Source organism: Mesoplodon bidens (assembly GCF_964165515.1).
Source record: "Mesoplodon bidens genome assembly, chromosome: 1".
In the NCBI taxonomy this organism is placed as follows: domain Eukaryota; kingdom Metazoa; phylum Chordata; class Mammalia; order Artiodactyla; family Ziphiidae; genus Mesoplodon; species Mesoplodon bidens.
The window spans coordinates 12,064,711-12,125,658 of NC_138176.1; the positions used below are offsets into that span (position 1 = coordinate 12,064,711).

The window sequence follows — 60,948 nt, forward strand, 5'->3', positions numbered from 1 at the left end:
TCTGTTCCCCCTCTTCCCCTCTCATGCACATAATTTGGATTTAAAAGATTTTGGAAGGTAAATAGAGAGTCTGAACAGGTTTGTGAGGAAACAATACCTAAAGCCAATTATTACATTTCTTGAAATTAAAGTTTTATGTCCAAAGGCAAATTTCATTTTTAAATAAGTGTAATGCCACAGGTACTACAAAAGGAATTTAAAATATTGCTAATGGGGCTTCCCTGGTGGTGCAGTGGTTGAGAGTCCGCCTGCCGATGTAGGGGACACGGGTTCGTGCCCCGGTCCGGGAAGATCCCACATGCCGCGGAGCGGCTAGGCCCGTGAGCCATGGCCGCTGAGTCTGCGCGTCCGGAGCCTGTGCTCCGCAACGGGAAAGGCCACAGCAGTGAGAGGCCCACATATCGCAAAAAATAAAAATAAAATAAAAAAATAAAATATTGCTAATGCTAACACTGGCTACATAAGTCAGACCAAGTTCTAAAGTAAGATATATACCCTGAATGAAAACAAATGAATGCAATACAAATCATATACACAGCATAAACAAGATAACTCAAAACTTCCTGAACTAGGGAGCCTTTCCAGAAGATTCAGAAAGGTTCAGAAACTGGATCATTAGGTTTACATGGCATCCACTGATCAAACCAGTTTGTGGTTTAGACACAAAATACCACCTTTTGGTTAAAAAAAAAAAAAAGCCAATGTGTTCTAACAGAGGAATGCCTTCTAGAATTCACATTTCCTATAACTGTTTCATTTTTTTTTAATTCAGCTTTTTAGCAGGATTAATTTTTGGCTGAAAAATAGAAAAACCACTTTACTAGATAGCTCAGTGACTGAGAGTTAAATCTACTTGAAGTGTAAGTTTGGGGGGGATACCAACACTACCATTTAGGGAACAGAATCTTGAGGGTGATTTTGAGCCTGCAAAGAGGTTGTACAAAGACTCAAATAAAATCAAGTGAAGGAAAAAAAAAAATCAAGTGAAGAAAGTCTGATTTTCTTAGCAACTTCCTATTTCATTTGACCTCAGAGAAATCTTATATCTGTTCAGTGATTGAATTTAAAACCTAATTCAAATGTTCACAAAGCTTTCTCTGAAAGGAGGTTCATCAAAAGGTTGATCTATCTGATGTATCTTTCTATCATACACACACACACTTATATATACATACATATTTGGAAAATTGGAAACAATAAAAAGATAGGTGTCTAAGTAAAAATTGATTTGATTTTATAGAAGATTGTTTTCATAACATAGAAAAAACTCAAGAAATAGTAAATGAAAAAAGCAAGTTCCAAATATTATAATGTGATCTCATTTTTATAAAGGAAAAGTGCAAAATGGTGAGGGTGGAATACGTGTGATTGTTATTTTCTCATTTATGCTTCTTTGCATTTTCCAAATTTTCAAATCCAACATAATGCCAAGAGCTATTTCATATTTATACTTTTTAAGGCCTGTCAGAGTTACCCATATTGATAAATAATGTACTTCCACACAGAAAAAAATGGTGCCACAGAAAGAGGACTGCACTTGGAGAAGAGTTGAGTTCAAGTCCCAGCTTCACTGCTCACTCCTCTGACTCACTTTGGACAAGTCATAGCACCTCTGGGAATCTCAGTTCTCTCATCTATAAAGATGGAGGGACTTCCCTGGTGATGCAGTGGTTAAGAATCTGCCTGCCAATGCAAGGGACACGGGTTTGAGCCCTAGTCTGGGAAGATCCCACATGCCGCGCAGCAACTAAGCCCGTGAGCCACAACTACTGAACCCATGTGCCACAACTACTGAAGCCCATGTGCCTAGAGCCCATGCTCCTCAACAAGAGAGGCCGCTGCGATGAGAGGCCCGCACACCACAACGAGGAGTGGCCCCCGCTTACTGCAACTAGAGGGAGCCTGCGTGCAGCAACGAAGGTCCAACGCAGCCAAAAATAAATAAATAAATAAATAAATTTTTTAAAAAAAAGATGGAGATGCTTATCCCTGTCCCGCCTTCCTCCCTTAATTAGTGCGAAGGTCAAACACAAAAAGTTCATGAAAGCCTTCTGCCAAGAGAAAAGTGAGGTTCAATAAAAGGAATAATCAGGGCTTCCCTGGTGGCACAGTTGTTGAGAGTCCGCCTGCAGATGCAGGGGACACGGGTTCGTGCCCCGGTCCGGGAAGATTCCACATGCCGCGGAGTAGCTGGGCCCGTGAGCCGTGACTGCTGAGCCTGCGCGTCAGGAGCCTGTGCTCCGCAACGGGAGAGGCCACAACAGTGAGAGGCCCGCGTACCGCAAAAAAAAAAAAAAAAAAAAGGAATAACCAGTAACTACTAAAGATGCTCTTAAAGTTCTTGTGGATCTGACTCAAGCTTATAAAGTTAAAGGCTCTGTATTTTGTCTCAGAAAAAATATCCATCATTGCCACGCACCTGTTCCCTCAGGTGGGACAAACGTGGGACCCTGACAAAGCACCAAAGCAGGAGTTTTGGACAGGTAGGTAGTATCAGCCCATAGAGAGAAAAAACAAGATGTTTCCACAAACCACTGGAGTGAAGAAACAGCTGTCCCAGGTCCCTGGTGGTACCTTGTCAACAGTTACATGAAGCAGAAGAAGACAAGGTAAGGATGTAGTGGGAGGGACATCCACGTATGAAGAATAGGGTAATTTTTTTAGATGATAACACACTCCTCTGCCTTCCAAATCCACTAAAGAAAATAATAATAATCTTGGGACTTCCCTGGTGGTCCAGTGGTTAAAACTCCACGCTTCCACTGCAGGGGCACGGGTTTGATCCCTGGTCAGGGAAGTTCTGCATGCTGTGCAGTGTGGCCAAAAAACAAAAAAGAAAGAATCTTGATCAACAGGCTGAAAGAGTTTGTCCAAACATTGGAGGAAAAGTAAAAGCTTGAATTTTCATCTTATTTTTAAAATTTTGCTTTCTGTACTCTGACCACAATTCCACCAGTTACTTATTATGTGATCCTGGACAACTCACTCCATGTTTCTAACCTCTGTTTCCTTATCTATAAAATGGGCCTGTGCCATTCCTATGCCACAAATGTCAGAGTGACCTATGAAGCTGTTATTCCACTTGGGATTCAAGGTGGACACAAATGAACTTGGGCACAGGAGACCAGGACTCCAACGCTGGCTTTGTCATTATCTGCAACGGTGACCAAGGCCCTTTCTCTTTAATCCTCAGATTGTTGGGAAGAGTTAGAAGGATTCCTGAGCTCCCAACCCAGCCACAGTTCAAGCTACGCACATCTGCTGTTCTCCCAGACTGGGCTGTTTATATACAAGTGGCCACCATCCCCCTGCAGTGGCATCTGTGCTAGGACACCACCTCTGTCTGACAAGTTGAACTTGTATAGATAGTGCTGCCAGCCTGCCACTGACAGCGATGCAACTGGGCTGTTTTTATAGTTACAGAAATACGTAGATTTACATCGACCTGTCCACGGGCCCTTAGTGTCCGATAAGACTCCTTGTGGCCAAGACTAGAAATCTGTGAAATTCCAAGTCTTCCTCCCTTTTCTCCTCCAACTTCTTCCCAAACTGACCGTCTAATTTTAACAACACTGAACATTTGTTTCCAGATTTTCACTCTTTACCTCTCCCATGATGAACAATCCAGTGTATATAAATCTTTGTCTATTTTTTTAAGACTATTTCTCAAAGTGAAATTACTGGGTGAAAAGACACAGACCATTTTAAGGCTCTTGATACATACTACAACAAATTGTCTTCTGGAAGAGAACAAGCAATTGATATTCCTGCTAGCAATGTATGAAGCTGTGGGCCCATCCTTTTGTTTTGTTTTGTTTTGTTCATTTGCCAGTATGAGCAGTTAAAAAAAAAAGTCCCCCCTTTTACATTTTAATTTGTATTTTTCAGATAAGTCACAAGGATGAACATTTTATTTCAAGTGTACTGGCTTGTTTTGTTCTGTTTCAGTAAATTATCTGTTTGTGTCCTTTTCATATTTTTTAAGTTCATCAGAGAAAATCTGTGAAGCAATTCCTTCCATAGCTAAACAGGGTGGGAGATTTAACTCTAAACACAAAAATAAAAATGTGAAATTGATTAATGTGAAATGAAAACTTTAGCTAAATATCCTGTTAACACACACATTGGTTACAGAAATTAAAGCATACACACTTCCATTTTTGTAAAATATTTTTTACCTTAAAGCAATTTTATGAAAAATTGATCTTTTTCTCTACTTTGCCATTCTAAATCCACCTTATGAAAAACTGTGACTTTTCTTTAGATGTGACACTTTTAGTCAAAATGAAACAATATAAAATAAAATTCAAAAGCAAAGTAAAATAAGAAAAAAAGTAACCACTTTAAAGTTGGCTGGGATCTGAACTATACAAAACTAAACAACATCCATAAAATGAAAACTTCTTTAAATATTCATTTCCCTTTGGGGCCTGGCAAATGGGAATTTAGTTCCAGTTTACTGCACACGATCACTCTTGCAATTCAAGAAAGTTCTTTCCGGAATTTTAAGATATGCCAAGAGTAGACGTGATGTTCCTCTTTTGAAAAAAAAAAAAAACAGTTTTCACATTTTTTCATTTAAATTTTATTTATTTACTTATTTATTTACTTATCCATTGCAGTGGCTTCTCTTGTTGCGGAGGACGGGCTCTAGGTGCACAGGCTTCACTAGTTGTAGTGCATGGGCTCAGTAGTTGTGGCACACGGGCTCAGTAGCTGTGGCTCACGGGCTCTAGAGCGCAGACTCAGCAGCTGAGGCGCATGGGCTTCGTTGCTCCATGGCATGTGGGATCTTTCCAGACCAGGGCTCAAACCCGTGTCTGCTGCATTGGCAGTAGGATTCTTAACCACTGCACCACCAGGGAAGTCCCTTGATGTTCCTCTTTCAGTTCCAAAGAAAGTGGTGACAGACATGACTCTACAGTCCAGCCAGCGGAGTGGATTTAATTCTCTGCAGGCCAGCAGCACGTGTAGGACTGGAGACACCAAGGATTCAGAAACCTTCACCTTTACGCATTTCTTCTGGAGGAGACTGAGGCTCAAATTCATCAACTCAGAACTCATCAGATTTGACAACAGTTGAGGTAAACTATAATTTTCAGTTGGCAAAATATTGTCATTTTATAGAGAATAAAAATCCACAGGCCCCAGGCAATAAGAAGTCATGAAAGAGGGAGAGAATCATATACAGTCATCCGAAGACCTCGGCCCTACTAGAGATTCAGGGGTTGACAAAACTGATTTGGGAAAGAGGAAAAAATGTGGAGACGGCGAGGGTTTGATTCTGAAATTTGTTGGAAAATGAAAAATGGCATCAGAAAATGAATTTTGAAAGAAGTTAAATGAAAAGTATTTGAGCTAAAAGATATGAGGTATAGTCTCAAAAAAAAAAGTAACTTCCTATTACAACTGTATGTTTCCAATATAAGACTGAAGAGTTTGCCTACCCAAATGCTGAATAACAAAATCTCTCCCTTTCACACACATGACCCAAACATGACCTAAAGAAGTTCTAATGAGAACTTCTAATGACAGAAAAGCTACTTCAAAACTGGCAAATTAAGAATTTCTGGAAGCGTGTCTAGTAAAAGCTATCATGGGTATTATTTGAAGAAACTAAGTATTTTGACACAAGATAAGGGGGTGGGGGATGGATTTTATATGTATCTTTCCACAGGGAAAGCTTTGTTCTTTTTTTTTTTCAGAGGAACAAAAAACATTAAATACAGATCCTTAAGGTGAAAGTGAACTTCCAGCCAAAAAAGGACACCTCGCCAGGTAACTGCACGTTTAGAAATGGGCATCTCCCTCCGTCGCCAGCCGCTTGCTGAAATCTACTCATGCAGGTGCCTTCCTCTTACCTAATGGACGTCCACGAGGGTCCAGGTGTAACTATGAGAAACTCTCTCACGTCCCCACTGTGTTTGGGGAGGGGTGCAGGTTGGGGACACCGTGGCAGAGGCTGTAGGTGTCAGGGAAGAGGATGGAAATGGGGTTCTTATTCGCGTTTCTGTGCCCTCGGGGTTTGCCTCCCTTTGAGGGCAGAGAATGGAATCCCGTGTTAGTCATTTTCCCCTGTTGAACTGTGCTTTTTGAGTTAAGACACCTGAGACCAAACCAGGGTAAAACAAATGTCAATTAAACATCACTGAGCAGCACTGGTACAGGGGAAGCAGGCCCACTCAGGGTTTCTGGAGGGTGGAGGCTTTGCGGAAAAGGTGGGAGCGCGAGGTTCTGGTCTGCTGCAGCATCTGGAAAGGATGATAATGGAAGAGCAGATTTGGGAGGATGAATGGCCAGCTTGGTTCATACAGAGGGAGCAGCAGGCAAGGCCGGAGAGAGGCTGAGGAAGCAGGGCAGGGAGGACAGGAAATTCTGAGCCAGGGAAAGCCACCCAGAGGTAGAGGGGAGCTGGAGATGGCTTCTGAGGACATGCTGGGAGGGCAGAGGATTCAGGATGGACCGCAGAGTTAGGACGGTGTCTCGGCCGCCTAGGCTTAAGGAAAGCCGGGGTGATGGCAGTGAGAATGGAGAATCAACCCCAGAGAAACAATAAAACCTGGGGGTGGTCACTGAGACACTCAGGAGGGCACACAAGCTAGGACACTTCTACAAACACTCTTTTGTAAGGACAAAAGACCATTTTTGCGTTTATCCCTTTCTTTTCAGTTCAAAGGGTAGCAAACATCTAGGTCCTGTTTAGACCAATATTTGGGAATCTTCATTAACACGAGGTTTTACGCCCCACATAAAAAAAAAAAGCACTTCAGGCAAAAATTTGCAAGCATCTTTCTACAGTAGAGGTTTCCCTTTAGTTTTGAGGCTGAAGCGCACTTTATTCTCCCCTGCCATTAACTGAGTGGCCCTGGCAAGATGGCTAGCTTCTATGAGCTTCAGTTCTCTCATCTGTAAAATGGGGAGAATAAACCTACCTCCATGGGGCTTCTGTAAAGATTACATGAAAGAGCTTGCACAGTGCCCGAAACACAGCTGACACCCCAAAAACAAGAGTTCCCCTCCCCAGTTCTATTCCAGGGAGTAACATTCAGAGAACTACCACAGCCTTGTTCACCTGAAGTTTCTTCAGGAGTCAGAAGTGCTGTTCAAAACACCTCTTCACCTCCTGGGAAAGAGAAGCAAACGAGTCTCAGAGATACAGCTGAGCACAGGCTTTGAGGGGCACAGGAAAGGAACGCCTCTTAATTGGTAGTAAGCGCTTCCCAATATTCCAAACCATGCTCCTTTCAACAAGAGAGAATGCTATTAAGTGACTTACAGAAAGAAAAGGCACCACAAGAAATGTTGTCTTTAAAACAACTTTAATGAAAACCATTCTCAACACATTCAAACAGCTCTTTTTGTGTTTCACGAACAACTTAATCTCGTCCAGTTGCCCCAACAGGTGATGCTGTTTCCCACCTCAGGTCTTTCCACCTCTTGAATGCACTTTCTTTCCCACCTTGTCCCTGGTTGCCCCTGCTTATCTGTCTTTTAAGTTACAGAGAGGCCAACCCTGGCACCCCTACTGAGGCTAGGGGAGGGGTACAGACAGGCGGATTCACTACCCATTCTCCACACTTCTGAGTATTTGAAAATTTCCACAATAAAACCTTTCAAAGTCGCTCTTTAATGTAAGAAATGAAAGAAAAACATGGTGGGTCATCCCAGGTACACCAATTCCACCTGTCCACGAACCTGAACTGCAGCTCACCCCCTAGCAAATACGGAGCACTGCCTACTTTCTCACGGATGCGTCCTTGCTAATCCCTGGTCTATTTTACAGGTCGCTCTAAGTTTCTTATATTGGACACATATTGTGATAGTTTACTGTCATATTAAGTGTGAATACTGCCCAAACGTGTTTCACGTGCTCTGAGACTGAAAAAAGGAAGCACTAAATGTAGAGGCTGCACTATCTCACGAGCGCCCACTAGTGTCAACAACAACATAAAGTCATTCTCAGAGTTCTGTAGGGCTGACGGGTTTGGGGAAATCTGCAATAGCATTGATGTTTAAAGCAGGAAAATAAATATCAGGGAGAAACGAAGGCAGAATTTAGGAAGACAAACATGTTTTCTGGATCCTTACCCCAAAAGGAACTTAGAGAATCAAGGCATGTAGAAGTTACTCGAAGTTGCTCTCCAAGAGACCCACTGATCTGTGTGAAGACAGCCACATGAGCACTACCATCCCCCGCGCCCGCCCCGCCTGGCTCCACAGCTCCTGTCCTCCCTTCCGGTCACCTGCAGACACCTGGGCCTCTGTGAAGGATGCTCAGCCCTCTCTGGCAGCTCTCAGGGACAAGAGACCCGGCCAACTGCAACCCAGGGAGGACTGGAAGTGGCAGTGACCCAGCAAAAAAGACGTGGGTCTTGCCTGAACCTGAGTGTTCGTGATAAAAAGAGTAGCAGTAGTGACACTTAGCTAATGTTCTGAGTGCTTGCTATGTACCCAGCATCGCTCTATGATCTTTACTCATATTTTCATTTAAGCCTCACAATAACTCTATGAGGTTGAGGAATTTCACGAAAAGGGAAACTGACCAAAAATCAGAAACACTTTGCCGAGAGGTCAGAGGAAAACGATCTTGCACGGGACCCACAGCTAAGAGGTAGAGTGCTTGGACACAAAGGCAGGTGGGCACCAGGGCTCTTCCACGTGCTGTTACGTTTTTGGTAAGCTCACTTTCGGGGTGAAATACCAGGACAAGACCGACAACCTGCTGCAAGTCTTATACAAATATCAAGGAGACAAGTCAACTGACAGTCCATCCAGCGCTTTACAGGGAGACAGACAACAGCAGGAATGCCGTGTCAGCGCCTCAGCTGTAAAGAAATGAATTCTATCAACTCACCTTACAGGACCCGCCCTGGGGAACTAACTCATACTGACTGGTAATTATTGCTACAATGAGAACCATTAACTTCGAGGAAAACCAGAACATTCAGTGTCTACAGCTCAATTCACCCTGTTCCCAGATGGCAAAATCTACATGGGAAACACGTCACCACCAGAACGTTGCTCGGTAAACACTAAGGCTCAGCACTAATGTATGACACCTCGAGTCATAAACATCTGAAACAACGGTAATATACCAAGATCAGCCACTCTGGAATTTCCGGGACAGTCCTGATCTCCAGCACTCTATTTATAATATTGTGATTTGCTATTTTGCATATACGATCCTCCCTGCCGGAGTAGTGGTATCTATGCTCTAATATCCTCGTTTTCAAGGGTCTATGTAGAGCACACCTTTCCAATAACATACTTACGTCAAAAATCAATATAATCTGTTAAGTCCTTCTACTATAATCACACTCTGGTTTTGAGAAAAATCCTTATCTGGTGGATTCATGAACCACACAGGCCCATCAGACTTGGAAAGGAGCTTCCTCTCGTTATGGCCACGTTAACAAACCAGGCCTAGCCTGACCTCATTGATTTTACGACGACTCTTTGACCTTCAGTTTCAGACACTGACGCTTTTTAACTTTAGTCCCAAACTCTGCACAGGAAACAATTTCAGAATAACCAGCGACTTGACTTTCCTCATCTGAGGAAGATGAGGATATTAATCCAGGTTAGGGCTGGGCAGGAGGGTCCCAGGAGGGGACGAGCTACTGGGAAAAAGGAGGAGGTCAAGCTTTTCTCAGCGGCTATGCTCTCATCTAGTTTATATACTGAAATTTGAAAAGGGTTCAGCTCCTTTTTAAACGTTTGCAAACCACTGACCTGAATGGCCATTCTAAGGTCTTAAGTATTTAATTCTATTTCTGATTTTTAAAATTGTTTTATTCAACAAATATTTGGAAAGTGCCTTACTTTGTGACAAGTCTGTGGTAGGCATGGTGGTTACAACAGTGAACAGTACGCTAATAAATACAGACTCTGCCCTCAGACCTATTACTGTTTGGGCTTTGGTTTTGTTTTTTTTTAAGAAATTGAAGAGTGATATAAACTCTGTCCACAGCAGAGTTACCCTCTAAAATTCTATTTTATATTTTCCCAGGTGTTAAAATCACAAGATTCCTAAAACTGAGCTGGTACACGTTTCTACTATGGACACTGGTTCAAGTGTTTCTTCCCCTCTGCCCAATATTCAGAAGATACAGGCTGAATAATACAGACAAAACCAGTTGTAAGTTGAAAAATCAAACTGGATTTTATTAAAATATACATAAATAACCCTTATTTTTCTTTATTTCATCAGTTTGGGGAAGTTAAGAGGAAATTGAGAGGTAATAGCAGTGGTGTAGAGAAATGAAGGCCAAAAGGGAGTCAGTGAAACTGTGTTCCAGCCCAGATCTGCCACCCAGCAGCCTGAGAAAGGCATTTAGTGTCCTTGGCTGCATAATGAGGTGGTTGGGATATATGCTGTCTGGGGTCACCTGCACCTCAGAAACTCTACTGTCCTAATCCTGTCCTAATGATTAGGAGCAAAGGCTATGGTTATGTATTAACTACAGAGCAGGTGTTCACAAGGAAAAGTAAATGACCACTGAACTCATAGGAATACTTTTAAGGAAGACAAGAAGAATACAGAAGTTTTCTGCTTTAAAAAAATGCATTGATGTTACTGTTTTATTCACACTAACTAGAATATATACACAAAAAATGTGTATCATATGTGGCTTTCAAAAAATTCTATGTTCCATGAGAACTATGTAAACAGTGTAAAATGTTCCTACTGCATAACAAAAGAAAATCAGCATTTCCACGTAGTATTAGGAAAATATTTAGATAATTTGAAGTTACAGTAAAACAAAATATCACAGAACAGTCTTTTCATGAAATAGAGTTGTAGTCTAAACGCCAATACAGTTCATACTTTCAAATACTTTGGTAGAAGTGAAATTAATACAAAGCAAAAAAACCAAAATCCAAAAAACTTCTCCTGTGGTTCTCACACTGATTGGAACTTTAGCAATGAGGCGACTGTACAGCTACCTTAGGTGACAAACGGAAACACTTCTCGTTTGCTCCCCACTGCTGGTGGCAATGATGCTGGGGGAGCACCTCACAAGTCTTCTGTGAAGTGCGGAGCATCTCACTTCCTTCCACAGCTCTGCTCTCAGCAACAGCCTGGAAGGCTTCTTAAAGACAGCAGTTCAGCTTGGAACAGAAGTGATCTTGGTTTACTTCCGCTAACAGATACAAATGACCCCGCATTAAAGCAGCTCAGAACTATAATTCACATTTAAAGTAGAACATACATTTTTTTAAAACTGTATTATTATAGTTTCTCAAGAAGTCCATAGAACATACTACATTAATTTTTTAAAAAATGCAAGTTGAATAGCCCACTGACAATAGTTTTTTAAGAAAGAAACAACCGTCTGCATGCTACAAATATTTCTTCACTGATATCACATATTACTTGGACAACTGTACAACTAAACTGATCTGAGGAGTTTTTAACTGCATCATTTTAATACTTTCTTCTTCTCATCTACACAGTCCAAATGTGGTCCTGATTTATTTCACTGTCTTCTTGTTCTGTATGTTTTCTTTTCAATGAAGCCCTGCATCGGAGAGTTACAGCAGAGTAACCGTCGGTGAACCACATTCCTGTCATCCATCACAGGAGCAGGCCGGGGATGTCCTCTGAGGACTTTCTCAGCAATGTAATTTATACTCTGCAACTTTCTGTAAAGACAAGAATGTCTTTAAAAGAAGGAAAAGAATCCTCGGTCAGCTTTACAAACTTATAGTAATAACACAACAACGCACTGTCGTTCCTTTCTGAAGTAAAAGAACAAACACACTGTCAAGTGCCAAACAAACATTGCAAACTGCCTCTGAAGAACAGCCTGCGAGCACAAGTCCTCAGACAGGCCTTCTGGAGGGATGAAAGGGCATCAGGGAGTGTTTGGTGAGATGAACTAGCCTGATAACCTTCATAACAAAATGAGTATAGAAAATAAAAGACAAAATATAAAGTGAATTATCTGTTGGGTTAATCTGAGGCTTTTTAAAGAACAATCTTAAAAAGGGTTAAAGGGCAGAAAAAAATTATTCAGCAAAATTGTCTATGCTTCAATGAACCAAGTATAGAAGGATTGTTAATATTTTAAATTAATTATTTTATAGTACCAGCGTAACATTGGGCACTAACTTCTTGCCTAAATTTTATAACCACGTATAAGAAGTAAAACAATTACAGTGAACAAATCATGTGTGAAATAAAAGGTTCTTAATTTTTCATATCAGATGTATCACAATCCCAGGACTACTACTGTTTGGACTTTGTTTTGCTTGTTTTGTGCAGAGAGAATGTCAGGGGAACTTAAATCATTTCAAAATTCATTTGGAATAATAGCCAAGAACATAGTATACCAAGAACTTGCACTGCCAGGTATTAAAAACTTACACTGATTCTAAGACAGCATCAATTGTAAGATGCAATATTGTTTTATGTACCATGCAAAGAAAAGATGTCCAGGGTATGGAATCTAAAAGGAGACAGAGACCCTCACAAAAAGTGGGGATACCAAATGGCAACAGCCTCAATGAGGGGTTAAAAAAAATAATAATAACAACGCTTCCTCCAGAAGAGAAGGCAAGGAAGCCTGCATACCACTTCCCTGACAACAGGAAGAGGGGGAAATAATTCCTTGATATTTGCACTGGTACCTCCACCCCAACCTACCTACAAATTCTGTGCTCTGAGTTCACACTACCAGCAAAGGCCAAGAAAATCTCAAGCAGAGATATTAGCTTCAACAGACTCAGACCGGTAGTGCCCCCAAGTGACTAGCAGAAGAAAACTCAAACCCTCTCAGGGAGAACTCAACTTCCATTAAGGCAACAGCTGATTTTTAAGATGCACTCCATATTTAAAGATGCTAAAATGTGGAAAATACATAATATGAAATCAGATAAATCAGTTATTTCTCTGGTAGGCAGATAAATAACTCAATAGAAGAGATGTCAGAAAGCCAAGAAAACAAATATTGGGCATATGATCAAAAAAAGGTCAAACAATAGCACATGATAAAAACATCAAGCCAACGACAAAAGGGTACACTGTTCAATATATGGCACAGGCAAAAAAGATTAACTATTTAAGAAAAAAGTTCAATCCCTCTCTATACCATATCCTTCTAACCTATAAAGTTAGATGAAAAAGCAAAACCATATAAGAACTAAAAGAGAATATATAATTATCTAAATAATAATTAATCTTAAAAGACTGACCTACATATTTTTAAAACATGCTCCCCACCCCACCCCTCAAAAATCCAAAGCATAAAAATAAAAGGCAAATGTCAAACTGGAAAAAAAATTTGCAATGACCAAAGGTTAATACCCTTAACTGTCGTAATTATAAATCAACCAGAAACAGAAATACCCCACCCCACACCGCCAGAAAAATGCACAAAGGTCAAAAACTGGCAACTGATAAAAGTAGAAATGGCCAATTAAATACATTAAACATGCTCAATTTCACTAGTAATAGAAATGCAAAATAAAACAATGATATAATAATTTCTAGCTATCAAATTAGCAAAACTTTAAAAAAAAAAACAGTAATACCTAGTGTGGGCAAAAGGGTGCAGCACTTATATGGATGGCACATATATGGATGGCCGCTATGAAACTTCAGCAACCTTCCTGAAATGCAACTTTACAACAAATACAGATCAAAAGCTTTTTTAAAATGTGACTATCCTTAGATCTAACAATGCTACGTCTAGGAATTTATGCCAAGCAGTCAGAGATGTGCAGAAAGTATGTACAACTACATGTCAGAATTATTTATAACAGTGAAAAGTTGGAAAATCACCTAAGTGTGCAACAGTGGTAGATAAATTAAGGATTTTAATAAATAGAACTATAAAATGAAATATAATGCAACTATTAAATATCCATGTATCTCTGAAGCACTGTTCATACTAGTAAAAGATTAGATAACCTATAGGCCCATCAGTAAGGTACGGTTAAACAAATTATGGTGTAACAGTCAATGGAGTACTATACAATCAATGAAAGGAATAAGGCGGCTCTTTTGTTCTGATATATATCCTTTCTGCCTGAGATGATCTTCCTCCCCCAGATATCCACCTGGCTCACTTGCTCAAATGACATTCTATCAGTGAGGATGTCCCTTGCCATTTTATACACAACAGCAACTTGTTCCCAACCCAAATGCACTCCCTCTCGCCCTTTTCCTTCTGCTCTATTTTTAACCATCCGGCACACTTCCATTGTTTATTTACAGTCTGCCCTCCCCCAGAGGAAAGAAGATCCTTGAGGGCAGAGACTGTTTGGTCCACTGCTGTGAACCCCGGGGTCTAGACACTAGTACCTGGCACTTAGTAAGTAAGGTGCTCAGCAAATGATGCATGGATGATGGGTGGATGGATGGATGAGTGGATGGATATGGGAAAATCTCAAAGATACAAACATGAGAAGCGTGTCTTATTTTGCTAGTATTTGTCTTTTAAAAAGGAAAAAAATCATGTATGTGCTAGCAGGTGTCTGGAAGGATACACAAAACTTGGAACGCTGGTTGCCTCCAGGCAGGGACACTGGGGAAGAAGTGTAAGAGGAAGAGCCCTCTCTTCTGTCACTTCTAAAAGGTGAAACAGGGACCTGGTGTTCCAGTGGGTAAGACTGGAGTTCCAATGGGTAAGACTCCACGCTCCCAATGCAGGGGGCACAGGTTCGATCCCTGGTGGGGGAACTAGATCCTGCCTGCATGCTGCAGCTAAGAGTCCGCATGCTGCAACTAAGACTCAGCACAGCCTAAATAAATAAATAAATAAATATTTAAATTTTTTTTTAAAAAAGGAAGAGCCTCTTCCTAAAAAATAAATAAATAAAAGCTGAACCAACTGTATGCATAACCCACTCAGAAAAACAAAAATGGTAAATACACACACACCCAATGTTGTAGGCTAAGGTGGAAAAACTATACAATATACTCGCAAGTGGAAAAAAACAGGCTACAAAATAGCAAATAATATGAAATACACTGATGAGGTGGATGGACCTAGAGACTGTCATACAGAGTGAAGTTAAGTCAGAAAGAGAAAAACAAATACCATATGCTAACACATATATATGGAATCTAAAAAAAGAAAAATGGTTCTGAAGAACCTAGGGGCAGGACAGGAATAGAGAATGGACTTGAGGATATGGGGATGGGGAAGGGTAAGCTGGGACAAAGTGAGAGAGTGGCATGGACATATATACACTACCAAACGTAAGGTAGATAGCTAGTGGGAAGCAGCCGCATAGCACAGGGAGATCAGCTCGGTGGTTTGTGACCACCTAGAGGGGTGGGATAGGGAGGGTGGGAGGGAGACGCAGGAGGGAGGAGATATGGGAACGCGTGTATATGTGTAACTGATTCACTTTGTTATAAAGCAGAAACTAACACACCATTGTAAAGCAATTATACTCCAATAAAGATGTTAAAAAAATATATAGGAAATACACCAAGACTTAGAAAAAGCTTAGAAGGATTAACTTCTAACACTTTTAGTTAGCAAGATTATAGGTGATTTCTGCTGCTTCTTTTCTACATTTTTCTAAAGTTTCTGTATGAGGCACTATCGTTTTATAATTTTTTAATGGTTTTTGAAGCACACAGAGCACTTGTTTAGCAGAGGGTCGCAGCACCCAGATCCCAGGGCACAGTGACTCCCTCCCAGCGCTGCCTCAGTGATCCTCATGGCGTCTCCCATCCCAACCTCTGGGTCACCACCCACTGGGAACCTCCTCACTCCTGTGATTCTCCGACCTCATCCTGCACTGACCTCTCGCTCTTTTCAGTCTCTATCACCTCCCTTAGCTCCCTTGTCTTTCTCCTCCTGTCTTAAGTCACCTGGCAAAACCCTAATCCTAGTAAACCCAATTATCTCTTACTGTGCACCTCAACCAAGTAGCAGCACATGGCCGGAGAAAAGTCAGGCGGTCGTGCCAACTGTACTCACTTCAAAGTTATGACCAAAATATCGAATGGGCACTCAAGCCTGCAATACACTCCTGCCACCCTTTGCTGGTAAATTCCTTCCCCCACACTCTGAGGGGAGCGTTCTTCTGCTCCCCTCTCTCCTCACGTCTCCCACAGCCCTTGACCATGACCTTACTGTCACACACTTAGGACAGGAGGCCAGAGAACCCCGGTCTACCCACCGCCGCCGTTACCCCCTACCCATACTGTGCCCTCACTCTCGGCCTTCCTCCGGTCCCATGGAAGAGGCAGCCCTGCTCTTTTTCTGAGACAAAACCCTTCGATGTGCCCTGGCCCTACCCCCCACTGACTTCTCAAGTCTTTCCTCCAATAATATCCCCTTTAGCTCTTGCATTATCAACTTCTCCCTCAATACTGGATCACGGTCGTTAGCAAACAAACGCACCTTGATATCATAAAATGTCTCCGTCTTACCTCTGCTACCCCTCACAGCGCAACTCGTTCCTCTGATCCCTCGCCTCCCCTCGGCCCACTGAACCTCTGCCGTGATATGAAAACAGCTTTGCTCACGGTCACCAATGACGTCCTGTGTCCTCTTCAAGCCAGTGGCCAATTCTTGGTCCTCCTCTTACTCGACCTCTCAGTGGCATTTCACATGGCCAACTGCTCTCTCCTTGAAACAATCTCTCAGCTTCCCTGAGACCACAAGCCCCTGGCTTTTCTTTCACTTCCCAGACTTCTCTCTTGTCCACGGACACACTCCTAAGTGACCTCATCCAGTTTCTGGCTTCAGATGGCAAGTATGTGCTGGTGATTCTAAGGTCATTATTATCTTCAGACTAACATCATCCACTACCGACTCTCCATCCCCACAACCCCCAAAACCCTGCTCCCCCAACAAGCCTTCCCAGGAAAAGGTACCAGCAACCACTCAGCTGCTCACATCAAAATCCTAAGGGCCGTCCTTAACTCTTCTTCCCCACACTGCCCACACTGAACTCATCCGTAAGTCCTGGACATCGCTACCCCCGCACTAGCCCTGAGTTCAATCATCTTTCACCATCCCTATCACTACACCCCTAGTTGGAGTCACCGCCAGCCTCTGACCTGCTGTCCCTCCATCCGTGCCCAACAGTCCACCCTCCACCCAGCACCCAAAGCAATCTTTCTAAAGTATAAACCAAATGATGTCACTCCTCTTCTTAAAAACGCCCAGTGTTTCCATTACGCTTAGAACAAAACGCAAACGTCCTGCCAGATCCCTCGCAGTCAGGCCCACCTATCTCTGTCCTCTTCTCCCCTCTGGCTACGCGGGTCTGCTCTCTGTCCCTCAAACACAACACATCGGCTCCCATCTCACGGCCCTGGCAATTGCCCTTCTCTCTGCCTGGATTCTTCTCCCCGTATCTCCAGGTGTCCACCTCCTTCCCACCGTTCAAATTTCAACTCATATATCATCAGCTTGGCAAGGCCTTCCCTGGAAGCACCCCCAGTCACTCTCAACCTCTTCCTATTTTGTCTTTTCCACAGAACCTATCAAAAGCTGACATTTACTTGTGAATTAGAGTACAGGCTTACTGTAATCTCCTCCCAGCAGAAGGCAATTTCCTTCAAGGTGAGAATGCAACCTCATCTACCACTTATCCCCAGGATGAAAACTGGCGTCTGGCACACAGTCGGTGCTGAATAAACATCTGTCAACCAACTGAATGACTATTTCATAATTGAAAACCTGGACTGAGGTAACTCTTGACATTACATTTAGTTTATTTTAATATTATAATATCAGAAATGCTGAGAACTGATAAAACTGTATCAAAAGTCTGATTACAAAATGGCCTTTTATACCTCTTACCTACTCTGTTAAGGTTTTCTAATACACATTAGGAAATGACCTAAATGTCCAGGAACAGGAAGCTGGCTAAATATGATGGGGCACAGCCATACAATGGATTCCTATGTAGCCATTAAAGAGAATGAAAAAGATCTACACAAGTTACTATGCAAGCTGTACGGCTGATCGACAACATCAAGCTGCAGAACAATACAGTCAATGAGATCCTTCTGTTTTGACATGAACACGTATTTGATTGGACACATGCACAGGAAAACTTCTCTAAGAAAATCCTACTAAAAGTGGTTACCTCTCCAAAACAGAAGGTGAAGACTGCACTTATCATTTATGATTAAAAAACCAAAAAGTGCCAGGAACTACTTTTGATTTCAGCAATCTAGAGCTCACCACTTTGCATTTCACTCTATCAAAGGCTATAAAAGTTCTAACTTTTTAAAAAACACATTATCTATTTTTTGAAGTGATGTATAATCTAGTGAGGAAAAACTGGCATCCGTTGTCTCAGGAGAACAGTCAGGTTACAGAGTGTGGCCAACTTGCAGGTTGGTTTATGCATTATAGGTTTAACCCCCTTCTCTATTCCTTCCCTCGATAATGACTGGGAATGCTTAAAATAAAACCTTTACAATCTTTCAAGCAGTTTGGGGTTGAGGGGGGACATGGGACATGTGACACAGGCTTAGTCAACAGGCGTGAGTAAATTTTTGGAGATGCTTCTGTTTTCCTAATTAAGATAGATATATATAACCAATACCACCCTTTCTCACCTTCTTCATGCCCCGAACGCAGATGTGATATCTAGAACTACAGGAGCTACCTAATAACCACAAGGCAACAAGAGCCAACAGGCAGGTGAAAAGATGCAAATGATCTAGTGACATCATTCAATAGATGAACCCTTCCTGTTATGTATGAAAAATAAACCTCTGTTTTTTTAAGGTATTGTGAGTTTGGTTCCTTAATGTCTCTATTCTGAATTAAAAAAAAAAAAAAGAAAGAAAGAAAAACACTCAGAGGAAACAGAAAAAAGAAAAAATTATAGTCAACATCAAATCCATAAAAGAGGCTTCAGAATGAAACATTCAGAATTTATACACACAATAAAGATAAACTCACACAGTGAAGCTGAAGTCCAATCAATGCTGGGGCTGTTCTGGACTAATGCTCATTGTTCGATAAATTTCTTTAAGTAATAACAGGGCAGTATCTTCAGATTCCCTATTACAAAGAAAAGCACATTTACTTAAGAGATAATTAGAAATTAACCTCTAGGACTTCCCTGGTGGCGCAGTGGTTAAGAATCCGCCTGCCAATTCAGGGGACATGGGTTCGAGCCCTGGTCCGGGAAGATCCCACATGCTGTGGAGCAACTCAGCCTGTGTACCACAACTACTGAGCCTGTGCTCTAGAGCCCGCGAGCCACAACTACTGGGCCCGCGTGCCACAATTACTGAAGCCCGCATGCCTAGAGCCTGTGTTCCGCAACAAGAGAAGCCACCACAATGAGAAGCCCACGCACACCAACGAAGAGTAGCCCCCACTCTCCGCAACTAGAGAAAGCCCACAGGCAGCAATGAAGATGCAGCCAAAAATTAATTAATTAATTAATTATTTTAAAAAAGAAAGAATTTAACCTCTATGCATAAAGACGGAGAATGCAGCTTTGTTTCTATTCAATTCTACCTAAGAAGGGCAAATGAAAATAAAGTAGTGTAATCTCAGAGCTGTCCTTAAAAACTGGATGAATACCAATCAGCTCCAAAATAGCTGTGCCGCAGTTCTCCTTGGTGACGGAGGATACACAAAAGGATGGCTTTCAAAGTCCCTACCATTCCCATTCTGTGAAAGGCATCCCTGCCAAAACGGTGTGCAAGTGCCAAAGGCCTCTGGTCAAAGGCAGATGACATGCTGCCATCTTGTGGATAACTAAACTCAAGGGGGAAAATACTGATTTTGAATATATGGGCATTCAAATTGCAAATGGTAAATCAGCAAGAACCTCACTAAAACTGCTGTATGTGCTGCAACGTGAAGCCCACATGAATGTTATCCAAGATGAAAATACTTACCAATAGCATAAGTGACTCTGAAGAGCGAAAAGATATTCATTAAAACTCTCTATTGGCTTTTCTTGAAGAACATAGTCAATTCGGCGGCCTCCGTTTAACATTCCAACCTTTCCTAAGTAGTCCTCATCCTTGGAAAAATCTGGACTTTCAACAGTCTTTTCTGCTAGAATTTAAACCATTTCAATATCAAAGTCAATCACTTAATCATTATCCTCTGACTTTAGCTGACCTTCTGGGCTCAAGAGAATATTGCTTGACACACGTAGCAACCTGGGGAACTACCAGGCTCACTTCCCATTCCTCCAAAGAGCCAGGGGAAGAGGGGCTGGTTCCCCGAGAGAGAGGAGAAAGAGCCAACGAGCCGACAGAAGTTTTGAAGAAAAGGGGTGAGAGGAGAGCGTTTGTAGCAAGAAAGGACATAGAATTAGAATCTGAAAGAATCACAAACATCGTGGCACAACGACCTGACATTACGTGTGCAGTCTACAACGACACAGTACAGTCAGACATAGTACCGGGAGAACATTTCTCACAGGGGGTCATTCAGATGCCTGAATGCTAACTTAGTTCTCAACTCCGACATTCCACTCTGGCCTTATGAATCTCAACAAAATTTTAAGCCTGCAAGAGTAAACAGTTCAGCAACTATGAGCCCAAAACCTAGTAAAAAAAAAAAAAGAATGACATGCATTTTGAAGTACAGTTTATCCTAACTGATTTTCCTTTATAGGAAGAGCCTCTACATTTCAGCAAAAAAGACTACAATGGAAAACCAGCATCAAATAATTAATGTGTGCTGCGTTCACAGATATTTGTACTGGAAAATGCCTCAAATGTCAAATTTACCTTCAACTACTTGCTTTTCTTCTTCTTCTTTGATTTGATTGGCTACCTTCTCCAATTCTTCTTGCAGCTGAGTTGAAGAGGTATGAGCACGGGCAAACTCATTTAATGTCTGCCAAGCACTTTTCAGAGAGCTAATGAAACCCTGCTTCAAATCAGATCCCATACGAGACAGACTTTCTTTCAACTCTAAAGAGATTAAGATGACATATCAAGTTATTAGTTACTGGGTTAAATTCTGCACCACAAAACTTAAAACAAAAGTTATACTATTCTCAGACAGGATAAGACCTCTTACTCTTCTCTTAAATGTCAAATATATGGAATTTCTCAGCCAAGAACTTCCAACGTATTAAAATGTTTTGAGGAGTCTTATTCTGTCATTTTTTTTTAACAACTAAACTTGATCCAGCCTAAACCTACACATTTCCTCTCTCCAAAAAAAAAGGAGTTCAAATACCATAAAAATGTAATAAGTACATTTATGTGCTTTTTTTTTTTACTGTAAGTTAAAAAATGGGCCCACAAGGTTAAAAAGATGATTGTTTTTCTAATACGTATTGGTGAAATGGTTTTGAGACTTTGAGATTCTGATATAACCACAATTTAAACTTCTAATTTAAAAATGAAGAAACTCCTGCCCCTTCAGCTTTTCTGTTTTTGTCTAATAAAAAATATATGAATTCATAGCCTTAGCGTATCAAATTTCTCATTTAACTTCAAAAGAGTTAATTGTGTTTATAAAGCATGGTGCAACGTTAGAAAAAAAAGAAAGGTATTTAAAATAAGAGGGCATGATCACTGTTCCTTCTTTTAAACCTGTGGATAAGAAGTACTATACACCATTAATAGGCATAAAGAAACCTAAACCCTACTTGGAATTATTATCAATCCATTTTGTTTAATGAATTTTTTTAATAGGAAAAGTTTGTTTAGTTAGCAAGGAAAAAACAGCTTGCTTAACTTATCATCAAATTTTTATTTCTTGATGGTTTGGTCATTAGTTCAAAAGTTACTTTGCTTCCCAATTCCAAAAACTATAACCAAATTCTATCAAAATCTATGCACTCATCACTTTATTACCACCTTTCTCCATTCCTTATTATGTCAACAATTAGAATGTTATCAAGGAGAAATCATTAAGGAGAAGGAACTCATTCATAACTTTACAGCTCCTGCAAATAATTAGTAAACATGTTCTGAACAATGGAGGCATTTAAATAAATAAGAACTTAGTGTTAAAATTTTCATAACTCATTACCAATGACAGGAAGGACACAATTCATTACAAATGACAGATTACAAAATGACAGGAAGGAAACAAGTTTTTATAGTATTTGCTTTTTACCTAAATGAAGTCTTTTTCTGCCTTTGTGATGTGGAATGAGAACTGCTTTTAGGTCCAAATCTGGTACAATCATAGGTTCTAATCTATATGCCACCGGATCAAGCTATAAATAGAAGAATTAGAAATCGATGAAAAGCTGTTTTGAGTTATATATCTTAGTTGAGTGAGAAAACAGGTATCTGGCAAACCAGAGATTTTGATTTTCTTTTCACACCTTATTCAAATACTGGTAATTATAAGAAGACTTTCAAGTCTGCACGTAAAATTACTTGGCAAGCAAAGCAAGAAAATTATTTCCTTGAACAAAGGCTTTTTGGTAGAAAAGTTTATCGGAAAGTATCAGACTGTATTTTTTAGGTCAGAGAGCTGAGTTGTACAAAAGCAAAATCAGTATTAATTCCTAAGAAATAAGAATCTGAGAATCTATTAGGATAGAGAGGACGGGTGCTTCGTCTTCTTCAAAATAGAAGTAAACGCAGTTCACTCACTGGATGATAAATATTGAAGAACCCTTTGCAGGTCGGAAGCCTGTAGTTCTCATCTATACTATCCACTCCTCGAATAGTGAGAAACATACCAATTGGAGATCCCAAGGCAAAGAAAATCTCTGGTTCAAAGTCTAAGGAGCTGTAAACAACAGAAACCTAGAAAGGATCAGAAAACAATGAAAGATGGTCATTCCAATGTCATGTAATACAAAATTCAGAAGTTCAAACTGGAACTGCACTTAATTACAAGCGTCCCAAAATAGATGATGCCCCTCAAGGTGTGGCTTACAGTGCTGATAACTGGTCACGGACAGCTGCTGCTAGCTGCAAAGGACCAAAAAATTTCCTTTTGAAATCTTTACATACTAATACATCCTCTGACTATACTTTTACTTACTGTATAAAGAAGAAGTAAGTAAAAAGCATAAAATATATAGTGTACAGAAGTATTATATTTATTTTAGTTATAAATGTGGTCAAAACTACAGACTCTAGAATCAAACTGCCTGGGTTTGAATCCTGACTCCACTCCTCACTGTGTGACTGACCCTGGCCAAGTTTCTTAACCTCTCTTGCCTCCACCTCAGTTTCCTCATCTATAAAATGGGGATCATAACAACGCCAAACTCATAATGTGGTTGAAAAATAAATAACCTAATCCACATAAAGTGCTTAGCATATTTTAAGCATCCAATGACTGTTACTTCTATTATAACTATCACCCTCATTCATTAGGCATGTTTCTTTCCATTAGAAATGTGAGGGTAAGCTGTGACAAAGTGAGAGAGTGGCATGGACACATATACCCTACCAAACGTAAAATAGATAGCTAGTGGGAAGCAGCCACATAGCACAGGGAGATCAGCTCGGTGCTTTGTGACCACCTAGAGGGGTGGGATAGGGAGGGTGGGAGGGAGGGAGATGCAAGAGGTAAGAGATATGGGAACATATGTGTATATATAACTGATTCACTTTGTTATAAAGCAGAAACTAACACACCATTGTAAAGCAATTATACTCCAATAAAGATGTTAAAAAAGAAAAAAGAAATGTGATTTATCCCAAAAGAGCTCTTCTTTGGGGGAAACCTTCTCAGTTCACTGAGAACTGCCTAGAGTGAGAGAAAGCACCCACATTCGGACAGCACTCTATAATTTACAAAGCTCTTTTGTTTGTCGCTCAGTGACAGAATATGAGTCTTCATCATTTTACTATCCTGAGAATGAAGAACAATGAATGGCATAATCCAAGTGCATGACAGAGGTCCACTGAGAGCGAACAGCATGGCAGGAACCCTCGTGCCCGCTTATCAGACGAAGACAGTGAAGCCCAAATAGGTGATGTCACTTACCCAGGAGCACACGTGAGTGGCAGAATGAGGATTTCTAACTCCAAAACCAATGCTCTTTCTACTAACTAGGCTGCCCTTCTAACAAAGTCTAGACTTCACATCCCTTTGTTTGCCCTTATAATTGCAAATTCAATAGTTTCTGCTACTGATGAGGGCCACAAAATACTCTCAAGATTATGTATCTTCCTCCAGTTCCAGAAAAAAAAAAAAGAAGAAAAAACAAAGTGAAAAAAAATTATAAACTGGAAAAAAAATTTACATCAAGGGGCCAATATCCTTAATATATAAATTCTTAACTATCAGTAAGAGAAAAGCAACCCAATACAAAAATAGGTAAACCAGCACCTCACACACACAAAAAAGCCTAAAAAATAGGTGATAAAACATCCAACCTCTCTAGTGCTCAAAGAAATACAGTGAGATACAGTTATCAAAGATATAAATGAAATACTAAAAAAAAAAAATTAAAATCTATTTTCATGTAAAAAATTATTTCTTTAGAAGTTACACAAGTAAGAATACTACATATTTTTAAAGGAGAAAGATAATATCAGTACTAGTGAGGGAGAGGAGAGAGAGGCAATCTTATAAACTGCCAGCTGGAGTACAAACTGGCACAACCTTTCCAGGGGCAAGCAGCAATAACGGTTAACATTCTCATGTGCACGTCCTTGGACCCAGCTATAAATACTTCCAGTTATTTAACTGAAAGAAAGAATAAAAAATGTACACAGAAAATTGGTTTAAAACTGTTTATCACTGGATTGCTTAGAAGAATGAAAAACTGCCTACATGTCCAACGTTACGGGTTGAATGTGTTCCCTCCCAAAGAGAAATGTATCAGTACCTCAGACCTTACTTGGAAATAGGGTCTTTACAGCATTACAGGGGGCCCTAAATCCAATACGACTGATGTTATTATAAAAAGGAGAAATTTGGACACAGAGACGGGCATGCACAGGAAAGATGACGTGGAGGCAACGGGAGTCTGCCATGTGAAGATGGAGGATTGGAGTGATGCACACAGAAGCCAAAGGACGCTAACAACTGCCGGCAAACCAACAGAAGCTAGAAAGAGGCAAGGAAGGATGCCTCTGTAGGTTTCAGAGGAAGAAGGCCCTGCTGACACCTCAGTCGCGGAACTGTGAGACAGTAAGTTTCTGGCGCTTAAGACCACCCAGTTTGTGATACTTCGTTATGGCAGCCTATTATAAAATAGGCTTTGTATTAGATGATTTTGCCCAACTATAGCCTAATGTTAAGTGTTCTGAGCACGTTTAAGGTAGGGGAGGTTAAGCTATGACGTTGGGTAGGTTAGGTATATTAAATGCATTTTTCACTTTGGATATTTTCAATTGACAGTAGGTTTATCAGGACGTAACCCCATCGTAAGTCAAGGAAGATATGTATGGTGTTCTAGTATTTTCCATTTTTGTTAAAATATATATGTAAATATATGCTCAAATAAAAGTCTAGAAGGCCTTGTTCAAACTGCTAATGGTGATTAGTCCTGGTTAAGAGAATTTTTTTCCCCTCTTCTTTCGCCTAAATCAGTATTTCTTGGCTTTCTGGCAATGAATGATGCACACTGTGGATTACCACAACAACACTTTGGGTAACAAAGGAGATGGAATATGACCTAGGCTGGGTCAATCAAACCATGCCCCACTCCCCAGGCAACAAGAATTGGTCCAGAATGGACTTGAGACTCAAGGAGAGGTCAAATAAAATCCCTCCCTAAAAGTTTCCTAACTGGACCTATCAGGGTACATTCCTTTACCTCTTATGGTAATAAAGCTATAAGGAGATGAGCCCAGAGCCACTGACACCCACCATTCCAGGTTCACTGGAAGAGAAGGCCAACTCCCAGGGAGAGGCAGGCGGTCAGAATGTCCTCATGGCGCGGAGCCCCTGGTTCCACAACTCTGACACTCCAACCTTCACAGGTAGGTGAAGAAATACCTGCCTTTAATTTGCTAGAATCTGTTCAGGTTTGCTCATGTTTAAAAAAAGACATTTTTAAAATGCAAATTTTGGGCTTCCCTCGTGGTGCAGTGGTTAAGAATCCGCCTGCCAATGCAGGGGACACAGGTTCGAGCCCTGGTCCGGGAAGATCCCACGTGCTGTGGAGAGACTAAGCCTGTGCACCACAACTACTGAGTCTGTGCTCAAGGGCCCGTGTGCCTACAGCCCGTGCTCCACAACAACAGAAGCCACCACAATGAGAGACCTGCACACCGCAACGAAGAGTAACTCCCGCTCGCCACAACTAGAGAAAACCCATGCGCAGCAACGAAGACCCAACGCAGCCTAAATAAATAAATAAATAGATAGACAGACAGATAGATAAATAAATAAAATGCAAATTTTATGAATGAGTTAGGCTTAAAAGCTTGAACAGGCTATAGCAAACATCCAATAACATTTCCTGCCTTCTTTAAATCAGTCACGAACTCACTTAAGAGAATGGAACCATAAAAACAACTATAAATATACTGAAAGTAATATTGTCTAAAAAGATTTTAATACTTTTAGCCATTGAGAAACAATATATCATTAAATGCAGCATTATCAACTACTTGGTAGGTTTTTACAGGAATATTTCCCCCAGGGGAGAATTATGAGTAATAAAAAACGTAAGTTGAAGGAATGCAGCAAGCATCTCTCACAGAAGTTTAATTATATCCTGAAAATAATTTTCTAACTATCACCACTTCCATTGCTAGTGGCTAAGACACTAATGTTATAAAATTATGAGGGGTGAAAAATATTGAATAAGGACAATTTCAAAAGCTAGGTGATATGTTCAGTACACATTCAGTCCCTCATTTCGAACATTATGAAAGAAGCATACAATTTTTATTAAGAGAAATTCAGTTTTCTCCCCCCCCACCAAAAAAGACTGTTGAATAAATATTTAAAGAATCTAAAGCTAACCCAAAAAATACAGATATGTGATTCCAACATAAAATACATGGCCCAAGTCAACATGTAAACTTACCTGTCCAGTGCCAACTTCAAAAGACTCATAATCAACGTGCACAGAAGAAACGCAAACTCCGAGTGGGAGTTTCCTCTTGGACTCATTAGATTCTGAGGGAGGAGAAGCCATTTCTTTAGCTTTCTGAGCACTTCCCTCTTGTCCTTTTGTCGAAGCAGCCATCACTGCCTTCTTTTCTGATGCTTTCTTCTGTTCCTGTGAAATACCAAATTTTCATAATAGAACTGAGGGGAAAAAAGTTATCAGCTATCACTATGAAATATCTATATCAATATGAAGGAATGATTAGTAATTTCTTAGGCATAATAATGGTATTGTGATTATGAGGGAAATGTCCTTTTAGACATACATACTAAATATTTAAGGAAAAAAATACCATGATGCCTATAATCTACTTTAAAATTCTTAAGAAAAAGAAAATTAAGAACAAAAGCAAAATGTGGCAAAACAGCTACAGTTAAATCTAAATATTTGCTATTAGTATATTCTTTGCTCTCCACTTTTCTATGTAATTTAAAATTTTACTAAAGTTTTTAAAAATGCCAACTTCTTCCTTTGTGATCTCAACTTTAGCCAAATAATTTAGAAGTACTTTATATAACTGTAAAATATATACTTCCTATAAAGACGTGTAACTTAAGAGAAATTTATTCATTCAACATCTTTACACCATTATGTCTACACGGAGCCACTGACAAATTTTCCTCAAAAGCATTCTGGGAAGAACAGATAAACACATTGTGGTACATTCATACAATGGAATAACTATTTAGAAGTAAAAAGGAGTAAACTGCAAATAAAACAACAATCATATGAATTTCAAAAACACTATTTTGAATAAAAGAAGCTAGATACAAAGGAGTGTACAGTGTTGGTTCCATTTATATAAACTTCTAGAACAGGCAAAACTATCCTATAGTGATCAAATTCAGAATAGTAGTTGTATGGGAGGGGGAGTGGACCAGAAAGAAGCATGAGAGAACTATCTGAGTGACAGAAATGCTCTAGTTCTTGTTTTAGCTGGTGATTACACAGGCGCAAAAATTGTCAAAACTTACTGTAGTGAATACTCAAGATCTATGCATTTCATAAATAAGTAAAGAAAACCTTTGGGAGCATCTACAGAACAGGCATACCTCTGTAGTAATGAGATAAAATCTGCTCGGGTGGGTTTATGATCACACCCTGATACAGCAGCAACAATGTCAGGGGAATGTGAACAACCATCATGGTGGATTCACGGGTTTCACTGGCCCTCATTCCCCAAGCTGTGAATGACTGTGTTAAGTCTCTGTTTAAATAGCTATTGACAGGAAATTCCCTGGTGGTCCAGTGGTTAGGGCTTGGCGCTTTCACTGCCGTGGTCCTGAGTTCAATCCCTGGTTGGGGAACTAAGATCCCACAAGCCTCGTGGCGCAGCCAAAAATTAAATAATTAATTTTTTAAAAAAAGAACAGCTACTGACAGTGCCTAAACAAAACAGCTGGCCAAACTGGTCTTGTCTATTAATAAGTTCCAAACACCAGGAAACCTGGAAACAAGTCCAACTGGTTAATTCAAAGGCAATACAGAATAAAGAAAACTCTCCACCAGCCAGCTGGGAACCGATTCCACCGTTAAAGTCTTGGAAGGCTTCGTTATCTCTGCCCTTTGGAGGAACCACAAGATTAAACCTAAAACCCAAAATGAAGAACATGTTCAAGGTTCTTCAGTTTAAATTTGCTTTCTCACTTGGAAGTACCTCCCATTATACTCATAGAACTTAACAATCTAAATTGCTAAGAGAGCTAGCTGTCTAAACAGATCCTAAACTGTCCTACTGCAAACTGCTGTTCTGTTTCCCCTCCTAGACACATGCAATAACTTTAAAACAAAGTGAGCCAAAATACACATACTCGAGTATCAATATTCCCAGCACTAAAAATTATTCCTTTTCAAAGGAAAATGAATAAGATGGTTTTCAAAGGGGAAAGAAAAGCTCAGGTCACAAATATTTGACCTCTTTATTAAAATAACAGGCTAACTAACTTTGGTTCCATTATTTCGGTTACACTAAATCAATAGGACGCACCATTTTATCTTATTATGGATCGGGCAGCACCTTGTTAACTAGGAATAACAGAGCAATCAATGGCAACACGGCTGAGAAAGTTTCATGGTTCATCCAGAGGCAATTATTTTTGAGTTTAAAAAATAAGATGACTTTATAGTTTTACTCCTTTCAAAACATTCTTAAAATGCCATTACTTATATATCCAAGCTACTACAGGAGCCAAACCAGGCTCCTTCTAGAGATTTTTCAAGAACTATAGAACACTTTTCTACTTTTTTTCCTTTTATTTACAAAATAAAATCAGGGACAGATGTAGGACCTGGAAACATAGCTTCTCATTTGTTCTTTTTGTGTTTTTACAGGCCTGTGCTTCACTGATGTGCACATGGAGATGTACATGTTCACACTTGGAGAACACAGCCTGGTGGAAAGGAACAACACTAGCACGCTTGTGTCCTGGTTTTGGTGTGACCACTGTGCTCACCAGAGATGTTGCTTCTCAACTCAATCTTCATTGTTGCCTTCCATCAACCATCAAAAACACTATTCTGTGTCTAAAATGTGTTTTTTGAGTTGCACCTTTCTTTTCCATTTCCTATTACAACCCTATCATCTCTCAATCAGTCACTGCATAATTTCAGTGACTAGGCCCGGAGATTCCTAACAGCCTCTAGCTTCAGCCCCTTCCAACTCCATCCCTGCACTGTAACCAAGTGAACTCCCTAAAACACCAGCCCAGTCATGGAACTGCCCTCATTGCTCCACTGACCTACAGCAGTGGTTCTCACACCATGTCCCCTTAGAACTGAACCAGTGGCTTACACTGCTGCTAAAAACGTGGCCCAGTTCACACACACACACACAAAATTAACATAAAATTCAAGTTGATAATAGAATTGTCTCAACTTTAAGATTTGCTCCAATTGTTTTTTCCTTTAGTACTCCGTTATCAGCCAGTAGGCCCTAGCCAACAGCAAAAGACAGCAAATATTAATGGAAAAACCAGGAAGGAATCACTATGTGTAAAAAATCATTATAAGCACATTTGCTCATGGTTGAAATTTTATAATGTGGCTTACAGCACATAGTTTTAAATTTTAACATTTCTGAGGTAAAAATTAAACTTTAGACTAAACAGATGATTTGGTGCTAAATCGTAATTTGTGATAAAAATTAGTAAGTAAGTAAGCATTTCACGATGTTACTTTAAAAGCACCATGACTTTCACAGCCATGAAAACGTGTTTGAGGACCACTCCCTCGTAACTGAAATCTGCCACATCTGCCATTCGGGCCCTCGGGACCCTGTGCTCTACCTTATTCTCAGCTCAACTGCTGTTTCCGCTGCAGAAAGACACTTGCCCACTCCCGGAAGCCCATTTCCCCTGGCCCTACCCTTCCTTCAAGCTCAAGTACCAACACCTTGGAGAAGTCTTCTCTCACCAACCCCAGCCCCTTCTCTCCCGGACAGGCCTCACCTGGCTCTGGTAGCACAAGCAGCACTGATGCATCATCTGTGGTCAAATCTCTCCCCCTAACTAGACAGCATACCCTCAGTTCATCTCCAAATCCCAAGAACTCAGCACATGCCTGATCCAAAAGATACATTCATAAAATGCACAACTCAATTGCTTAAGCTAATCATAACAAATCAGTCCTATGACTTTACGGTCATATTACATATAAAGAAGTGGCATATGTTAAGTTCCAAAGAAGTAACACAAATTAAAGAACCACCGAAGTTCAAAAGATGGAAGGATCAACGAAGACCATGTTAATACAATAAAAATAAAACAGCCACCCTAAGTGCTACCTAATCTTTCTAAGTATACAGAAAATCTCTGTAAAGTTAACTTAATGAAAATTAAACGAGTTATTCCCAATAGTTTTATTCTTTTGAAATGTTTTCTAGTTGCCGCTATTATTGCTCTGATTTGGATTGCTGACTTTTGCTTTTTGGTTATTAATTAATGAAATGTATCCGTGTTCCTTCTTATCTCTAGACGGTGAGAAGGACTGGGAAGACAGAAAATGCGCTAACATTTATTGGATGATAAGCTACACATGCATTACTTCATCCTCACTGCAATCCTATAAGGAAGGCATTATCACTCCCATTTTATAAATGAAGGAAACCATGGGCCAAAAAAGTTAAGCAAATTGCTCATGAATATGTAATTAATAAGTGGTTGAACTGGGAATCAGGGTGACCAAGTCATCTTTTTGTCCAGGACTTACCCAGTTGTTGCACTGGGAAATTCCCAAATACCAATTCTAAGGCTGAAAGTCCTTCATCCCGGAATTTGCTCAGCCCCAGGAAAACCAGGAATTGGCATTTAATTGGAATTTGAATCCAGTTCTGGCTGACTCCCAAGTCAGGCCTTCCATCAACTCCATTACTGTGCCCTTGGGCAGGGAGCACAGTAGCTGACCTAACCATGATGGTATTAACAAAAACTTCCAAAATATAAACAAGCTAGTCACAGATGAGTTTTTTCTTTTAGGTGCAGAGATGAACTTTACCAGTTTGACTGCTTTATGTTTTACGAAGTTAGCTATCTTCTTCCTGGGTCCAAGGGGTATCCCCATTTCCTTCAGGTCATCCACTGTACACATAAGCTTTAAAAGAAAACAAACAAGCACATTAATTAGTCAATCTAATGATACATGAACTGAAATTAAAAAAAAGGAAATTATGAAAAGAAACCGTATCATCTAAGGCAACTGAATATCCAATTTTTTTTTTTTTTTTTTTGCGGTACATGGGCCTCTCACTGTTGTGGCCTCTCCCGTTGCGGAGCACAGGCTCCAGACGCGCAGGCTCAGAGACCATGGCTCATGGGCCCAGCCGCTCCGCGGCATGTGGGATCTTCCTGGACCGGGGCACAAACCCGTGTCCCCTGCATCAGCAGGCGGACTCTCAACCACTGCGCCACCAGGGAAGCCCCATTCTTTTAATTTTTAACAGAAAATACATGCGTGTTGTACAGAATTCTTTCCTCATACACAGGAAAAACAATTTTAGATAAAAATGAATCAAACTATCATCAGTATCTATTTCCCCTCATCCTGACCACATAATATGTTAATATCAAACCCTTAATATTCTTGCCAAACTAATAGGTTAAAAAAACCTCACCGCACTTTTTTGTTTTAATTATTTATTTATTTATTTTGGGCTGCATTGGGTCTTTGTTTCTGCGCGCGGGCTTTCTCTAGTTGCGGCGAGCGGGGGCTGCTCTTCGTTGTGGTGTGCGGGCTTTTCATTGCGGTGGCTCCTCTTGCTGCGGAGCACGGGCTCTAGGCACGAGGGCCTCAGTAGCCGCGGTGCACGGGCCCAGCAGTTGTGGCTCGCGGGCTCCAGAGAGCAGGCTCAGCAGTTGCGGTGCATGGGCCCAGCCACTACACGGCATGCAGGATCCTCCCAGACTAGGGCTCAAACCCGTGTCCCCTGCATTGGCAGGCTGATTCTTAACCACTGCGCCACCAGGGAAGTCCCTCACTGCACTTTTAATTTATATTTCTCTTAAGAGTTTTCATATGATAAGAAGTCATTTGCTATTTTCTTTTCTGAAAATCATCTGTTCATATTCTTTGCCTATTTTCCTATTGTGTTGATGGTCTTTGTGTAACTAACTTATAGAAACTTTGAATAATAAGAAAATAAGCCCTTTGTTTATAATGTGTCTTGCAAACAGTCTTAACCTATTTTTGGCCTTTAGATATTGTTTATGCCATCCCCTGCTATGCAATTCTTTTTCCTTTATGGCTTCTGGGTTTTATGTCATACTTAGAAAAGCCTTCCCAGATTATTAAAAAAAGTTCTCCTGTTTTTTTTCAATTTTTTAAAAATGTTTTAAGCCTCTGCCTTATCTGAATGCATTGTGATGTAAAAGTGTTTAAATCTTATTAATTTTCAATCTCATACACAGGAAAAACAATTTTAGACAAAAATGAATCAAACTATCATCAGTACCAGAGATTCCATATCAATCTCTTCCTTTTCAAAAGTGCTAATGTATTCAGAGAGGCTAAGTGCTTCCAGAGTTTCTTGCAAAGTCAAGACTTCTTCATTTTCAACATCAAGGTCACAAGACTCATCCAACATCAGCTTTGGCTCTTCAGGTATCTTTTAAAAAAAAGTTGGGAGAACATTACAGAGTTCCCATAAAATGTCTTCTGATCTATGGAAAAATCTTAATTCTGTCCTATACACAAATCATAATTTTTGGCAGTTTGCTATCCAAAGTTTGAATATTCTGAAAAAGTATATAAACTTAGTAAATCACGCATGCTCCCATTTCCTACAATAATTTACTTTACTTCACATTTTTTAAAGAAACCATAAACTGTCTCTCACATTTAAATTTATAATACATAAGGAAGACGAGTGAGAAACTCAAATAATGAGCTCTATGATTCCACTGCACTCCTAAAGCTCAGGGTATTTTGTTACATAGAATCAGTTCAGATTGTGGAAAACTCTTCAGCTCCAACTCTTAATCTAGAGGTCAATTGGGCCATACCTGCTTTTCCTGAAAATGTGGCTGCTTCACAACTCCATTAGCAACAGCTAAAGGCTCAGGAGACTTTGATAAATTCAAATCTTTTTGATTAGACAGGATGTCAAACAATATCAAAGAACCTTAAAAAAAAAAAAAGAACGATTTTGCTTTATAATGTACTAGGTGCTTTTATAACACTAAATAAATTCTCCTCCTTTTTTTTGTTCAAAGTCCCAAGCAGAAGTCACATAAAGTTAGATGTTAATCAAGATCTGATAATCAATATTCTTGTTTTACCAAGTAGTAGAATAAATTAAAATATAAAGCATTCCTAGGTAACATGAAAGGCACATAAGGCAGAATGTAAACTCAAAGCATTTATTTCTACCCTTTATAAAACTTAAAATCTATAATTCTAAATCTTGAACTAACAATGTCACCCACATTGAAAGCAGTGATGACTCAACAAAAATTGTATTTAAAATGTGGATATTTGGAAGTTTTACCTAAACTGTGACCAGCAACAGAGACCCCTCCTTTGAAGTCTGGATTCCGACTCATGAAGAGTGCATACAGACGGTTTATCTCCAACCCCACTTTCTCCACAATCCTCTGACAGTAGATGGGGCTATTGTAAAATAAAATGTCTAGCAAAGTTTCGTTAGTAAAGTGACGAAACCGACCAATACTTGGTAAAGTGATTTTCTTAATATTCCTGTTTAGAAAGAAAAAGAAGTATGTTTAGTCAGTAAGCACCTTAAATTTATCGGTTTTTAAAAGTTTCAATTTTGAATCCTGAAAATACACTAAGTAAAAAAAGATCCCACAGACTAATTATGAGTTGATTTTATAGACAGTTACTGTAAACAAATCAAGATAAACCAAAAACGTTCTCATTTGTGCCTATAACTATACTATGAACTTGGGGATTCTCTGAAGTTATCATATAAAATAAGGCCAAAGCGAAGATTTTTAATTCATTTTTAAAGAGGAACGCCTACTCTTCCATTTTTCTTCCAGTTTACTGGAAATCAGGATACCTGACAAAAATTGTGGGTGTCCAGGACAATAGAGAATGTAGCAAGAAGTAAAAAAGGAGCTTAATGGAATGAAAATCCTGATTTGAGAATGGCCATACTTCAGGAATACCCAGACAGAGAAAACACCCCCATAACAGGGCCTCACATGGAGGGAATAGAACGTTTGTAGGGTTAGTTTTATTAAAGCATGTGCCCTGAAACATCATGACGTTCACTAAAATCCAAGTATGTCATTAGCCCTGTGTCCCCAGGATAAATATTTTCTAAATCTGTGCTTCCCAACTGGAAGCATTCCAAACTGAGTGGAGGCATTTTTAGTTGTCACAGTGCCTGGTAAGTGCTGCTGGCATTTAGACTAAGGATATTAAATGGCCTACAATACACACAACAGTCTTACATGACACAGAATTGTCCTGCCAGAAGAGTCTCCACTGAGAAACAATAATCTACATCAGTGGTTCTCAACCAGGGGCGATTTTATCCCCAGGGGACATCTGGCAATGACTAGATACATTTTTGGTTGTTAAATTAAGGGTAAGGTCGCGCCATTCTTATCTAGAGGGTAGAAGCCAAGGATGCTGCTAAACATCCTATAGTGTACAGGACAGCCCCATGTGTGAACCACTATAGATTAGTATTTTAAAACCAGCTTAAGTTTCTTAGATTCTCTTAAATATTTACAATAGGAATACACACATACATATGTACATATATATGTGCATGTGCACACACACACAAAGTAGCACATAAACTTAACAGTGTTTAATCATATGTCAGAGCAAGTATATAAAGCCTTTAAGTGTATTTGTTGAAGTCATAATAAACTACTTTATATTATAGTTTAAGATTTGAATCTAAGTTTGACTAATCTGAAAACCAAGCTATCAAAATCCACAAACCTGTCAACACCTGTGGCATCCCCACCCAAGGAACTATGCCAATGAACCGGAAGGAATTCCACTCTGCTTACTTTCCGATCATCTAAAGATTTCTTGAAATGTGTCTGCAGCAATTTGAGAGAAACCACCCTAAAATCATCCACTTAAAAAAAAAAAAATCAGGGAAGACAAATTAGCTTGATTAAATTTTACTAGCTTGATTAAGTAGTTAGCAATTACCTCATTTATGCCAGTATTTTTTATAATACAAACTTTTCAAGAAAAAAAAAAATTGACAAAATTAGTCCAAAAAAGAAAAAAACCCAACCTTTCGGAAGTTCTTGTTCATGTTTCATTATTTTACAGGAATATATAAATGACTGAAAAACATTAGCTCAACTACCACTACTGGGAGGCAGAGATACACTGTGGGTAGACTCTGGAATCAAATTACCTGCTCCAGAACCTACAGACTATGACACAGGAGAGGTTAACTCATCCTCTGGGCCTCAGTTCCTCACCTAATAGTAAAGATTAACAGTAACAGCACCTATACCCCAAGGGGTTATTGTGAGGGTTAAATGATACAACTCATGCAAGATACTTGGTACATACCAAGTATTCAATAAATATGAACTATTACTACAAACATAAAAATAAAACTTCCAAAATTTAAGTAAACCAGGCAGAGTCACGGTTCCTTTAAACAACTTCTCACAACTAATTCACCGTAAATCAGTTCAACGCACAGGTGTTCCTAGTGGGTGGAAGTGCTCAGGCAGAGGCTGTCAAAAAGGCTAAATTATTTCCAAGATCCCTTCTAATTCTTCACAATCTAGGATTTTATGAGTTATAAATGTCATAAGAGCAAATCAAGTACAAAGTAGTATTGCCCAATGATCATTTAAATCTCCTCTCACAGTTCCTCAGCCAACAGTATACAGCTGGAAACCATCTTAAAAATGAAGGTTTAAAAGTTCTAGTAGTTCTCCAATCATTTCATGAAATAAAGTGATTAATGCTTACCACATTCAATAATGCTTCTAAAGCGCAAGTCACACACAGGTCCAATGCCATGCACTATGAACACCAAATGGTCAACCGGAGGCATTTCCCCTGCAAAAGAAAGAAAGAAAGACATTCATCCATGCATATATACATACATACATAGACACACACAAGCTGGGGACTGTTTAGGTTTTCTTAATTGAATAGCAATATTCAATCCCCCTGTTGTCATCATAAACTTGCCAAAATCAGATGAACGCAGTTCAAAGTCCACCTTGGCAAATAACAGTGAACTAGACCAAGGAGTGGAGGAAGCAGGCCATTTCTGATCCCAGAAGCTATGAGCCAATGACGATCATCAGTTTTGTACCTGTAGAGGCTCCATAACCTTGTAATTTCTTCAGAACTCCCCAGGGCACTAAGCCCCACATGGAGATTCAAATTCAATAAAACTTCAAAATCTTTTCCCAAAATCCTTCTCTTTGTTAGATTCATACATACCATACATGAACATTTCCAAGTTAAATCTACTACTTTACTCTGGTTATTTCATACAGATTAATAATATGAGTACATTTATTTCCAAATCCTGCTCACTGCCTGTTTTTATAAATAAAGTTTTATTGCAACACAGCTAGGCCCATTTGTTTGCATACAAATGCTTCCACACTACAATGGCAGAGTTGAGCAGAGATACAGCAGAGTCTGCATGGCTTGCAAAGCCTAAACTATTTACTACTTTGCCCTTTGCAGAAAAAATTCACCACTCCTGCACTAAAGTAATACAAACTAGTTGAGGCATGACAAAACAAGCCCAAAAATATTGTCAAAAGCCTAGTTTCAACAAGCAAAGTGCTTCTTCACAATATATATTTTAGAATCTATATTACATGGTTTGTGCACCTTCACCAGAATTCTAAATTAAAGAACAAACAGATATAAAAGTAATAAAAAGGAAAGATCTGTGCCAACCTGGCTGATTTCTGCATGTTATGGCAGGTAATCCTAATAACTGTTTCCTTTTTTCATCTTTCTAAAATAGAGAAGTCTAAAAATGACCTTAGTCCTAAACAAACTGTACGAACCATCAGGAATTTCATCAAGGTTATCATCAACTCCACGCTTTACAACCCTGGGCCTTGTCTGTCCATCTTGTGTGGTCCCCCATTCATCTGGTACTGATGAGGGCTGGAACTGAACAATAACCTTCAAGATACAAGAGAAGGATTATGACAGAGCTCACTACCAAATTCATTCCCACTATTAGCTAAATAATTTATCTCAATACATAATAAACTACTTCATAGTATAGTTTATAAATCAGATACTTGTACTGTTCCTCCAAAATCAATTTTGTAACAGTACTGCTACTGTTCAGTAACCATTAAAACTAAGTAAATCAATACCATTATTTCCAATGCTTATGTTGGAAAATAATACAACTAAATCAGAGGTAGTATGCCTTGATTTAAAAATATAACAAACAGGGCTTCCCTGGTGGCGCAGTGGTTGAGAATCTGCCTGCCGATGCAGGGGACATGGGCTCGTGCCCCGGTCCGGGAAGATCCCACATGCCGCGGAGCGGCTGGGCCCGTGAGCCATGGCCGCTGAGCCTGCGCGTCCGGAGCCTGTGCTCCGCAATGGGAGAGGCCACAGCAGTGAGAGGCCCGCGTACCGCAAAAAAAAAAAAAAAAAACACAAACATTCAGGTTTACACATAAGAAATAAAAGAAGTAGAGGAATCCTTGTTTTATAAATACATATAAGGCAAAATCCTCTAAATAACAATGTGCAAATTCAATGTCCAAAACGGATTTACCTACCACTTTTCAGGAAGACATATACTATTCTGTTAAATCAACTGTATTAAATTTAGTCCAGTGTTATATGGAAAAATCTCAAATAAACAACCTAACCTACCATCTAAAGGAATCAGACAAAGAAGAGCAAACAAAGCCCAAAGTCAGCACAAGGAAGGAATTAATAAAGATCAGAGAGCAAATAAATAAAATTTAGACCAAAAAAAAAAAAAAAAAAAACACAACAGGAAAGATCAATGAAACCAAGAGCTGGTCTTTTGATAAAAATTAACAATATTGATAAACCTTTGGCCAGGCTTACCAAGGAGAAAAGAGAGGACCCAAATAAACAAAATAAGAAATGAAAGAGGAGAAATAGCAACTGATACCACAGAGATACAAAAAAAATCATAAGAGAATACTATGAACAGTTATATGCCAACAAATTGGACATATTAGAAGAAACAAATTTCTAGAACCGTACAACCTGCCAAGACTGAATCAAGAAGAAACAGACAATTTGAACAGACCAATCACTAGCAGTGAAAATGTATTTCTAATAAAAAGAACTCCCAGCAAACTAAAATCCAGGACCAGACAGCTTCACATGGGAATTCTATCAAACATATAAAGAAGAGCTGAGAAGCTGATACCTATCCTTCTCAAACTATTCCAAAAATTGAAGAGGAGGGAACACTTCCAAATTCATTCTATGAGGCCATCATTACCCTGATACCAAAACCAAATACACTACAAAAAAAGAAAATTACAGGCCAATATCTTTAATGAATATATATGCAAAAACTGTCAACAAAATATTAGCAAGCCGAATCCAACAATATATAAAAAGGACCATACACCATGATCAAGTGGGATTTATTCCAAAGATGCAAGGATGGTTCAACATTTGCAAATCAATTAATGTGATACACACATTAACAAAAGGAAGGATTAAAAATCACGATTATCTCAACAGATTCAGAAAAGCATTTGACAAAATTCAACATCTATTCATGGAAAAAAAAAAAAACTCTCATCAAAGTTGGTACAGAGGGAACATATCTCAACATAGTAAAGGCCATTTATGAAAAAACCCACAGCTAACAGCACACTCAGTGATGGAAAGCTGATCATATTTCCTTCAAATTCAGAAACAAGACAAGGATGCCCACTCCTGCCACCTCTATTTAACATAGTACTGGAAGTCCTAGCCACAGCAGTCAGAGAAAAAGAAATAAAAGGTATCCAAACTGGAAGGGAAGAAGTAAAACTGTCACTATTTGCAGATGACATGACACTATATATAGAAAACCTTAAAGTCTCCACCAAAAAACTGTTAGAACTGATAAATGAATTCAGTAAAGTTGCAGGGTACAAGATTAATATACAGAAATCTGTTGCTTTTCTATGCACTAATAATGAACTATCAGAAAGAGAAAGCAAAAAAAGACAATCCTGCTTAAAATCTCATCATGAAGAATAAAATACCTAGGGGGAATTCCCTGGTGGTCCAGCGGTTAGGATTCTGGGCTTGCACTGCTGGGGGCCCAGGTTCGATCCCTGGTTGGGGAACTAAGATCCCACAAGCTGTGCAACACGGCCAAAAAAAAAAAAAAAAAAGAATAAAATACCTGCGAATAAACCCCAATGTTCATAGCACCACAGTTTACAGCAGCCAAGATATGGAAGCAACCCAAGTGTCCATCAACAGACAAACGGATAAAGAAGATGTGGCACACATACATACATTCATACACACACACGATGGAATATTACTCAGCCATAAAAAAGAATGAAATTCTGCCATCTGCAGCAACCTGGATGGACCTAGAAAAAGTGTGTAGTGAAATAAGTCAGAGAAAGGCAAATACTGTATTTCACTTTATTTGTGGAATCTAAAAAATAAAACGAATGTATCAATAGATAGCAAAATAGAAACAGACTCACAGATTAAAAAAAAAAAAAAAAAAGTAGTGGTTCCAATAGGGACAGGGAAAGGGGTAGGGCAAGGTAGGGGTATGGAATTAAGAGACACAAACTACTACATATAAAACAGGTTAGCAACAATGATATATTGTACAGCACAGGGAATTATAGCCATTATTTTGTAATAACTTTTAATGGAGTATAATCTGTAAAACTACTGAATCACAATGCTGCATACCTGAAACAAATATAATATTGTAAATCAACTATACTTCAATTTAAAAAATGAAATAAATTAATAGTTTAACATTAACCTTCCACCCCCCCCAAAAAAACGAATGCATGCAAGATGGTATGTAAAATTTTGTGTGCTTATATAAAAAACAAAAGTTAAAAAAAACAATTAAAAACAAAAGGATAAGTGTGGTTACCATTAAGAGGCGAAACTAAGGGAATGCAGAGGTAAGAGGCTTTTGTTTTTCATGATACCCTTTTATACTGTTTAAACTTTGATGACATATGAATGTTTTTATTTTTACTTATTTTAACATCAGTAAGGACTATAGAGGTGGTTAGAATATAGGTTGTTTTTGTTTTTCTTTTACACTTTTCTGTAATAAATAGCCTATGTTCTAGAAACTACCATATTACTAGCATTATGCTAGATGCTTTTGCATAAATTACCTCACTTCATCAAAAATATGACCTTGGGAGGTAAATCTTACTTATTGCACGTGAGGAACCTGGAGCTTAGAGAGATTAAGAATGGTAAATGGAAGACTCTAAACACCACACCCAGTATCTTTAAAAAAACAAGAAAGGTTTCCAGAGATGATACAAATAAAAAGGAAGAACTTATTTTTACTTTAAAGGTTGAAACAAACCATCATCAAGGGCAAGGTAGGCAAACTATTGCCTGCAGGTCAAACCTGGCCCACCACTTGTTTTTATAAACAACATTTTATTGAAAATAGCCAGGCCCATTGGCTTACATACTGCCTGTGGCTGCTTTCAGAGACTACATGGCCTACAAAGCCTTCAATATTTACTCTCTGGCCCTTCACAGAAAAGTGTGCTGAGCCTGGATCAAGTACAGAAATTTATCAAGCTTAACTTCAATGATGCATACTAAGCTTCAGCTAATGTGTTACCATAAACAGAAACTTCAGGAGACAAATTTAAATTTCATTTTAGTTTCTATCATCGATATGAACTGTAGTAAACTTAAAAGCAATGCACTTGTTATAAATATATCCCTACTGCAGAATAAAAATGAACATTTATCAAACATTCAGTAAAATAACTATTTTTAAAAACCCAAACACTTTAATATCTTAAACAACATCACTACCTTTGGATTGTGCATAACAATTGTCTCCCCACTCGGAAACTCTAATCTGCGGTGCCACTGATTCGTGGTTACAGCTTTTTTATATTCAGCCTACAAGGGAAACAACATACAATCCAGTAAGACAAATCTACTAAGAAAAAGTGTGGAAGAAAATTATAACTATGATAGTAATAAAACTAATAGTAATAGCAGCTCTCCTATACTAACTGCCTACCATACTTATTATCATTTTACATACAGTACCTCACTTAACTGCTCTCAATCAGCCCTAAATGATATTATCCCCATTACATAGAGGTGAAAACCAAGGTTTAAACAGTCTATTAATTTCCTAGGGCTGCCATAACAAAGTACCACAAACTGAGTGGCTTATAAAAACAGAAACTTATTGCCTCACAGTTCTAGAGGCTAGAAGTCTGAAATCAAGGTGTCATGTCAGCAGGGCCACATTCCCTCTGAAGCTCATAGGGAACTCCTTCCTCGCCTCTTCCTAGCTCCTGGTGGTCTGTCAGCAATCTGTAGTATTCCTTGGCTTACAGATGCATCACTCCAATCCTCTACTTTCACATGGCCTTCTTCCTCTATGTTTGTCTTAACATGACTGTCTTCTTACAAGGACACCAATCCTACTGAATTAGGGGCCCACCCTACTCCAGTATGATCTCATCTTAACTAATTATATCTGCAACAACCCTATTTCCAAATAAAGTCACCTTCTGAAGTACTAGAAGTTAAGACCTCAACCTATCTTTTTTTTTTTTTTGGTGGGTGGGGGAGGCAGACACAATTCTAATGCTAGCAGGCATCTTTAGTTCACAGTTGCACAAGACCACACAGTGATCACAAAGGTAAGGAGCAAAAGCAGAACTGTGGTTCACTCCCACCCACGACCTTCTGACTCCAAAGACTTGACTGTCCCACCACTTTCTTACTCTCCCTCCAGAGACACTATTCTGCTCTCTATAAAACAAAAGTCTGGGGGTCTCTTGGAGAGAGATTCAAAACCAGGTAAGGGGGAACCTCTGGTACACCCACTATCCAAAGTCTTTTTTTAAATGAGTAACAGTGGGACTTCCTTGGTGGCACAGTGGTGAAGACTGCGTTCCCAATGCGGGAGGCCCGGGTTCAGTCCCTGGTCAGGGAACTAGATCCCACATGCATGCCACAACTAAGAGTTCGCATGCCACAACTAAGGAGCCGGTGCAACCAAATAAATAAATATTTTTTAAAATGAGTAACAGTGATTATTTGACAATCATGTCAAAATAGAAGTGTTTCTTTTTGTCTCCTGGGCAGTCATTCAGTAACAATTCCTCTCCATCAGCTTCTATCCAGCTGACCCTCTTCCTCACTACTTTAAAAAAAATTTTTAATATATTTGTTTACATTTTTTTAAAAGATCACAAAGAAAAATGTTTAATGATTCACCACCTTAAGAATTATTTTCATTTCTTTGTATTCCCTTTCAATCCACAGCTTTATAATAAATCTTGTCTGGTAGAGTATGTTTCCACTTATCATTCTTCAAAATGGTCTTGATTATTCTTGGTACTTTGATCTTCCGTATAAAATTTAGGAGCAGTCTGCAAATTTTACTTAAAAAACCCTGATGTGACTTTGATTGGGATTACATACAATTTATAAAATAATTTGGGAAGAACTGACATCTTTATTATGTTGAGACTGTGCATCCATGAATGTAATATTTTGGTCTATTTCTTGGACGTCAACTTTTACATCCTTCAATTCTGCTTCATAGATTATTCTCCATGAAGTTCATATATACCTTTTGTTGGACGATTTTTCTACTTAGCCTGTAGTTTTGTTAGTGTTATAGTCTTCTTTTATTATTATGGTTTCTAATCGGTTATTTCTATTGTGTAGGAATGTTATTAATTTTTTGGTTTTTTTTTTTGCGGTACGTGGGCCTCTCACTGCTGTGGTCTCCCCCCCTTGCGGAGCACAGGCTCCGGACGCGCAGGCTCAGCCGCCATGGCTCACGGGCCTAGCCGCTCCGCGGCATGTGGGATCTTCCCGGACCGGGGCACGAACCCGTGTCCCCTGCATCAGCAGGCGGACTCTCAACCACTGCGCCACCAGGGAAGCCCTGTTATTAATTTTTATATGCTGATTTTATATCCACAGACTTGCTGAACTCTTACACTGGTACTCACGGAATTTCTAGAGGTTCTCCGGGTTTTCTATGCAGACGTTGGTGTAATTATCAAATTAAGGTGTTTTTTGTTTCCAACTCTTCTATTGATTTGTTTTAGTGCTCTGATAGGATAGGCTCATCTACAACACTAGCAATATGGATCACTTGATTCTCCTTTTCTCACTGGCTTTTTCATTTCCTAACCTCCTCTGCCTCTTCCCTGATCTGGCTTGAGTTTCCTGGGTAGAGGCTGAACAGGAACTAAGGTCTCCTGAAGTTAAGAACAGCTATGTGCTATTGAGACGGTCAATACATGAATTCCATCCTCGAAGCCTGTGTCACCCATTTATAATCAAATATAGTATACACTTTCAAATACTGCTTAGACTTGAAAATATATACTTTAGCTTCAAAAGAATAGGACTAAACATTCAACCTTGGGATTTTATACCTTCAGTAGGGTCTTGTCAAGGGTATCAAAAATTACAGTACACGTTTGTTTGTGTATTTATTTAGGTCTAAAATTAAGCCAAAGGTATCAGCATTCCTTTACATATTTTATTACTTATTCAAATGATTAAAATTGTTTTAGGAGACTGGTGCCTCCTGATATTTGTTTTTTCCAGGAACAAAATTAATTTTATGCCTTCTTTTCAGTTTTTGCCCTTCTTACCTGGGTTCTGACTCGGCTCTAAATCAGTGTTTTTCAAACTGTGGGTCATGACCAGTAACAAACTGTAAAATTAGTATTTTCAATGACATAGAAAATATCTAACTGAATGACACCTAGTGAGGTAAGTGTTGTTCCATGAACCTTTGTTTCTAATGGTGCGTTAGAGCTCACTCATACCAGCTCACAAGAGCTGACCACACATACCGCTTCCCAACTCTGTGCCTAGTTACATCATGTTGCTAGCTTACTATTGGCCATGGTGGGAGTATTTACACCATGGAAATCAGCAAAACACTATAAATCAGGGGCTTTTTTCCCTGGAGAGCCAGTTTACCAAACACCACTGCCTCTGATAAACAAACACACATACTCATATGTGTGTGTGTGTGTGTGTGTGTGTGTATAAAATGTGTGTACTAAATCTCAATCTAAAATGTATTCTTACTATGTGTTGAAATGAAAAACAGTTGAAGCCTCTGTTCTCAATAAGCTTCTTTTCCAATTTACTTAACCCCAACTAACATCTGTCTTAACTTCAGGCCAATATTCACCTTTTTGTACTGATTTGGTTATAGAACAGTATTTCATAGCCACTATTATAGAGATTAATATTTCGAGGGCAGGCACAATTGATAATGACTATGACTAAGGATTACATTTACAAATTTTCCTTTGAAAAAGCAAAATACTCCACAAAAAATCCGTATTATTATAGCTATAAGAAAAACATGAAAAAAAAAAAGAAAAGCACGTATATGAATAAAGAACAGTTTAAAAAAATATTTTTAAATGTACCATTTTATTCAAAAGGATGACAAGATTGTGATTCAATTTTTTTCTTATTTCTATTAATCATATTATTATGTTCTTCAAGGACAAACAATCCAGTAATTAATAGTCAGTTGCTAAACTTGACTGTCAGGTCCTAAACAGAAGATAAAGCCCCGTCCTTGCCTGAAGCTTTCAAAATATGAATCTAGGGAAGATTAACATTTTGGAGGTCCCTTTTAATGTCAACATTAGTATTGTTTTAATGTTTAACATTAGTGTGGGTTACATAAGTTTTAGTTAATACATGAAGAAATAGTAACTAAAATGTTCCATACTCCATTTCCCATGTATGCAGATGAATTCATTTTAATTTATTCCAAATATTTAAGTACTCAATTATTAAGCAGAATTATAACAAGAAATCAACACAATTATGTAAAACAACATGAACCACCAATTTTAAGATGGCTAAAAAGTCTCACAATATTTGTTCCTATTCTTATATTTGTTTTCATAAACCAGAGGTGAATTTCAAGCCTTTTACTGAATATTAATTTGAAAAGCATCCATCTGCTTGGCATGTGTTGTCAGCAGTGTATCATAGCAGCCTAAGCTCTTCTGAAGATTTGATATAAGTACCTTATTATATTAGATCTGTGACGTTCCCCTGAAAAACATTCTATCTTTTGACATGAGGCCACAATTAGCACCTCATAAAAGATGACACCAATTAAAAGGCAAGCTTCTTTGTGCACAGGATCAAGATAGGCTGTCTTGTAAATAAAGTCTGTTCCACTGTGAGTGGTGTTACATGAGGCTCCAACGTATACAGAGTCTATGTGTTTTAAAGAAAAGCATAAAGGAATAAAGCCCACGTACCTCCAGTTTTTCACTGAACTCCTCTGTATAGGGAATAAATCTGCTGTCTGTGTCCCCTTTGTAAAACCAAGTACAGCGTCTCACTTCAGCTGGCTCCTCTTCCCAGTACACTGCTTTCCTCATCCGGTCATAGAGGTAAACGTCGTAGCGCCCTCCATCCGTGCCTAGAACCACACTCTCAGGGTCTGGCTGGACTGGAGCACAAAGACCACATTTTAACTCGACAGTTACAAGGTACATTTAAAAGTAATAAATAATGAATATGGTGACTCGTCTATCCTTAAAGACAAAGAACTAAGCTCATTTTTTTTAAAAAACAGAAGTTTAAGATTAATCTGTGCTGCTCAAAATGATGATTCTTTTAAGTGGAGAAGAAATAACGAGGGTAAAATATAAAAGCATGATCAAGAAATAATTCAAATAATTGGTAGGTTGTTTTTGTTTTTTTTTTAATCAAAGCAGCAATGCTCCATGAAGCATACTTCTAAAGAATAGGTGATTTTTAAGTCCCAAGATGAAATATCATCAGGATAAACAAAGAAAACTTATTTCTATAGTGAAGACTTCTCAGGGTCTTAACACACTCTTGTGCACTATCTCAAGAGATGGATGTAGTTACAGCACTTCCAAAACTCATCTGACCATGGAACACTTTTTTCACAGCATCTTCAGGAACACGAATTCCATAGAAAATGCTTTATAAATGCCCTATAGCTACAAACAAATAAGGGAAATAAGAAAACTGACACCTGGGTTATATGAACGACTCTATTTCTTGGATTTAAACAAAAAAAGAAAATTACTAAAACATTTCTTCAAATACCTTGCTCAAATAACTCAGAACTTATATTAATATTATCATCTTAAGGTACAGAGGCTGGCAGGCTCTACAAGGATTAAAGAATTTGACATTCATAAAAAGTAGGCCATGGATAAATACTCTTCATTCCTCTCTTCCTAAAATCAGATACAAATGATGCAGGATCTGTGCTTACCTGAGTTATAGATTTCTTCAAGATTCAAAGAGTCAAACACACTGAAAGGCATCCATAGTTGTCTGTATTCTATCTCCTTGCAGTAAAACCAGTGGGGTTGGACAGGTTCATATTGGTTTTGAAGTAGAAAAAGAGATGACGCTTGCACAGAGGGACCCGCAGGTCTAGCAGGTGCCTGCTGCTGGGTTGGAGGGGACAGCCCTGGCTGCACTGAAGGAGGAATCTGGGGGGACAAAAGTTAGGACCATCACGTCTGTCCAAAGGAACAATTCTGTATATGTTTCAGACCCAAACTAACATAGTAATGATTATCCTAAATATTTCTCTAGACAACTATTTAATAACCAGGCTCCAAAGCAAGTAAAATTTTTAAAAATCTAACAAACCCCAAAATCAGTTGCAAAGTGAACAGGACTTTCTCACACTGATGGCAAAGTAAACTAATACCTTTACAGAAATCAACCTAGCAGTATGTCTCTTGTGACTTATTTAATCTTTAAAATATGCATATTCCTTGGGAATTCTCTGTAGGCCCAGAGGTTAGGACTTGGCGCTTTCGCTGCTGTGGCCCAGGTTCAATCCCTGATCAGGGAACTAAGATCCCACAAGCCCCATGGCCAAAAATAAATAAATAAATAAAAATAAAAATAAAATGTGCATATTCCTTGACCTAGACATTCCATTTCTAAGATATCCTAAAGATATAATGGTAAAAATGTTCCCATAATATCAAAAAGTTATTTAAAATAGACAATCAGTGGATACAATCTAAATGTCTAATAGAAACCTGATTAAATAAATCATCTTTTACTCATATGCTGGAATTCTCTAGAACCATTAAAAAGGTTTTAGAAAAAATCTTAATAACACCTAAAATATGTTCACAAAAAACATACATAATGCTTGCTTGCTTGTTCACAAAAAACATACATAATGCTTGTGTTGGGACTTCCCTGGGGGCACAGTGGTTAGGCATCCGCCTGCCAGTGCAGGGGATACGGGTTCGAGCCCTGGTCCGGGAAGATCCCACATGCCGTGGAGCAACTAAGCTCGTGCACCACAACTACTGAAGCCTGCGCACCTAGAGCCCGTGCTCTGCAACAAGAGAAGCCACCGCAATGAGAAGCGCGTGCACCACAACGAAGAGTAGCCCCTGCTCAGGCGCAACTAGAGAAAGCTCACGCGCAGCAACAAAGACCCAATGCAGCCAAAAATTAATTAATTAATTAAAAAAGAAAAAAAAAACCCAAAACACTATGCTTTTATCTAGAAAAAAGGATAAGAAAGACATAAAACAAAATAAAAACAGGGTTTTCTAGTGGCAATTTTTATTTATTTGGCTATATGGCGTTTTTCAAATTTTCAGCACTGAAAATACTTTTAAAATCAGAATACAATTTTTTTTTTAATTTTTATTAAAAATCACTTTAGGGCTTCCCTGGTGGCGCAGTGGTTGAGAGTCCGCCTGCCGATGCGGGGGACGCGGGTTCGTGCCCCGGTTGGGGAAGATCCCACATGCCGTGGAGCAGCTGGGCCCGTGAGCCATGGCCGCTGAGCCTGCGCGTCCGGAGCCTGTGCTCCGCAACGGGAGAGGCCCCAACAGTGAGAGGCCCGCATACCGCAAAAAAAAAAAATCATTTTAGAATATTCTATCAATGCAAATTTACTGAGGTTGATAACTGTACTGTGGTTATGTAAAAGAATATCCTTATTCTCAGGAAATACACACTGAAGTATCTAGGAGTAAAGAATCATAATGTATTTAACTGATCTTCAAATGTTTCCCCCCAAAACTGCATATATACAGAGTGAGAAAGGAAGGGAGGGAGGGGAGAAAGGATACTCCAACACATGTCAGTGTGCACATTCACCAATGACAGAACAAATGTTCATGACAGGTAAATCTGGCTTAGGGTATTGGGGTGTTCTCTGTCCTATTTTTATTTTGCAACCTTTTTTTATATTTAAAATTGTCATTTTAAAAATTCTTAATTAGGAATCTTTACAAAATTTCATCAGCAAACAAAGTATACTAACTTACATTACATGCTACAAATCTGGTTACTTTCCAATATGCTGAAATTCAACATTACCAAGAGTTTGTGTATTGGTAAGATTTAAATTAGATGGTAAAATGGAACCCATTCTCTATCCCCAAGAGAGAAGTCAGGTTATACACTCTGATTGCAATACTATTATCTCTGCCACACTGGGCTGGGTTCTTAATTCTTCCTTTCAGTCATTTCCCTTTTTTTTTTAATTCAGTTCACTTCCCTTTGGAAGTCAGTTGAATAATTAGTGGGGAAAAAAGGCATAAAGGAATTTCATAAAATTTACCCAATGCAAAATTTACCCCTGAGACAGAGTTTGACTATCTAGATCCAAACTCCATAAATGTAAATAAAATAAATTATTGGAGTAATCAATTTTAGTCCCACTAATTGAGTGTTTTGCGGTACGCGGGCCTCTGTCTGTTGTGGCCTCTCCCGTTGCAGAGCACAGGCTCCAGACGCGCAGGCTCAGTGGCCATGGCTCACGGGCCCAGCCACTCCACAGCATGTGGGATCTTCCCAGACCGGGGCACGAACCCGTGTCCCCTGCATCGGCAGGCGGACTCTCAACCACTGTGCCACCAGGGAAGCCCTAATTGAGTGTTTTGGTTGAGTAGTATGATTAAAAAATGAGAAGCTGGCAGTCTGTTAATAATTGCTCTGACTCTCACATGTCCCTAGATGACATTTGTTATTGGTATCTTACATTAAATCTGGAAATATTGACATATGGTTAACTCATTAAAATCAATTACTACTTCCATAAATAAATATAAACTAAAATATGAACCATTCAATGAGCTATCTTTAAAAGATTGTTTACTTGAAAGCATGTAGCTTACAAAAACATTCCCTCTGAAAATAATGTCATCATATTATTAAAAGCACAGTGTTTTCAAAAACATAGGTTAAGATGAGAGAGATTAAAAATTACAGTGAATAATTAGGATATAAAAACACATTTCCATACCGATGGCAAAGATCCTGGAGGCATCTGGTACATCTGAACAGGGGGTCCAGAGGGCGGGGGATGGGTAGGATGGGCCGGTGTTTGGCACTGCTGCAGCTGTGGTGGTGCAATATAAGGATTAGCCCTGCTGCTTACAGCTGTGTGGCGATATGGATTGTACCCTTGTTGGGGCGTTCCTTGGGGTGGGCTCCCAAAATCTGAAGGAGGGAGACTACTAGGCTGAGAAGGCAGATAAGTATTTATTCCCATTTGTGAAGCAGGTGGAGCACCATACTGAGCCTTCGAAATGGATGGTGAAAATGCATTCGACATATCTTGGGATCCGGTTGTAAAAGGGAGAGCAGCTGGGGGCTTGGAGAATGCTGATTGTCCAGCCGATGTTGCTACAGTTGTTAACGGTGACTGTCCAATATTCCCAAAAGGATCACTACTGCTTGATACCTGAGAGAAGTAACTAAATGTCTGTGGGGTAGACGTGTGAGCAGAAGTCTGACCAAGGAAGCTGTCCTCCTCACCCACATCTGTGGAATCCTCTGAAAGGAAACAGAAGGGTACATGGTTTAAAGGTACGCCATCACTCTGTAGATAAGACTCTATACCCCAGATCTAGCAATTGTACCTCTTATTTTGTTGTTCAAACTTACATTTCTGCAGTAAAGACAATAATGAAAAACTTCTTTTTCTTTGAAATAAATAACTAGAAAACATGAATAAGAAACAAGAGGGAAAAATACTAACTCATTCATAAGCTCACCTCCCAGAGACAATCACTGTTAACACGGTTAATATTTTGATACATACCTTTCCACACTTTTAAAATAAATATAAATAGTTATATATTTATTTTAGACATGTATAAATTATGTAGACATATATGTATATAGGAGAAGGTTTAAAAAATGGAAACAAAATCTATACTCCTAGTTTTACATGTTATTTTGAATACTGGTTTTTCCTGGTAAGAAACAATTCAAATACTGTTCTGCTACCCAAACACACAAAACTTTTTCTACAGTAAGGACAAGAAACTAAAGTACAGATATTAACTCTGTTGACAACAAGGGGTGTGTCAGGCTCTTACCTACAAAGCACTCATTATATAAGTGAACATGTGGTATTTGTATTCCTGAGGCAAAGTAGGTCAACCATTAATTGCCATCCCTAAAACCACACAGTATCACAACCAGATAGTCACTAGGGAATGCCAAATCACTGGAAAAGGCATTTTCTAACTAAGGGAAGTTCTCCTCACTTCCCTTTGCCCAACTTGATCTTCACTGTGGGTACTATTAGCACCAAACTATTTATCCTCTCTTCTGCTACCAAGTCGTAAAATAGTGATAAAAACATTTTCCTTAGACATGGCCTCAAAAGTTCAGTCTGGGCTTCCCTAGTGGTGCAGTGGTTAAGAATCCGTCCGCCAATGCAGGGGACATGGGTTCGAGCCCTGGTCCGGGAAGATCCCACAGGCCGCGGAGCAACTAAGCCCGTGCACCACAACTACTGAACCTGCGCTCTAGAGCCCACGAGCCCCAACTACTGAAGCCCACGTGCCTAGTGCCGGTGCTCCGCAACAAGAGAAGCCACCGCAATGAGAAGCCCGCGCACTGCAACAAGTAGCCCGCACTCACCACAACTAGAGAAAGCCCGCGTGCAACAACAAAGACCTGACTCAGCCATACATACATACATAAACAGAAATAAAAAAAGCCCAGTCTACCTTTCCTCAGGAAACTTTTAGGAGGCCTTAGCTTCTAACATCATCTTCCTCTTCCTAATCTTTTCCTTCTCCCATCTCATTCCCGCTCATCTCCAATTCCCTCTTATCTCCCACTGCTGGAGGCATAGAGCAGATCAGAAGGGTGGACCCGCTCCCAGCACACAGGCACACTGGTCCCTGCCCTTGAGACCTGCCAAAGGGTGGCCTTTCAAGCTCTGAGCTCCTTCTTGACCTTTGCTGAATGAGGCCTTCAGCTCTTAGGCTGCTCTTATTATATTTCACACACATCAATCTAACTGAGATACTCCACTATTCGAAATACTCCTCTGAGTTGTTTCTTTGTAACTAAAAATATCTTCCTGCACAAGACCCCCTGTCTGCTTATATCGGTCTACTTTTCTGATACATTTCCGATTCCTACCCTCTCTTTTCAGTCACATGAACCTCACTTGGACTCAGACTTCTTAGTTGATGGCTTAACATCTAAAAGCAGAGGAAAAAAACACTGTGGTATCTTTCATCCTTTAAGACAACTTGGGATCAACCTGATCCAAGAGACTTTTTTCTGATTAGCATTCATTACAAACAAAATACTGATCTCAACAAGCGGCCAGCCTCACCTCAAGGGCACTTTCTAATTCCATGTAGACACATCTGGCATCAAGACCCGTAACTTTAATGTATACTTGTGACACTCCCAACTCTGTCTCAAACTGAGACTGATCTTCTGTGTCCCAGAACCTATTTTCCAACTGCCTCCTCAATACTTTTTGGCAGGTTCAGCCACATATACCTCAGACTTAGTAAGCCTGAATGCAATTTGTCATCTTAACTGTCCCCCTTCATGTCCCCCCTTTTACACATCTCACTAACCTCAACAGATGTCTGCCAACATCCATCCAGACACTCAGACCGGAAACCTCCTCTCTCAGACTGCTCCCTCTCCCTCACATCCTTCATTTAATCATTCAGATCCTCATTAAAGAAATATGTACACAGTATCCATTATATGCCAGGTGGTGCTATGTCTTAGGGCTGAAACTGAACAAAGAGAAGGGGACTCTGCACGGCACAGCCTGGACCCCCGTGAGTCACTAAGCCCCAACAATTTGACAGTGTAGAAATCTCTCATATCTGTTCCCTGCTCTTCACACCCAGTGTGGCTGACCAGGGCTAGAGTGCCACCGGCTCCTGCCTGACTCCCAGTGGCTTCCAGATTGGCCGCTCTTGCTACTGTCAGCTTCACTCTGGTGCAATCTCAGGAAACTCCAGTCTTTCTGAAACACACCTCTAATCCCACCGTCTTGTTCAGAACCCTCCAAGGGCACCCCCGACACCCCACAGGGTAAACTACAAACTCCTCAGTGTGGTGTCTGAGGCCCTTCGTGATCTGGGCCCCGCTGACCACTTGAAGCACCCCCTGGCATTCACTCTAGTCACATGGAGGGGTGCAGGTGGTGGAGGGATGGGGCGAGAGGGAAAAAGCAGGGGAGGGAGAGAGGATGTGAGCACCTACCACCAAATCAGCAGGTTCCTCTCACACCTCCAGACTCTCACATGTCTGTCTCCCCAGACTCCCTAATTTCTATGTATCCTTCAATATTCAGCTCAAGAACTGCCTCCTCTGTGAGGTCCTGAAGGCCCGAGGGATGTCCTCTCCCTGGTCAGCCAGCCTGACAGCCACAGCTCTCACAGCAGCCTATCAATCCCTCTTTCTAGCCATCATAAACCCGTATCACAATTACTTACACAGCTGGGTACATTGCGTCTGTATATACTGTGCAGTCGTTGAGGGCAATGCTATCTGCTGCTCTGTGTCTCCCAGACCTCGGGAACAGGGCCTGGCAAACGGAAGCTGCTCAATCCAGGTTTGTGGAATGAAATTGCTTCCTATGTGTCTCTTTCACTGACTTGATTAACTGTTGCTTCCAATGTGACAGGTTCTCCTTTTGTCTCTGGAAATGATCTGAATGGGTTTCTAATGATCAAATCTTTTTTAAAGGTAGAAAAATATGTGTTACAGGATTTTAGTTCTAAAAAGTATTAGTTTTCTTATTAAAAAATAAACCATCTCCAAGAAACAATGGTTTTCAAGACAGGTAAGTTATCCTGTACATGGCAGTGAAGATGTTTAGCATTTACTGACAGTAACAGACACAAGCAAATTACATAGCAAGGAAGATGGGCATGAACCAAACATCTGTGAAGCAGAGGATGACACGAAAACCCCACGTACAGCCCTATTTATTCCTGCAACCTACCAAAGCATTCTGCTCCAGCCATGCTAGTCCTCCACCAAAAATGGCAATGCTGAACCTTTCAGCCACACCATCAAAACAAGACATACATATTCCTGACTGCCACCCTTTCATTCATTCAACGAGTTTCTATTGAAAAATAGGTCTACAGCGTACCAGACACTGTTCTAGGCATAAGTTCCTGCTCTCATGGAGCTTACACGCTAGTGGGATGAGATAAACAAATATGAGACTTCCCTGGTGGCGCAGTGGTTAAGAATCCACTTGCCAATGCAGGGGACAAGGGTTCGATCCCTGGTCTGGGAAGATCTCACATGCCACAGAGCAACTAAGCCCGTGTGCCACAACTACTGAAGCCTGTGCGCCTAGAGCCCATGCTCCACGACAAGAGAAGCCACAACAGTGAGAAGCCCGTGCACCACAACCAAGAGTAGCCCCCACTCACCATAACTAGAGAAAGCCCGCGCGCAGCAACGAAGACCCAATGCAGCCAAAAATAAAAAGTAAAATAAATTTAAAAAAATTTTAAAGATAAACAAATATTTGTACACATCAGGTGGTGATAAGTACCAAGAAGAAACATTACACAAGGGAAGAGGAACCATCATGTATTGTCCGATCTGCCCCTCTTCACTTCTCCATGAAACTTTCCTCAGTCTTCCAAACAAGAATAAATTATTCAACAGGAAAATATTCAACATTTACTGAGGACCTATGTGCTAGGCACTAAACAAGATCCTAGAAATAAAAAGGTAAATAAGTTATAGCTGCAAACTTCAAGAAGCCCACAGTCCAAATAGAGAGGCAGACATGTTTATTTCACAAACATTTATATAACACTATGTGCCAGGCACTATATTCAGTGCTTTACAAAAATCAGTTCACTTCTCATCACAGCCCATATGGAAAATGAAGAACAGAGAGGTAAAGTAACATGCCTGAGGTCACACAGCAAGTTATTGGCAGGGCTAGGGCTGGAATACAGTCTGTGCTCCTAAACACCACCTCTGGGTTATGCCACGTAATCGTTAAAAAGCAATCTCCCTAGACAATAATAAAGATATGTACAAAGTGCTAAGGTGCTCACAGGAGTAGGGACTTGAGAACAAGCAAGGGCTCCTTAGAGAAAATGATGCACCGCCTTGAAAGATGACTGCGTTCTGTACCTCTACTTTGCAAATATTACGTGTCTATCCTAAGAGATATCCTACAGTATCCTAGGAGAGAGAAGGCACTGTCTAATTTTTTTGCATTCCCTGCAAGCACCTGGCACACCAGGAGGTGTTCAACAAAAATCTGTGGAATGCCAGTTCAGGAGTGTCCAGCACTGGGAACAGTTCCTTCCACGAAGAGCTTGGCCCCTGCCCCCAACATCCCAAAGTCCTCAGGCCACTCAAACCTGGCCACTGATGGCCCTGGCAAGGTACCAGAGGGTCGGGTCTAGGCACAAGGAAAACCTCCCGTCCGACCCTCGCCACCGCCCGCCGCCCGCCCACCTCCCCGCACACACTTGCCCCACCGGATCCTCATCTCCTTACTACCTCCGGGCAAGAGCAGGGAGGCCGAGGCAGCGGCAGCCTGGGTGACTGGGATAAAGGGCACGTTGAAGCTGAACTCCGTGGCCGAGGAGGAGAAAAGTAAGTTAGTGCCCGACGAGGAGGTGGAAGCGGCGCCTCCGCCGCCGTTAGGTTTCCTCTCAGCCATGGCTGCGGCCCACCTTCCCTTACACGTCTACTGGGGGCCGGTGCGGAACCACCAGCCGGAAACCCGTCACGGTCGGGGCCAACACACTTCCGCACTTGCGCACAAGGGCCGGAACTCCGAACGGCTGGTCAGCCTCCCTCTGCCTTCTCCTACGGGGCCGCCAGGAATCAACATGGCGGCGCAGGCTTCACGCCCGGGTCCTAGCACGTGACACCCTCGGTCACTGCCGGGGCCGGAAGGGAGGCAGAGGTGGAGGCCGCGGCTGGGGTTGGAGCGTGGGAGAGGGAACGCTGGTGGTTGTGAATCAAAGTACAAATCGGCACTGAAAATCTCGGGTTGCGGGGGGCTCTCTAGGCTTCCTAAAAGTACCCACAAAAGCGTCTAACTAGATAAAATTTTGGAGGAACAGCGAAAGCCCGCAGGCGCACGTAGCAGAGTGCTAGCTGCAGACAGCGGGAGGAAAAGGTGTGTGGGCCATTTGCAGCTAAAGTCTAGGCAAACTCACCAATTGTAACCAAACACCCGCATCTAACCCGCCCACGTCGTTTTGGACTGAATTGAACTCTTGTCATTCGCCCAGAAATAGAAATGGTAGAACTTTTGAAGTTGTTAAGCCAAAGGGAAGAAAAAAAAGTTTAAAAGAGAAACCAGGGAATTGACATTTAAAATAGGTGTGTGACTTTTTTAATAGTTTTCTACACCTGTCTAAAATAATCTGACTAGTTTAATCCTAAAATGCACTATGGATAATTTGGATATAATTGTCATCTTTCACATAGTTAGAGATTATGAAAGAAAAAACAGATAATCAACTTCTTGGAGGGTGGGAGAGGGATAGAAGAAACCCAAAAGAAGCTTTCAAATAATGAAACTACCCTCTCCCCCAGCTGTTCACACCTATATAGTATCTGTTTATTAATTCAACAACTAGTATGCTTACTGTCAAAACAAAACAAAAGCAAAGCCAGATACTAGTTTAAAGCAATAAGGATAGATTTTTATTGCGTTAAGGAAGTGGGTTCGTCGTGAACTGAACTGAACTTCCCCAAAACAAAAGGCTGGAGACTTTAGACTGGCGTGTGCTAAGGCAAAGGCATTGAAGGGTGCCAAGGGGTGTTGGTCCATGTGACTGGGTTTGTTACTTGGCACTTATATGGAGCAGAAATTAACTTCTCATATCTTTATGACATGCAGTGGTACAAGCTAGAGCAAGGTACCTACCAGGCTGGGAGGAGACAGCTCTCAGGTCCTTGAGAAGGCAGTTCTGGGTGACAAAAGATTTATATCCCAAAGGGGTGGAGAAAGGATTTATAATCGCAAGCTTTCTAAAGTAACTGCTTTAAGGGAGGTTCAGGGCCTATATGCCTATCACCTGGTATGGGTTGGAAGAAAAAATAAATTCTCCTGGCAGTGTCGAGCTTTCTCAGTCAGGCATTTTAAGGGGGACAGGGTTCATCCTGGGGACATGGCCTTAAGCTGTTGGTAGGCATTCTAGAGTTTGGTCAAGGGGGTCTTTGTCATTACTATGGGTGGTCGAAGTAGTATACTAAACACTGGGGGTACCATGGTATACAAGATAGACACAGGACCTTTCCTTCTTGGAGCTTACAGTCTGGTCAGGAAGACAGACAACTAAACACATAATAACAATAAAGTAAAGTGTGATGAAAATAATGTAGAATTTCTCAAAGTGTGTTGTGTGGAATATTGACACCATCAGGAGAGGGAGGTGTAACCCTTTTAGGGGAGGGATAGCAAGTATTTAGAACAATCAGACCATCAACAAAGGACCTACTTTGTCTGGAGTGACATGAAAGGCTTTCCTGAAGAAGAGATATTAAAGTTGACACCTGAAAGCCAATGAGTAGAAGTTAACCGAAAAAGCTTGGAGGAGAGGGACGGGAAGAAGTGGTGAGAGACAATTACAGATAAAGTTACAGTATGTAAGGTTACCTTAAGATGCCATATTTAAATGTTAAAAGAAACATGGGTTACAGCATGGCTGGAGCCTAGTGAGCAACTAGGAGAAAGCTGGGAGATAAGAATGAAAAGTAGACCAAGGCCAGATGATACAGGGTCCTTACAAGTTAAGAGCAAAAGGGACTGAAAGAAGGGTTTAAAGGAAGGTGGAGAAATAACATTTGCTCTGTAGAAAGTTCACTCTGTCTTCAGTGTAATAAAATAGATAAGGAAAGAGCAAGCCTCGGGAGCAGAAAGAACAGTTGGCAGACTGCTGCAGTGGACCAGCTGAACAATGACGGTGGCTCAAATTAGAGCGATTGGAGTAGGAATGAACAGAAATAGGAGTAATTTCCGGGGAAAGGTGTCAGATTGAACAGCATATCTTCATTTTCTTCTTCCTGAAGCTCTGTTGAAAACACAGATGGATTTGCTTGGTTTTTTTAGGCATAAACCCATAAGGATGAGGAAAATGGGAGAAGATTTGGCAGCAACAAGATTTTGGAAGGCACCAAAAAAAATAGGCAAGTAGTAGATGATTTAGCAAACCAGTAATGGGGAAAGCTCAAAGGCAACATTATTTCCACCACAGGATCACCAAAAGATTTAGGACCTGATAACCTCAGGCACCTCTGGAAGTGGCAGTCCAGTGGAAGAGAGAGGTCCTATAATTAGGAGGATTGGTTAAAACTGTTTAAGAAACAGAACCCCTCCCCAACTCTCAGTAACTGGACTATTGACCATCCCCCTTAAAGGAAAAAGTCTGGGGCTTCCCTGGTGGCGCAGTGGTTGAGAGTCCGCCTGCCGATGCAGGGGACACGGGTTCGTGCCCCGGTCCAGGAAGATCCCATGTGCCGTGGAGCGGCTGGGCCCGTGAGCCATGGCCGCTGAGCCTGCGCATCCGGAGCCTGTGCTCCGCAACGGGAGAGGCCACAACAGTGAGAGGCCCGCGTGCCGCAAAAAAAAAAAAAAAAGAAGAAAAAAGAAAAAGGCTGAGTTTTCCCCTTCTGGAGAGGGTAAAACAGAAGGAAGATTAAGCAAATACGTACATACTGAGTAATAAAACACCCTGTTCCACAAACCCGGCCCAATTTCTTCACTCAGCTCCAAAAACACTAGCTGCTGGGTCTTCAACCTCTAGGCAGGAGATTAGAAGCATCTTGTTGGGGTCAGGGAACAAAAGATCTGGAGAGAATTAAATCCAGGTTTCCCAATGAGACAGCCCAGAGCAGAATCACCCCATAATTAAGCTCACAATCAACAAGCCCCAGGAACACACCCTCCACTAACCCAGGAACCTCTTCTTTGTCACTGATTTGGACCTCTGGCCTCAGCTCGGCTCACAATGGACCCTAAGTGCTCCTGAGCCACTGGTGGTTCCTGCGCCTATTGTAGCTCCTGCAAATGCACCTCCTGCAAGAGCTGCTGCCCCTGCTGCCCCGTGAGCTGTGCCAAGTGTGCCCAGGGCTGCGTCTGCAAAGGGGCCTCGGACGAGGGCAGCTGCTGCGCCCAAGGTTGCGAAAGCCTGCTCCCAGGCGTAAATAGAGCAACATGCGTGAACCTGCACTTAAAATTTGTTTCCTACTACCCTGACCGGCTTGCTACATTCCTATTTCCATGAAATACTTGTATGAAAATAAACTCATCCAGACAAAAAACCAACAACACCCATGTATATGCTCTGAGCTCCCAATCACCTTTTTAGTCCCCACACTTTTTGTTTTGTTCAGATATTCATTCAGCAAATATTATTATGTGAACCTGCTCCTATGCCAGTCACGGGGGACACAAGAGTGGACAAACGGGCCTAGCCGTGACAGTTCACACTCTAGGGGACAGCCACCCTTTCTTGTCTTCCATACTCACCTCCACCTGGCAAGGCAGGTGAATGAGGAGGATGAGACACAGGTGACTGAAGGGAAAGTGTGCTAATTTCTGATTCAGGGAACACAGTGGAACAGGAGGACAAACTGGAACCTAAAAATGGAGATGCCTGGCCGTTAGATTTCTGGCTCTGAAACTGAAGAAAGAAGTCCAGGTTTAACATGAGATGTAGGAGGCATCAGCTCACGTGTAGGTGATTCAGAAATTGTGGGAAAAGAGCCTCGTGTTCTGTCACTGTCAGAAATGGCCATTATTTTGGAGGAAGGTTTGTGTTGCTTTCTGTACAAGGTGATGTGCTGGGCATCAAGTCAGGTTGACAGGTGTGATCAGAAAAAGCACAGGTGGGAGGTAGTCCCCACACTTCAAATACGATTACCACATACTCAAGAAGATTCTTTAACCTGGAAGATAGTGATTCAAACAAAACCCACAAAAGGAACAGGAAATGGCAATTTAGAAGAAATTACCGACACAGGAAGGCAAGAACTTTCAAAAATCTATCAATAATATCTTCAGGGCTTCCCTGGTGGTGCAGTGGTTGAGAGTCCACCTGCCGATGCAGGGGACACGGGTTCGTGCCCCAGTCCGGGAAGATCCCACATGCTGCGGAGTGGCTGGACCCGTGAGCCATGGCCGCTGAGCCTGCGCGTCCGGAGCCTGTGCTCCGCAACGGGAGAGGCCACAACAGTGAGAGGCCCGCGTACCTCAAAAAAAAAAATAACAATAATAATATCTTCAGAGGGATCTGCAACCAAGAAACAAGATCAGGGTGATGTTTAAGAAAGAAAAGAAAAGAAATATTTAGGGAACGAAAAAGAAAGTCAGTAGAAGGAAAATAAGTATGAGGAAATTTCTCAAAAAGTAAAGCAAAAAGACAAACAAATGGAAGCTAGGAGAGAAACCTAAGAAAATTAGATTGCCATGCAAGAAAATCCAATATCTGAATTTTAAGAGCTCTGCTAAGAGAGACAGAAAGTACAGGGGAGGGAATTATCAAGGAAAAAAAATTTTTTTTTAATTCCCAGAAATGAAGTATACAACTTTCTAATTGGTACCCAACACAATAGTTGAAAACATACATACTGGAGCATTGGAGACAAAGATCCCTGAAGGTTCCAGAAGGATAAAAACAGGTCAAATGCAAAGAAATTCAGCTCCCAAAATATTTACCTCTCAAGCACACTTTCTAAGAAAATATGAAGGACTTGCTCCACCAAAAGTAAAAGAATAAGGCTAAGAAAGTCTTCCTATGGGGGATGCAGGTAACATGATATTCAACACAGGTGTACAAGGGAATTCAAGCAAATTCCCAAACAAACAGACCCGAAAATGCAAGGACTCAAACAAATGTTCTTGTCTCACTCACACAAAAGTACATGTTGGTGACCAGCTTTTGTCTTAAACATGGGGCTTCTGAGGCTGCTCAGGTTGTTGCCACCCAACAAAGTCCGAAGGGGTCAGGGCAGTTCAGGAACAAATGTCCCATCTTAACA

The 60,948-nt window shown here is 40.3% G+C and overlaps 1 protein-coding gene across 3 annotated transcripts; it reads right to left on the reverse strand.

Moving 5' to 3' along the window:
* Positions 1–10,136: 10,136 nt before the first annotated feature.
* SEC23IP (SEC23 interacting protein) lies at positions 10,137–55,676 on the reverse strand. Of its 3 annotated transcripts, none has more exons than XM_081245639.1 (19): positions 55,450–55,676; positions 49,931–50,463; positions 46,910–47,132; positions 45,915–46,108; positions 41,437–41,526; positions 37,446–37,566; positions 36,379–36,468; positions 35,374–35,515; positions 33,941–34,149; positions 33,456–33,574; positions 32,906–33,058; positions 31,453–31,548; positions 26,878–27,072; positions 22,526–22,681; positions 22,038–22,140; positions 20,693–20,878; positions 19,847–20,006; positions 18,894–18,995; positions 10,137–11,646 (listed from the first exon to the last, which is right to left on the reverse strand). In XM_081245639.1, the coding sequence occupies exons 1-18, from the start codon at positions 55,610–55,612 to the stop codon at positions 18,914–18,916; spliced, it is 3,015 nt and encodes a 1,004-aa protein (XP_081101765.1). In that variant the 5' UTR covers positions 55,613–55,676; the 3' UTR covers positions 10,137–11,646; positions 18,894–18,913. The 3 variants fall into 3 exon arrangements, with proteins under 3 accessions (XP_081101765.1, XP_081101763.1, XP_081101764.1); XM_081245637.1 differs by having other exon boundaries at positions 19,847–20,009; XM_081245638.1 differs by having other exon boundaries at positions 10,137–11,664; positions 19,847–20,009.
* Positions 55,677–60,948: the final 5,272 nt, after the last annotated feature.

Coding starts and splice junctions, on each gene's coding strand:
- SEC23IP (XM_081245637.1), bottom strand. CDS start 55,612: ATGGCTGAGAGGAAACCTAACGGCGGCGGAGGCGCCGCTTCCACCTCC. Junction 50,464..55,449: donor CTCCCTGCTCTTGCCCGGAG/GTAGTAAGGAGA, acceptor GTTTCCTTTCAG/AGGATTCCACAGATGTGGGT. Junction 22,141..22,525: donor TCTTCAATATTTATCATCCA/GTGAGTGAACTG, acceptor TTCTATTTATAG/CTTGATCCGGTGGCATATAG.